This window comes from Schistocerca nitens, chromosome 5 (assembly GCF_023898315.1).
Source record: "Schistocerca nitens isolate TAMUIC-IGC-003100 chromosome 5, iqSchNite1.1, whole genome shotgun sequence".
NCBI classification, from domain to species: Eukaryota; Metazoa; Arthropoda; class Insecta; order Orthoptera; family Acrididae; genus Schistocerca; species Schistocerca nitens.
In genome coordinates, this window is record NC_064618.1 from 497051320 (window position 1) to 497123408 (window position 72089).

Sequence of the window (72089 nt, forward strand, 5' to 3'; positions counted from 1 at the left end):
TCAGAGCGATTTGAACCATTTTAATTCCATAGTCCAGCTGCTGTCAGCTTCCGACCAATGGTACGGGATGACACAGAATATTACAGGGAGTCCGTTAGTTGTTCTCGGATGTCTGGCGTAAGAGGCTACGATGTGCCTGGTGCTTCACAACACCGCAGTCCTCCATTTTGGTTGACAGACGTGGTTGGCCGGAATCTAGAGGACAAGTATACCTGCTACCAAGTTCCCATGTACTCCAACATGGGACCACTGTCACATTCGAATGCCCCACAGATTTGGATACTGCATGACCGTTCAGATGGCCAAATGGAGACACACATGAGGCCACTCTAAAGCTCTACCTTGTGCTGACAACTCTGTGTCACACGAGTAAGCAGCATTTCCGTCTCCATCACAGGGAGCACTCAACATCTGCCGCCGTTCCGCCCGTTATATATCCCAGCAGGCCTAATAGCAACACTAAACACGAACAACATTAATGCTCTCTGGTGACAGTTGTGTCTATGACAGAGAATTGCAACTCTGGCCATTTACATACCTGCTGATGGTGTGTACGTGTATGAACTTGCACTGACATCCGATCGTGGCTTCTGGGCGTTTCACTTTTTTTGTCAGGTGGTGTAGAAAGTCAGAAAAAAGAAAATTCCAATTCGTGGGTTAGGAGCAAGGAAGAAAATATGAAATTTCAAGTCGAAAAGACGTCCACTCCAGGAATTGAGACATTTTCAAAACTCTGAGGCTTTACACAGCCCCACATGCAGTCTTAGAGCTACGAATCCAGCAATTCACATTCCATGTTTGCTCATTAATGTGACATAATGGGAAAACGGAGAAAGTCTTTGTTCAGACCTGAGCTGTTAAAAAGTGATTGTACCAGCCAATTTAACGGAAGGACATTCATCTAGTCGAATACTGGCACTGAATTACATTTCATCCAATCAACTCCGAAAAATGATGATTGCAAAACACATTTTTTTTCAACTTTAGTTTTGCCAGTCTGCATGAAGAAAAATTAAGAAAGTGATGTAATAAATCCATTAAATGATCGTCTGCTAAGTTCTATATGCAAAAAAAGTGTCAACAGAACTAAATGAGAGTTTTTTAAAGTTAATTCCGTGTTTCTTCACTTCGAGAGCATTAATGTGGCATTTTTTGTTGGTTAATGTTGTTGCTGTTCAGCAGGATTTTCACAGTCGTTCTGATTTTTTAAAATTTTAGATTTTCAATTTCAGTGTCAATGTAACATCACTTAAGTGTAAACAATATTGTTTGCTAATATTTTCTAGCTATATTTTTAACTCGGTGGATAGCCTGGGTTCAGTTATATGAGAATTTAACTTTAAGGCCGTCGAATTAGAAAGGTGGCCATATTCAAAATAATAATGTAAAAATTCCTTAAAACGTTTGTTGATGGCTCTGTCAACAGTTGCAGTATTTATTAGGCGATTTGTTTCGGACCCTTACAGGTACTGCTAAAATAAAAGCTATAAAGAATTCAGATAAACTAGCGGTTCCCTGTCAATGAAATGTTAAAACTGACGAATTATATAAAAGATCTACTTTGTGTATGCTACTGAAGTATACTTACACTTAAGGTATCAAAGTACTGTCTTAAATGTATTAAGTAGATAATTATCATTATTCGAGATAAAGTAGGTTCCGAAATAAGTTTTGTATACATCTTGTCAACAGTAGTTTCCGGAACAGAACACGTTTTCAGACTCACTGAATGACATAAAAAAATTGCAAATTTAGAATCTTCCTTTTCGATAAATACCTCCGGATGTCCGTGGTTGCACCCTTATACTGTATTCATTCAACAAGCAGAAAGTAAAAAAAAATACGCATGTCATCCCATGGTAAATGGACTGTCAGGTTACTGATGCACAGATAATAACTTAGCTCCATTTACGGTTCAAAAACACTCAAAGAAAACACTGAGGAATTAATGACAAAACTATTGAAGATTTTAAGAAAGGCTTAAAAATAGTGGCTGGGTAAAGTTTGGCAATGAACCTAATGCTAGCTCTAAATTCAAAATATTTCTTAATGTATTTGTATCCATTTATCGAATTAGTATTCTTAAAAGCATAATTTAATATAACGACAGGGTGTCGTTAAGGAAATTTTGGATCACTACAAAAATCAGAATATCTTCACTTGGCAAAAGGGGCATGTACAAAATAACCAGAAAAAGTAATAAACCAAAAAAAATACTTTGAAATTATGAACATTATTATAACATATTAAGAAAAACTGTGAAAAATTCCACAGGTCGGAAAATAAAATAAAATCAATATAAAATATCATTAAATGAGCGAAATGGAAAGAAGCCATAACAGGGGACTTTATTTCTTTTATAGATAACGGAACACTTTAAGAGAAAGTTCATGTGTGGCAGACATTTTTAACCATTACTTCTTAAAAATAGATGAAAATATTGTTGCAACTAGTTCAAAAGAAAAAGTAAAATGGTTCAGCGAAATAAAAATTAATCTCACTTTCTCATTTGAAATAGCTGAGATTATTATGACTCTAAAAATAAAAATTTTTATGAGATGGATAATATCTCCAATAAAACACTAAAAGTCGAGGTCCTACAAATTGTAATGCATGTCGAAACATGCCATTGTTCGACATCTCTATAGTACGGTTTGATTCACAGATCTCAACAGCTACCACTCAATGTGCTCCTTACATCATTTTCTAAAATTTTTGAAAAGGCAGTGCGCACTAACGTTATTGCCAACCTGTGTGGTAATCACAGTTTGGATTTCAAAAGGAATATTCTACGGAATCAATCACCTTTACATTTACAGAGCATGTAACAAAATCTTTAAATGGTAAAATATCACCAGTTGGAATCTTTTGTGCCTTATCGAAGGCATTTGATTGTGTCAATCATGAATTTGTACTGGAAAAGTTAATTTTTAAAGAACACATGCCTAGCTTAGTACTTGTTTTAAAAACAGAATTAAGAAAGTTATCCAAAGCTGTTAGAGTAATACAAAGAGTGATGCGCCACATCATCTGGATGGGGAGAAATTACAATGGAAGCCTCACAGAGTTCGAACATTGACCACCTTATGTTCTTGCTTTATTCTAATGATCTGCCATTCCATGTGAGTTAGAAAACAGAATTTGTCACTTTTGCAGATGATACAAGCATTGTCGTGAAGCCGACAAAGCACCAACAGAAAAAATAGTAAATGATATTTTTGTGAAAGTTACTGACGGGCTTTGCCAAATGGGCTGGCTTTAACCTATGAAAAAAAAATGCACAGCTCATCCAGTTTTATATAGTCAAAACTATCCCACCTCATATTAACCTAGAGCACCAATACGAAATAATAAACATGATCAAGTTCTAAGTTCTTACATGTGTGTATTGATGAAAGCACTCTGTCTTCAGGCCACGAGTGGCCTACCGGGACCAACCGCCGTGTCATCCTCAGAGGAGGATGCGGATAGGAGGGGCGTGGGGTCAGCACACCACTCTCCCGGTCGTTATGATGGTATTCTTGACCGAAGCCGCCAATATTCGGTTGAGTAGCTGCTCAATTGGCATCACGAGGCTGAGTGTACCCCGAAAAATGGCAACAGCGCATGGCGGCTGGATGGTCACCCATCCAAGTGCCGGCCACTGCGGCAAGACCGTTGCCATGTATTGATGAAAACAGCGGAAAAAACATATAGTAGACTTACTAAAATGTTTAGGTACATCTACTTTTGCAATAAGAATTAATGCCAAATTTAAGGTGTAGAAGTTAACATATTTTGCATATTTTCATTCACTGATATCTTGTTGTTGTTGTTGTGGTCTTCAGTCCTGAGACTGGTTTGATGCAGCTCTCCATGCTACTCTATCCTGTGCAAGCTTCTTCATCTCCCAGTACCTACTGCAACCTACATCCTTCTGAGTCTGCTTAGTGTATTCATCTCTTGGTCTCCCTCTACGATTTTTACCCTCCACGCTGCCCTCCAATACTAAATTTGTGATCCCTTGATGCCTCAAAACATGTCGAACCAACCGATCCCTTCTTCTAGTCAAGTTGTGCCACAAACTTCTCTTCTCCCCAATCCTATTCAATACCTCCTCATTAGTTACGTGATCTACCCACCTTATCTTCAGCATTCTTCTGTAGCACCACATTTCGAAAGCTTCTATTCTCTTCTTGTCCAAAGTGGTTATCGTCCATGTTTCACTTCCATACATGGCTACACTCCATACAAATACTTTCAGAAACGACTTCCTGACACTTAAATCTATACTCGATGTTAACAAATTTCTCTTCTTCAGAAACGATTTCCTTGCCATTGCCAGTCTACATTTTATATCCTCTCTGCTTCGACCATCATCAGTTATTTTACTCCCTAAATAGCAAAACTGCTTTACTACTTTAAGTGTCTCATTTCCTAATCTAATCCCCTCAGCATCACCCGATTTGATTTGACTACATTCCATTATCCTCGTTTGTCTTTGGTTGATGTTCATCTTATATCCTCCTTTCAAGACACTGTCCATTCCGTTCAAATGCTCTTCCAAGTCCTTTGCTGTCTCCGACAGAATTACAATGTCATCGGCGAACCTCAAAGTTTTCACTTCTTCTCCATGAATTTTAATAGTTACTCCGAATTTTTCTTTTGTTTCCTTTACTGCTTGCTCAATATACAGATACTGATATCTTAGGAGATAATATACGGGGCTAATTTCTAACTGAGACAAAAAAAGGATTCACCACAACCAAGAAAGCAATTAGAATTATATGTGAGGTTCATGAATGTAAATTTTGCACGCATGCTTTCAAGCAGCTTGGAATGTTAACCACAGTCTCACACTATATTTATTCAGTTGCTTCATTTGTTATCGAGTATCTATCTGAGATTGAGATCAAAGTAGATATTCACAGTTACAATACTAGAAGGAAAATTGATCTTGTGATACCCTTTAATGAAACTAATTGTGGGACAAAAATCGGTGAAATATACAACTACAGAACTTTTTAACAATCTATCAATGGAAATAAAATGTATAATCGCTAGTACATGTGTTTTCATATGTAGGTTAGACATGTTGCTCTTTAACATGTGCGTCTATACCATAGAGGAACTCCTGAATAGAAATAATTTGTTATTTATACAGAAAAATCCGTATAAAAATTTAAATATTGTTTCCTCTATTTTTTGATGTATGTATATGTTCTATATTTTTCTTCTATTGACATGTACAGCATGACATGACGTAACATGATTATGGTGATTCCTAACTAATGGAGCAAGTAAGTAGCTAACTGGCGCCAAGAGAGGACAAACACATCCTTCACTCCGTGGTGCAGGATCTTACACCCATGTTATGTGACGTGAGTCAGGAATGTTCAGCTATCTTACGGAAATGCAGCCGGGTGACGTTGTCGACAACCGCTGATATTTCGACAGGTGACCACTGCGTCAGTTTCAAGGCAAAACTGCAACATGTAAACACTGTACTAGTGAATTTAAAACCTCAGTTTGCAGAGCAATTCCGGAAGATTAAAACACACACACACACACACACACACACACACACACACACACACACACACACACACTCGCACACGAACAAACGCACGCTGTAAACATTAGCGCCACCACACAACCAAAGATGACCGACGCGAAACTAATTAAACACCGGTCGAGAAAGCATTAACTCTCCTCTTCCGTTTTTTGACGAAGGAGAAAGCAGGATTCACGCATAATTTAAGCAAAAACCTCCGTCTCTATTTACAAGGTTACGTGCTAATTTAATCTCAACTGCTCTCTTGATAATATTCTCCCAACAGCTGAAAGTGTATACCAGAATCTCCGTGTTGAGACAATGCTCTGCAATGCCATATTTGGTCGGCTATGGTAAGCATGTGCGACGCTTATGCTCAGTACTCCGATTGTCCACGGTCCTGATAGTCTGACCAATGTATGACATGCCACAACTGCAAGGACTACGGTAGACACCCCCCTTACGCAAACCAAGATGCTAATCTTAAGTAGCGGTCGAAAAACACATTTAATATCATATTTCCGCAAAATACTACCAATATTGCTGGAGATTCTCCCTGCTAAGGCAGGAAGGCTGTAGACCTTGGTGACAATGTGGTATTATCATCACTCACTCGGTGCACTGTTGGCCGATAACGCAGCGCCGGTCTGATCTTTCACCATTTCACCATAGCCAGTCTGGCGGAAGTTGACCTCAGGCTAGGTTAACTCAGCTGACAAGATCTCAGAGTCTGAGATGACGTGCTCCCTGTGAACCAAGGTACGAAGATTTCAAAGCTGCTGACTCCGAACAACGAAAGTATCCTCCACATATCTGGAAAAAAAGAAAAAAAGAAACAGAATAACGTGTAGTGGCGATCATTTTCGATTGTGTGATGGGGTTAGTGTTCACAATATATATATATATATATATATATATATATATATATATATATATATATATATATATATATGTGTGTGTGTGTGTGTGTGTGTGTGTGTGTGTGTGTTTTAACTTTTCCGAATTTCCCCGAAAACCAAGGTTTTAAATTCACTTGCACAGAGCTTACTTGGTGCAGTTTTGGCTTGAAAATGACAGCGTGATCACCTGCAGAAAGGTTGGAGTTTGTCAACTACCTCACCCGGTTGCATTTCCGTGAAATTATATATACTGGGCGAAACTCAGGCTTCCGCAATGGTTTTGTTTACAGGTAAGACAAGCACCCACACGGGCAGTGAAACGACGTGTGGAGCGGCACGAACTGTCAGCATGTGCCGTTGTTGTGGCTGCTATTGACGCGCCAGTAGAAAAAGGAGCACCGACTGCTGTGCCCGTCGATAACACAGGATTCATGAGTAGCACCAACTCGTTTTTTCATGCGAGTCCTCGTTCTGCATACAAAATCACAATGGATGGTTCCATATACATACATCAAAAAACGTTTTGCATCACCTCGGTTCCAAGAGCTCCGGAACAGAAAACTGGAATAGAGACCAACATAAACATCATTTACGCCCTTTTTATTTCCAATGAAAACATTGCATGTTGTACCACAATACAGCGAGACCTTCAGAGGTGGTTGAAATCTGGTTTCACAAGACAGAGCGGATCAGGTTAAGGAAAGGGGCCAAGATCAGTTACTGTTAGTTACACAAGAACTTCATTTCTCGAAAGCCAATGCACAGTTTTCTCTTTAAAACAACAAGGATCGATTCACGACTGAGGGACCAAGTAACTTCTCAATAATAAAGTTTAAATAATTTCTTCTAAAGACACAAGGATTTAGAGAAACGGTTGAAGGCCTTACTTAAGTGAAATTAAAATACCTTCTCGGCTTAAGGCACAAATAATATTTCAGATCAGCAAAGGAAATTCTTTAAAAGACAAGCATTTACAAATCTGGGCTGAAAAGCCATATTAAAGAAAATTTAAATTAATTCCTCAGCTGAAAGATCAATAATATTTCAACATAATAAAAGGCAACCTTTAAAGACAAGCATTTACACAGTACAACAGAAAACCAACATAAAAAACTAGAAATATCTTGACGGCTGAAGGCCCACACACTTACTCAAAATAATTAAGCGTTAAGATAAGCATTTACACAGTATGGCTGAAGGCCATTTTAAGAATTCAAGATAATTGAAGAGAAACCTTACAGACAGGAATTTACACACTATGGCTGAAAGCCACAGATTTTAAAAGAAAGGCGGCTGAAGGCCTGAGTACAGTGCAAAGAAGAATTAACACGGCTGAAGGCCTAATCTAAAAATACTTCACATAAGATTCGGCTTAATCGGGCAGGTAGGTTCGAAAATTTAAAAAGGGAAATGGATAGGTTAAAGTTACATTTAGTGGGAATTGGGGACGTTCGGTGGCAGGAGGAACAAGACTTTTGGTCAGGTGAATACATGCTTATAAATACAAAATCAAATAGGTGTAATGCAGGAGTAGGTTTATTAATGAATAAAAAATAGGAGTGCGGGTAAGCTACTACAAACAGCATGGTGAACACATTATTGTGGCCAAGATAGACACGAAGCCCACGCCTACTACAGTAGTACAAGTTTTTATGGCAACTAGCTCTGCAGATGACGAAGAAATTGAAGAAATGAATGATGAAATAAAAGAAATTACTCAGATAGTGAAGGGAGACGAAAATTTAATAGTCAGGGGTGACTAGAATTCGTCGATAGTAGGAAAAGGAAAAGAAGGAAACGTAGTAGGTGAATATGGATTGGGGGGAAGAAATGAAAGAGGAAGCCACCTGGCAGAATTTTGCACAGAGCATAACTAATCATAGCTAACACTTGGTTCAAGAATCATAAAAGAAGATTGTATACATGGAAGAAACCTGGAGATACTGACAGGTTTCAGATAGATAATATAATGGTAAGACAGAGATTTAGCAACCATGGGTTTTAAATTGTAAGACATTTCCAGGGGCAGATGTGGACTCTGACCACAATCTATTGGTTATGAACTGTAGATTAAAACTGAAGAAACTGCAAAAAGGTGGGACTTTATAGAGATGGGTCCTGGATAAACTGACTAAACCAGGGGAACAATTGACAAGAATGTGGGAAAGAAATACAGCAGAATAAGAATGGGTAGCTTTGAGGGATGAAGTAGTGAAGGCAGCAGAGGATCAAGTAGGTAAAATGACGACGGCTAGTAGAAATCCTTGGGTAACAGAAGAAATATTGAATTTAATTGATGAAAGAAGAAAATATAGAAGTGCAGTATATGAAGCAGGCAAAAAGGAATACAAATGTCTCAAAAATGAGATCTACAGGACGTGCAAAATGGCTAAGCAGGAATGGCTAGAGGACAAATGTAAGGATGTAGAGGCTTATCTCACTAGGGGTAAGATAGATACTGCCTACAAAAAAATTAAAGAGACCTTTGGAGAAAAGAGAACCACTTGAATGAATATCAAGAGCTCAGATGGAAACCCAGTTCTAAGCAAAGAAGGGTGGAAGGAATATATAGAGTGTCTTTACGAGGGCGACGTACTTCAGGGCAATATTATGGAAATGGAAGAGGATGTAGATGAAGATGAAATAGGAGATATGATACTGCGCGAAGAGTTTGATAGAGCACTGAAATACCTAAGTCGAAACAAGGCCCCAGGAATAGACAACATTTCATTAGAACTACTGACAGCCCTGGGAGGGCCAGTCCCGACAAAACTCTACCATCTGGTGAGCAAAATGTATGAGACAGGCTAAATACCCTCAGACTTCAAGAAGAATATAATAATTCCATTCCCAAAGAAAGCAGGTGTTGACAGGCGTGAAAATTACCGAACTATCAGTTTAATAAGTCACGGCTGCAAAATACTAACGCGAATTCTTTAAAGACGAATGGAAAAGCTGGTAGAAGCCGACCTCGGGGAAGATCAGTTTGGATTTCGTAGAAATATTGGAACACGTGAGGCAATACTGACCCTACGACTTAGAAGCTAGATTAAGCAAAGGCAAACCTACGTTTCTAGCATTTGTAGACTTAGAGAGAGCTTTTGACAATGTTGACTGGAATACTCTCTTTCAAATTCTGAAGGTGACAGGTGTAAAATACAGGGAGCGAAAGGTTATTTACAATTTGTACAGAAACCAGATGGCAGTGATAAGAGTAGAGGGGCACCAAAGGGGAGCAGTGGTTGGGAAGGGAGTGAGACAGGGTTGTAGCCTCCCCCCAAATGTTATTCAATCTGCATATTGAGCAAGCAGTAAAGGAAACAAAAGAAAAATTGGAAGTAGGCATTAAAATCCATGGAGAAGAAATAAAACTTAAAGGTTCGCCGATCACATTGTAATTCTGTCAGAGACAGCAAAGGACTTGGAAGAGCAGTTGAACGGAATGGACGGTGTCTTTAAAGGAGGGAAGGAGGGTACAAGATGAACATCAACAAAAACAAAACGAGGATAATGGAACGTAGTCGAATTAAATCGGGTGATGCTGAGGGAATTTAGGAACTGAGACACTTAAAGTAGTAAAAGGGTTTTGCTATTTGGGGAGCAAAGTAACTGATTATGGTCGAAGTAGAGAGGATATAAAATGTAAACTGGCAATGGCAAGGAAAACGTTTCTGAAGAAGACAAATTTGTTAACATCGAGTATAGTATTAAATGTCAGCCGGCCGCGGTGGTCTAGCGGTTCTAGGCGCTCAGTCCGGAGCCGCGCGACTGCTACGGTCGCAGGTTCGAATCCTGCCTCGGGCATGGCTGTGTGTGATGTCCTTAGGTTAGTTAGGTTTAAGTAGTTCTAAGTTCTAGGGGACTGATGACCATAGATGTTAAGTCCCATAGTGCTCAGAGCCATTTGAACCATTAAATGTCAGGAAGTCGTTTCTGAAAGTATTTGTATGGAGTGTAGCCATGTATGGAAGTGAAACATGGACAATAAATAGTGTGGACAAGAAGAGAATAGAAGCTTTCGAAATGTGGTTCTACAGAAGAATGCTGAAGATTAGATGGGTTGATCACATAAGTAATGAGGAGGTACTGAAAAGAATTGGGGAGAAGAGATTGTGCACAACTTGACTAGAAGAAGGGATTGGTTTGTAGGACATATTCTGAGGCATCAAGGGATCACCAATTTAGTATTGGAGGGCAGCGTGGAGGGTAAAAATCGTAGAGGGAGACCAAGAGATGAATACACTAAGCAGATTCAGAAGGATGTAGGTTGCAGTACGTACTGGGAGATGAAGCAGCTTGCACAGGATTGAGTAGCACGGAGAGCTGCAGCAAACTAGTCTCAGGACTGAAGACTACAACAACAACAACAACAACAACAACAACAAGCTTCGGCTGAAGGACATATACTGAACATAGAACAGACAAAATTAATACACAGCTAAAGGCCTGGCACAGTACTTGTGACAAAAGAAAACCACAACCACAATCACAAACAACAGAACAATGGTGCCTAGAAGTGTTCCAAGGGTTGGCCTGTGGAGGAAACTCTAACAACAGTTGAGCTGAGACAGGCAGCCAAGCGTAACACTAAATAATCTGGTGGCACCACGACCTAGAGACGGCTGAAGAACCAACCAACAACCTAATCGATTCCCTTCCACCTGACCAATGGAATGACAACCAAAAATATCAGCAAGGACGAGGATCGAGCAGGACTATGTCTTAATAATTGGCATCTAAACACAGTCAAGGCACAATAACCACTCAAAGAAAAAGGGAGAACAACATCAAGCTGTCGAACTACATGCCGTGCCGGACAACATCAACATGGCGAGGAAAACACACTGCCAGAAATCTATGCTAACGACCAGGGCAGGTAACCGGACCGTTAATGGCCACAAGGCAGAAAATACAGCTGGTGCACTTCACTAACAAATTACAATCATTTCAAAAGTTAAACAGAATACAGGAACACAGCTGCAAAATTTTGCCGACTCCAGCACACAATAACGTTGCTGCTTGTGGGAACAGCCCAGGAAGCAACAACCAGCAATCAACAAAGAGATACCAAAACAGTTGAGGTTTCATAACAGATTTACTGATTGCACAACTCCAGTATGCAGGTTCGGTGGACGACGAACTTTGCAGCTTTTGCAGCTAGTGCCACACAACTCTGACTGCACGTGCACACCACCAGTGGCCCCACATGACCTCACACCGCGGAGACTTCCTCGCTACTCCGTCACAACCAACCAACTGCCTCACACACATCACAACAAGAAAATCTAGACGCTACACCAAAGAAGGTACAGCATTACTAGTATCGATAAACGCTGGAGGCAAGAGAGCAACTCTTTCAGGTAGTGAGGGAGCAATAAGACGTCACTAGATGGTGACAAAATGCCGAAAAAGGAAAACGGCATCAGCGTGAGTCGACCACATCTCAGTGGTGATCCAGATTGCTGTAGACGGTACCTCTAATACCCAGTAGCACGTCCTCTTGCATTGATGCATGCCTGTATTCATCGTGGCATACTTTCCACAAGCTCATCAAGACACTGTTGATCCAGATTGTCCCACTCCTCTATGGCGATTCGGTGTAGATCCCTCAGAGTAGTTGGTTGGTTCACGTCGTCCATCAACAGCCTTTTCAATCTATCCCAGGCATGTTCGATAGGGTTCAAGTCTGGAGAACATGCTGGCCACTCTGGTCGAGAGATGTCGTTATCCTGAAGGAAGTCATTCACAAGATGTGCACGATGGGGGCGCGAATTGTCGTGCATGAAGACGAATGCCTCGCCAATATTCTGCCGATATGGTTGCACTATCGGTCGAAGGATGGCATTCACTTATCGTAACGCAGTTACGGCACCTTTCATGACCACCAGTGGCATACGTCGGTCCCACATAATGCCACCCCAAAACAACAGGGAACCTCCACCTTGCTGCACTCACTGGACAGTGTATCTACAGCGTTCGGCCTGACTGGGTTGCCTCCAAACACGTCTCTGACGATTGTCTGGTTGAAGGCATATACGACACTCATCGAGAAAGAGAACGTGACGCTTATCCTGAGCGGTCCTTTCGGAATGTTGTTGGGCCCGTCTGTACCGCGCTGCATGATGTCGTGGTTGCAAAGGTGGACCTCGCCATGGCCGTCGGGAGTGAAGTTGCGCATCAAGCAGCCTATTGCGCACAGATTGAGTCGTAACACGACGTCCTGTGGCTGCACGAAAAGCATTATTGAACATGGTGGCGTTGCTGTCAGTGTTCCTCTGAGCCATAATCTGTAGGTAGCGGTCATCCACTGCAGTATTAGCCCTTGGGCGGCCTTAGCGAGGCATGTCATCGACAGTTCCTGTCTCTCTGTATCTCCACTTGTCCGAACATAATCGCTCTGGTTCACTCCGAGACGCCAGCATACTTCCCTTGTTGAGAGCCCGTCCTTGCACGAAGTAACAATGCGGACTCCATCGAACCGCGGTATTGACCGTCTAGGCATGGTTGAACTACAGGCAACACGATCCGTGTACCTCCTTCCTGGTGGAATGACTGGAACTGATCGGCTGTCGGACCCCCTCCATCTAGTAGCCGCTACTCATGCATGGTTGTTTACATCTTTGGGCGGGTTTAGTGACATCTATGAACAGTCAAAGGGACTGTGTCTGTGATACAATATCCACAGCCAACGTTTATCTTCAGGAGTTCTGGAACTTGGGTGATGCAAAACTTTTTTTGATGTGTATATGAAGTCTCCGAGGAGAACAAACATTACGGTATTAAATACTGCCGGCCGGTATGGCCAAGCGGTTCTAGACTCTTCAGTCTGGAACCGGGCGACCGCAATGGTCGCAAGTTCGAATCCTGCCTTGGGCATGGATGTGTGTGATGTTCTTAGGTTAGTTAGGTTTAAGTAATTCTGAGTTCTAGGGGACTGATGACCTCAGATGGTAAGTCCCATAGTGCTCAGAGACATTTGTACGATTTTTTATTAAATTCGTCATCGTCATAGGGAACAACAGTCTTGCCTTTGTGGCACGTAACCGGTAATTTCGCCATCAGGAATTCAAGCTAAGCAATTCGATATCTTGATGAGTTAAAGCTACTGTTGATGCTAGAGGTGGCAGATCTGTGAACTAAATTTCGCACTCTGTGTACCTTCAAACCACCTACAAATTTAATCCTGCATTTTCCTTCAGCACTGTCTACACTCAATAAGTAAAATCTCGTTACTTTTTATCCTTTCAGTTTTAATGTCCAGAAGTACAAAACCTGTACTGAAATATGTGGTCCCTACTGTTCGGCAACTCTAGTGTGTAATGAAATGAAATGATCGTATGGCATTGTCGGCCGCCGTATTGCAAGTCCGCTTTAGTTGACGCCACTTCGGTGACTTGCGAGTCAATGAAGATGAAAATGATGGTGAAGGACATACAATACCCAGTCCCCTTCCGGTAATCGAACCTAGGCCCCCTGCGTGGTAGGCGGTAACGCTACCGCAACGCTACGGAGTGTAATGAGACTCGTACAATGAGGTGACAAAAGTCATGGGATACCTCTTGATATCGTTTCGGACCTCCTCCTGCCTGCAGTAGTACTGCAGTCCGACGTGGCATGACTCAACAAGACCCTGGAGGGCCCTTGCAGAAACGTTGAGCCATTGTGCCTCTATAGCCGTCCATAATTGCAAGTGTTTGAAATATGGTTTCAGAGCGGATCAGGTTATGGTTGTAGAAAGGGGCCAAAATCAGTCACTGTCAGTTGCACAAAACACACAAACTTTATTTTCCTAAAAACACTTAATCACACATGCTCTTAAAAGAATTCAAAGTAATACGGCTGAAAGCCCGAACACAAGTTATTACAATTGCTTTAAGGAATAGACGTGGCTGAAGGCTTTACTTTAAAAAGAAAATCTTACGTAAATACCTGGCTGAAGGCCACATACTGAACATACAACAACTCACGGCTTAAGGCCTCGATAACAAGGATTTGCAATAGCGCAAAATTCCCATTTTTTCTTTAAAAAAATTAAGTTCAAACAAGAATCTTCAAAGTTTTAACTTAAGACGGCTGAAGGCCTTATTTTAAAATTAAAACAAACTAAATTAATAGGCGGCTGAAGGCCTAGCACCGTACTTGAGACAAAATCACAATATTAAAACAACAGAACAAAGGTGCTCAGAAGTGTTCCAAGGGTCGGCCTGAGGAGGTAGCTCTAAGGTTAGGTAGGGTGAGATAGGCAGCCAAGAATAAGTAATCAGATGGCTACCCGACCGAGGGACGGCTGAAGGACCGACCAACAACCTAATCAATTCCGCTGCGCCGACCAACGGCACGACAACGGAAAATGTCAGCCGAGGACGAAGATACCAGCACCACTACGTCATCAAAATTGGCGTCTAAAAACAGCCAAGGCACAATAACCATTCAAAAATATTAACACCAAAGACACAGTTTCAACAAAACACTCCCATAAGAACTCGAACAATCGTAAAAGCAATCACTGTGGAACAACCAGGACGAATGACAAGTTGACACACACACACACACACACACACACACACACACACACACACACACACACACACACACACAGAGAGAGAGAGAGAGAGAGAGAGAGAGAGAGAGAGAGAGAGAGAGAGAGAGAACCCGACTGAACGACCAACCACGGTTGTCACCACTCAAGTCATGTGTGTCAGCAACAGTCGGGCGAGTCTTGGCTGTCCGGACCTCACTGCAGCTCCATCCGTCAAATGACGACAATCGGAAGATAAAACGTCTATCACAACTTGGACGCCAATCAGAACTTAATTCAGCTATATTGACTGTTGTGGCGTAACAAGCTAGCTACGCCACACTGAGAAGGAAGCCGAAAGGCACGCGTACATACACGCCGACTGGCGTCAAGTCTGGAACAGGATACGTATTGAATACTATAAAGAAAATACGTAGCTTTGGAATATACTTAACTTTTAATCAATCCTTGTGATACATCTCTCTTGACTATACAAATGAGACTCGTAAGATACATGCACTGTGACAATTGGCGCCTTGCTAAGTCGTAGCCATTAACTTAGCTGAAGGCTATTCTAACTGTCTCTCGGCAAATGAGAGCAAAGGCTTCGTCAGTATAGTCGCTAGCAACGTCGTCGTACAACTGGGGCGAGTTCTCGTACGTCTCTCGAGACCTGCCGTGTGGTGGCGCTCGGTCTGCGATCACACAGTGGCGACACGCGGGTCTGACATGTACTAATGGACCGCGGCCGATTTAAGCTACCACCTAGCAAGTGTGGTGTCTGGCAGTGACACCACATTGACAACGGATAATAACCACAAAGTACGCGCACAGCGTTCGGAACAGCCGCGGCTAGAAGAAAATGCTACAGCCGCTGCTATTGGTTGGCGCACACCACGGACTGGGCGCCAGACACGGCGCGGACCGCAGAGGGAACGCCTAGCACAACGTAGGCATGAATACCGCACTCGTTCCACATTGGAATCAGTATCAGACAGCACCTGAAGAAGACTGCGAGTCACGCAGATGAAATATCGTGCAGGAAAGACGCGAATAACCGGCAAAAACCCGATCAATCAACATGACGTATCTAACTAGTTTGATTACCGTCAAGAAGTGTCATTGTCGTAGGAGCTTTTACATATGTATTTGGAGAGGTTTCGCAGTAATGTTTCGTGAACGTTCCCAGCGAGTACACAGTGGTAAGTCAGTGGTAACTGACGTTAAGTGCACCCGGTTTTCAAGTAAACAATGTTAAGGGCCCTTTGACGAGAGTTTAAGTATAGAATTGTGGGTAGAATTCATCACTTTAAAATTATGCCGTTACAGTAGATATATGTGAAAACAAGGACGTATGTGGGTGAAAAAATCAAACTGGATCTACATGCGCTATGATATTTACGAGAATTTACTGAAACTTTACTGCGCAATTTGTCGAAAAAATCAAAATGCCACTTATCATTTCAATTATGTACGCATATTTTGTTCAATACAAGGGTCAGAGCACAATCCTTTGGAAAAATCAGCTCTTGAGTACTGTTAGAAGTGAAACAGTCAAACTAGGATTGCAAGCTTATTGGAAAGTACTAAATTGTTTTCCAGTCGAATATGTAAGGAAATCTGAAGAAAGCATGGTATGTCGAATGCTTTCTACTATTGCTTACATACGTATTCGAGACCTTGTAGTTAAATGAATTCGCCAAAGAAAAACTGAGAATGATTCAGAGAATTATGTGAAGATCCATTATTGGCTTCAGAAAAGAAAAGCTGAAAGGGTGCAAGTGATATCGGTTTGTTACAACGGTTAGAGACATCCGCGAACGAGCAACTGCACTGAGGTGGTAGTGAGCTGGTGAAGCGACCAGGCGCAATCACGAGAGATGGGCAAACAAGCAGAAAAAAACTTGTGGAAGGCCGCCACGCTATTGAGACTAGGGCTTTCGGAAATACGCAGGAATAACCTGAGAATAGCCCAGTATGATTCCACCTGCAGTCAACTAGTAAAATTGTATCTCAATTTGTGACTTGAATAAGCCTCGTCATTCTGAGGTGTGGCAGGGGGCGAAAGACATTCCGGACGGCTGAACGGAAGGCCTCTTCAGTTTGTCTGACGAACCGGTTTCAGGCTCTGTCTCAGGCTGATACTGACCTTCGGCCTGACACGGCTGCTTGTCCTGTTCCAGAGGTTGCCCCTCAGTCTGCAAGATCCGGGCGGTCGCAGAGGGTGGGCTTACTGGTAGTTGGGAGCTCCAACGTCAGGCGCGTAATGGGGCCCCTTAGGGAAATGGCAGCAAGAGAGGGGAAGAAAACCAATGTGCACTCTGTGTGCATACCGGGGGGAGTCATTCCAGATGTGGAAAGGGTCCTTCCGGATGCCATGAAGGGTACAGGGTGCACCCATCTGCAGGTGGTCGCTCATGTCGGCACCAATGATGTGTGTCACTATGGATCGGAGGAAATCCTCTCTGGCTTCCGGCGGCTATCTGATTTGGTGTAGACTGCCAGTCTCGCTAGCGGGATGAAAGCAGAGCTCACCATCTGCAGCATCGTCGACAGGACTGACTGCGGACCTTTGGTACAGAGCCGAGTGGAGGGTCTGAATCAGAGGCTGAGACGGTTCTGCGACCATGTGGGCTGCAGATTCCTCGACTTGCGCCGTAGGGTGGTGGGGTTTCGGGTTCCGCTGGATAGGTCAGCAGTCCACTACACGCAACAAGCGGCTACACGGGTAGCAGGGGTTGTGTGGCATGGGCTGGGCGGTTTTTAGGTTAGATGGCCTTGGGAAAGTACAGAAAGGGCAACAGCCTCAACAGCTGCGGGGCAAAGTCAGGACATGCGGGGACCAAGCAGCAATCGGTATTGTAATTGTCAACTGTCGAAGCTGCGTTGGTAAAGTATCGGAACTTCAAGCGCTGATAGAAAGCACCGAAGCTGAAATCGTTATAGGTACAGAAAGCTGGCTGAAGCCAGAGATAAATTCTGCCGAAATTTTTGCAAAGGTAAAGACGGTGTTTAGAAAGGATAGATTGCATGCAACCGGTGGTGGAGTGTTCGTCGCTGTTAGTAGTAGTTTATCCTGTAGTGAAGTAGAAGTGGATAGTTCCTGTGAATTATTATGGGTGGAGGTTACACTCAACAACCGAGCTAGGTTAATAATTGGCTCCTTTTACCGACCTCCCGACTCAGCAGCATTAGTGGCAGAACAACTGAGGGAAAATTTCGAATACATTTCACATAAATTTTCTCAGCATGTTATAGTCTTAGGTGGAGATTTCAATTTACCAGATATAGACTCGGACACTCAGATGTTTAGGACAGGTGGTAGGGACAGAGCATCGAGTGACATTATACTGAGTGCACATCCGAAAATTACCTCGAGCAATTAAACAGAGAACCGACTCGTGGAGATAACATCTTGGACCTACTGATAACAAACAGACCCGAACTTTTCGACTCTGTATGTGCAGAGCAGGGAATCAGTGATCATAAGGCCGTTGCAGCATCCCTGAATATGGAAGTTAATAGGAATATAAAATAAGGAAGGAAGGTTTATCTGTTTAGCAAGAGTAATAGAAGGCAGATTTCAGACTACCTAACAGATGAAAACGAAAATTTCTGTTCCGACACTGACAATGTTGAGTGTTTACGGAAAAAGTTCAAGGCAATCGTAAAATGCGTTTTAGACAGGTACGTGCTGAGTAAAACTGTGAGGGACGGGAAAAACCCACCGTGGTACAACAACAAAGTTAGGAAACTACTGCGAAAGCAAAGAGAGCTTCACTCCAAGTTTAAACGCAGCAAAACCTCTCAGACAAACAGAAGCTAAACGATGTCAAAGTTAGCGTAAGGAGGGCTATGCGTGAAGCGTTCAGTGAATTCGAAAGTAAAATTCTATGTACCGACTTGACAGAAAATCCTAGGAAGTTCTGTTCTTACGTTAAATCAGTAAGTGGCTCGAAACAGCATATCCAGACACTCCGGGATGATGATGGCATTGAAACAGAGGATGACACGCGTAAAGCTGAAATACTAAACACCTTTTTCCAAAGCTGTTTCACAGAGGAAGACCGCACTGCAGTTCCTTCTCTAAATCCTCGCACAAACGAAAAAATGGCTGACATCGAAATACGTGTCCAAGGAATAGAAAAGCAACTGGAATCACTCAACAAAGGAAAGTCCACTGGACCTGACGGGATACCAATTCGATTCTACACAGAGTACGCGAAAGAACTTGCCCCCCTTCTAACAGCCGTGTACCGCAAGTCTCTAGAGGAACGGAGGGTTCAAAATGATTGGAAAAGAGCACAGGTAGTCCCAGTCTTCAAGAAGGGTCGTCGAGCAGATGCGCAAAACTATAGACCTATATCTCTGACGTCGATCTGTTGTAGAATTTTAGAACATGTTTTTTGCTCGAGTATCATATCGTTTTTGGAAACCCAGAATCTACTATGTAGGAATCAACATGGATTCCGGAAACAGCGATCGAGTGAGACCCAACTCGCTTTATTTTTTCATGAGACACAGAAAATATTAGATACAGGCTCCCAGGTAGATGCTATTTTTCTTGACTTCCGGAAGGCGTTCGATACAGTTCCGCACTGTCACCTGATAAACAAAGTAAGAGCCTACGGAATATCAGACCAGCTGTGTGGCTGTATTGAAGAGTTTGTAGCAAACAGAACACAGCTTGTTGTTATCAATGGAGAGAAGTCTACAGACGTTAAAGTAACCTCTGGCGTGCCACAGGGGAGTGTTATGGGACCATTACTTTTCACAATATATATAAATTGACCTAGTAGATAGTGTCGGAAGTTCCATGCGGCTTTTCGCGGATGATGCTGTAGTATACAGAGAAGTTGCAGCATTAGAAAATTGTAGCGAAATGCAGGAAGATCTGCAGCGGATAGGCACTTGGTGCAGGGAGTGGCAACTGTCCCTTAACATAGACAAATGTAATGTATTGCGAATACATAGAAAGAAGAATCCTTTATTGTATGATTATATGATAGCAGAACAAACACTGGTAGCAGTTACTTCTGTAAAATATCTGGGAGTATGCGTGCGGAACGATTTGAAGTGGAATGATCATATAAAATTAATTGTTGGTAAGGCGGGTACCAGGTTGAGATTCATTGGGAAAGTGCTTAGAAAATGTAGTCCATCAGCAAAGGAGGTGGCTTACAAAACACTCGTTCGACCTATACTTCACACACCGTTGGGTGGCTTGCGGAGTATAAATGTAGATGTAGTTGAAGATGATGACTGTGTGTGACCCGCCACGATGATTGTGTATATAGACGTCATAAGCATTGGAAATCGATCCTGAGTGATGACCTGCACACCTAAGTCCATAACTGGAGAATGGTTGCACCTGGATCCAAAGGCGTTCGATGGGGTCCGAGATATACTGAACAAAATGGATTTCAGGTACTTGAGGGCTACACAAGCGTTATGTCCACGGACTCTACCTCGACACACTTGGGGAGCTATGAAATGTTGTATTTTCTTGCTGAAAGTACCCGTCGGCTGCATGGTGCAGGAGGCGAACAAATGCACCGTACCGGACTATTGTGCCTGTGTTTTCCTTGGCTCATGAATATAAGGGCTTCTTGTAGAAGCTGAAAGTTGCCTGCCGAAATGGGTCAGAGACAAGACCATGTCGTCAAAAGTATTCTGTGCACGGTCGATCCTCAAAACGGCTCCACATGTAATATGAACGATAGTGGAAACGACGAGAGTTGCTGCTTAGTTGAAACCAGCCATTGATCTCTTCTCTCGTTGTCGCCTTGTTGTCCTGTCTCGCAACGCAGAAACAACACTGATATTGAACTGCACAAACAGACGAACTATTAGGAACCACGTGAGGCAATGTGTCATGTAAAAAATACACTTTTCGAAGTAGCCGTTTGTGTAAATGTGGTCTGTTCAACTTTTCTTCTGCGAGTATATTCGTTTCCTGAAGTGTGTTTCTATTAGGACTGGAGCTTATCCGTCTACAACTAGCATAACCTCTTCACTGGACTCAAAGTTTTCCAGTCATGTATTTCACAGATGCTATCGTGATTATAAGCCAGAGAGACCCAAGCGTAGTCCATAGGGTGGATGTTAGAACATTTAGATTGACTCATCTCTGTTGATGGTCCATAACATTGTAAGTAGGCTGTTTAGGTTTTTATATTGGTAAAGCCACGTAGCGCTGTATATGAAAATCACTGACTGTGCTGTGTGAAGTCTGTGACTGGTTTCCATTGTTGGTATAGTCGCCATTGTAGTGTTGGGCAGTTGGATGTGAACAGCGCGTTGCGTTGTGCAGTTGGAGGTGAGCCGCCAGCAGTGGTGGATGTGGGTAGAGAGAGGGCAGAGTTTTGAGAGCGGACGATCTGAATGTGTGTCCGTCAGAAAAAGGAAATTTGTAAGACTGGATGCCATGAACTGCTATATATATTATGACTTTTGAACACTATTAAGGTAAATAAATTGTTTGTTCTCTATCAAAATCTTTCATTTGCTAACTATGCCTATCATTAGTTAGTGCCTTCAGTAGTTAGAATCTTTTATTCAGCTGGCAGTATTGGCGCTCGCTGTATTGCAGTAGTTCGAGTAACGAATATTTTTGTGAGGTGATTCATGAAAGGTATAGGTTATTGTTAGTCAGGGCCATTCTTTTGTAGGGATTTTTGAAAGTCAGATTGCGTTGCGCCAAAAATATTGTGTGTCAGTTTAAGCACAGTCATTTATAATTTTTCTAAGGGGACGTTTCAACATAGTTAAGTAACTGGACCGCTTTTAAGGTATTACATTTTGAAATAAGTTGTCCAGAATAAAAACGCAAATTGAATCGTTTATTTCTAAAAGGTGACAACTCACATTCGAAGAATTATTCAGAAGGAAGAAAAAACATTCCACAATCCTAATTAACAAGTTACTGGCGAATTTCTTTCTGCTGCGTGAAACAGTTCATTTGGTGGAATGTATACGGCTAGTATTATCTGCTTTGAAGCCCGCGTCTCGTGGTCGTGCGGTAGCGTTCTCGCTTCCCACGCCCGGGTTCCCGGCTTCGATTCCCGGCGGGGTCAGGGATTTTCTCTGCCTCGTGATGGCTGGGTGTTGTGTGCTGTCCTTAGGTTAGTTAGGTTTAAGTAGTTCTAAGTTCTAGGGGACTTATGACCACAGCAGTTGAATCCCATAGTGCTCAGAGCCATCTGCTTTGAAAAATATTTGTAGGTGCTATGGCGATTTTTATCACATGGAATTACGCTCCTAAAGCAATAAATGAGGGAGTAAATATATTTTAAAGCACTTATTTAAATTACACGAAAAGTAAAAACTTATTTTTAATGAATGACAGTATTTAGAGTGCTACAAGTGTAATATCAAATACGCATGTCTTTCTGGAGAATATTATTACAAAAAAATTATCGTATACAATCATGATTTGAAGTACATTTAAGTGATATGCAAATAACATACTGTTTCTCAATGTTTTTGAACTGAAACAAATGAATATGTTTAATATTATATTTATAACTTTCAGTGCTCATAAAAGTGCCCTAACATCATACAAAAAAGCATAGAAAACATGTTACGTATGATGACTGTTCATTTGTCACAAAACTAAATAAAGTTTATAAAAAAATAATTACAAAACATGTTATAAAAATGATTGGTTCTAGTCACTTTTCAATCATCTTCATCGACTTCTGTTACAGGCTACGTCTTCAGTTATCAGAAAGGTTTGATACTATCTACACGTAATTTACTTCAATACTTTCTCAGTCTCATCTCTCTTTTTCTTGTGTGATCTAAGGTTTTCCCGGCGTACAGAAATCTTGAAAATTTCTCGGCTATTCAGCCGGGTAGCGTCGTCCAAAAGGCGCTTGCTGAATACCCGAGAAATTTTCAAGATCTCTTTTTCTTATTTACGGGAACTTTCCCATCATTTGCCTCTGTTTGAGAATGCCCAATGTTCTTGTTGGGAAAATATGTCCTCGCTTTCACTAATGTAAAGGTATGTACTCTGAGTCTTTCGACATAGTGCTTAGCAACTACTTGCTATTTGTTTTTTGAACTGCGTTAATAATACAGAAGCTGATAGGGAGCAAATGGTACTTTGTTTTATTTTCTAGTGCCTCTAAAATACATTGTTTCAATTTAGATGATGACCTTTTGAATAAAATTTCTGTTCCTCTTGTTTTATTGAATAAATTTTAAAGTGGACAAGGTATTTGGTTTGGTGATAAATGACATATTCTGATCTGGAATAAGGACTCGGACACACACTCGTCACTTCATTTTCACAACCCTTTAGTCGCGGTCTAATGGTAGATAAGAGAGCCCTTCAAACACTGCTAGATTTTGTCAAATCTGCTAGTGTCTGTTGAAAACAATAAAATTATTATAATCGTATAAATGCGATTTTGGCCACCGCATACGTTTCTGATTAAGTGGGGTTCTCTTATGGGAACAACGTAACCAATGTAACTGTATAGAAAGAGCTCATTAGGACCTTTTTTTACCTTGGCCCTCATTTTAACAAAAAACATACCTCCACCTGTTTTCGTGTTTGTGTGTCTCAAAAACCAATAGCATACTGAAAAGTGAACAAAGCTTACCTTTCTTTCTTTTTCTTGTTTTTCCATCATTATCCGGAACTTCAAGCCCTGAGCTGCTCACCTTGAAATTATATGTTGAATAGTTAGTCAAACTTCTCAATAAAAATCACCTATTTCCAGACTTGCAACAGATGTTATTTCTAAAACGTGACAGCTCCTGGAGTTGTCCCGTATTAGAAACAATTGCATATTTAAATCTGCTCTCTTTGAGCAGTAAGGCAATGTCGGCCGTCCATTTTAATTCCAATCGATGCATCCATGTCTCAAGGAACCGAAACTGGTAAAATCTTGATTTTTAGTTTTTGAGGAGATTTCCCATTTTAGTAGCAAGCGATTCAATTTTTGTTGCCAATTCTTAATGTACTTACTGTATAGTGTGCCCCAACAGAAATAGTCAACATTAAGGGATATGACAGGATCGATAATTCAAAGCAAAATAGTCTAGTAAACATGGGCTCTCAAACGCATACCTTAACACCTAAGAACACCTTTCCGTCTCTCTTTCCTATCTTTGATTCTGTGAAACAAATCTCCTCTACTGCAGCTCTTTGCTTTCCATCTTTCGGAAGGACGCAGTACAGGCCAAAATAAGAAAAAATTGTGCAGTAAACATGAACTCTAAAATGCACGCGTTAAGAGCTATGAGCAGTTCTTCACTAGAAGAGCTTCACAGTAGCTAACATGAATAAGTGCTAATTGCTCTTAAGGTTTGCATTTCAGAGCCCATGTTTACTGGATATTTTTGCTTCGAGTGATGGTTCCAATATTATCCCTGAATGCTGAGCATGACTCCTGGGACATGCAGTATACTAGTGGGGCTCGTTACCTGCTGGCGGACAACAGTTCCGACAACGTGCATGCCTCTGGACTTATTTCTCCTATAACGATGCTGGTGTGTAAAACTTAAGGACGAAAGTAACATTTGCATGATGTGCCGCTGCCAAGTAGAAAGAACTGTTACAGATGAAAGGTATGTGCTAAGGCCTGATCAGGGTAGATCCAGAAAATAAATTCGATAGTTACCAACCGCAAGGTGGAATGAGTATAATATCTTTCAGTAGGAGGATCTTTGTTGGTTAAGAGAGCCGGGCGCTCGCAATAAAAAACTTGGTAGTCGCAGCTAGGTTCCCGGAGGAAGCAGACATGTGGTGACTGCTTTAAGGTAGGATTCGCGCTACGCATTTTTCAGGTTGTACACTGAGCAAACTTTAACAAGTTAATGGAAGAAGCTATAAAATGATTTCAAATTGGTTTTTGTTAGATAATGTTCAGAGTTAAGATTTATATGTCCAAGTTTTGACGCAGTAAGCGGTTTGTAACATTTTTTGTAAGAGTGATTCGTGCTACAAAAATGATGGAAATGGTAGTTTCTGTATGTGACTTAAATTTTTAACAATATATATATATATATATATATATATATATATATATATATATATATATATATATACGAGGCCTGTTCAGAAAGTAAGCTCCGATTGATTGCCAAATTGAAACCACAGTGAACATCAGAAATGTTTTACTTGTAACAATTAGCTACACCTTTCAGCTACTTCTCTACGTAGTCGCCGTTCTGACTTAGACTTTTGTCATAGCGTTGTACCAACTTTTCAATAGCCTCATCATAGAAGGCAGCCGCCAGTGCTTTCCGCCAATTCTCCACGCTGGCCTACACCTCGTTGTCTGTGTCAAAATGTTGTCTTCAAAGACAGCGGTTCATGTGACCAGAGATGAAACTCAGGGGGAGACAATTGCGGACTGTATTGTGGGTAATCTCACATTTCCATTTGAAAACGATGCAGGAGCATCTTCATTGCCCCTGCAGAATGCGGCTGAGAATTGTCTTGAAGAAGAAACAGCACGACAGTTATGTAATGTTAGCTGCATAGCTTCAGGCGAAATTTCTCACCTGGCCCTCGTACTTGGCGGCAGACACTATTTTCTAGACATCTTTACGCACTCACTGCGAGCTCAGAAATGAGAAGAGCGACGTGATGCTAACTGGGGTTATACTAGAGACACTACCCAACACATCTGTGCAAAGCTTTATCGGATTTTCATAGTCGTTTCCATTTCGCGACCGATCGGAGCTTACTTTCTGAACGCCCCTCATATATATATATATATATATATATATATATATATATATATATAGAGAGAGAGAGAGAGAGAGAGAGAGATCAACATTGTGTTTAAATCTAACAGCCTGAATCGTAATCGACATCCTTTGCTTGTACTGAATATGAAAATGAGTAGTAAAGTTACCCACCAAACGAAAGAATGTAAAGGAAATGAGGCCTCTATGCAATATATATGTGCAGTTCATGGTCTGAAATCGATTTTGGTATTACTAAAGTTATCAGAGCAAAGTTATTTCAAATAAGTAATTTTATACCATTGCACAACTGGCATTATTCAAGACAAGATATAATTTCATTAAGTAAACATCAGGGCAAAAAGTTAATTTTTCAGTAAGATCTTACTGCCACTGCACAAACGGCATTATTCTCTTAAACTTGGTTGCTGAGTCAAATACATGTTTCATTATTGGCAAAATGGAGGAGTGCACAAAACAAGTTCGCAGATGCAGTCAGATGCAGGTTTGTTGAATAATTATTTTGGAATAATTTTATCTTTGATACTTTCACTAATTAAAAAGGAAACAATTTTGGTTAGATACTTTCACTTTTAAAGATAATTTTGGACATGATAGTTTCACAGTATAATAAAGAAGGTAACTTAAGCAAATTCGCGATGAGATGAATAGAAATGACGCTTTTATTCGAACACAATAACTACGCAGAAGCTACAATTATTTATGATAGTCTCCAGGACATCAAGGAAGGCGGGAAGAGATCCTTAATAGAATGTGCGGTCACCACGAACAGCAGTGCGTGTTCTGCAACGTGCTCACAGGCTGTCCACGATGTTGGCAAGGCGTTCTTGTGGTGGAGTTTTCCGTTTCTCCGCCAGGGGCGCTGACAACTGCTGGATGGTCGTTCGTGCATATGGGTGTGATGCAATAGTCTCCCCAACACACCTCACTTGTGCTCGATGGGATTTAAGTTCAGGGAACGAGAAGGCCGGTTCATTCGCCAATTAGTCTCTCGTTTCAAGAGTTCCTCCACCTGCACTGTTCGATGTGGTCGGGCATCACTATGCATAAAAATGAATAATGACAAGACACACTTACAGTAAGTTAAGTTAAGGACGACACACACACGCACGCCAGAGGGAGGACTCGAAGCTCCGACGGGACGAGCCGCGCGGGCCGTGACAAGACGGTACGACCGAGCGGCTACCCCGTGCGGCATTTTAAAAGTTTTGAAGGTCAGTACTCCCATGCAGCATTACTTTTCCCCTCACCATATCACGTGGACCACCAAAACGATCACATTCGATAATGTTCCTGAGTGAATAACGTGTTCCCAGCTCTCGCCACATGAGGGTACGCTCAGAATTGTGGAACATGATCGTTCTGGTGAGCCACGTATTTCGCTGTGGGGAGGCTTAATGTTGCATGGGCGTACTGATCTCCAGAGCTCTGAACACTTTACACACACCAACCAGGTATTGTGATACAGCAATCCTTCCCCAGGGACAGCTTTTCACGGATGCCTTCAGTCACACCTCATTTTTAGGGCTCCCTGGCTCAATGTGTATAAACAGAACGCTTTGTTGACTGTCTGTCTGTACGACTGTTAATACACCTTGTAGTTACGAACGGGTAGGTGTATCAAGTTGAAATTTATGTCACATACTAACGTATTAGTCCGTGGCAGTGCAAAAATTTTTAAGCTTGTAAGTCAAAAGACACGGCCATTTATGTCACATGTATAACCAGTCGAAAGCTCACTCGCCAAAACTTATAGAGTGATTCCTGTCGACCTACAGACATGAAAATTGGCAAGAAGCAAAGTTTCAAAGTACAAGTAAAGGAAAAAATCAAAAACTGTTCATTTGTTATTATATCACACGAAACGGATAATTTTTGTCATTTTTTATCCGCCTGTCTGTTTGTATGTGGGGTTGTTAAGATCCCTTTTTCTCTGGAACAAGTTGGTATAACAAATTTAAATTTATGTCACATACCGAGGTATATGCTCCCTTGACGGTGTCAAAATTTTAGACTTCTAAGTCACTGCATTCAAAAGATACGGCCATTAATATAACATGTATTGATACTCGAAAACTCACTTACCAAAACATGTAGGGTGGAAGGTGACAGACCCTTCTGGCCCCTCCAGTCTCGTTTGAAGGCCCATCAGGTCCTTTCGCATTATTTTGTATTATTTTCTTTTAGTAATTCTGCGTGCAAATATGACATAATTTACGCGTTATCATTTTATTTCTGTTATGGAATATGACCTCCCATCTCCTACACCCCCCCTCCCCCCATCCCCCCCTCTCCGCCCCCCCCCCCCCCCGCCCCATGAACCATGGACCTTGTCGTTGGTGAGGAGGCTTGCGTGCCTCAGTGGTACAGATAGCCGTACCGCAGGTGCAACCACAAAGGAGGGGTATCTGTTGTGAGGTCACACAAACGTGTGGTTCCTGCAGCAGCCTTTTCAGTAGTTGCAGGGGCAACAGTCTGGATGATTGACTGATCTGGCCTGGTAACATTAATTAAAACGGCCTTGCTGCGCTAGTTCTGCGAACGGCTGAAAGCAAGGCGAAACTACAGCTGTAACTTTTCCCGAGGGCATGCAGCTTTACTGTATGGTTAAATGATGATGGTGTCCTCTTGGGTAAAATATTCCGGACGAAAAATAGTCTCCCATTCGGATCTCCGGGCGGGGACTACTCAGGACGACGTCGTTCAGGAGAAACAAAACTGGCGTTCTATGGATCGGAGCGTGGAATGTCAGAGCCCATATTCGGGCGTGTAGATTAGAAAATTTAAAAAGGGAAATGGATAGGTTAAAGTTAGATATAGTGAGAATCAGTGAAGTTCGGTGGCCAGAGGAACAAGACATTTGGTCAGGTGAATACAGGGTTATAAATACAAAATCAAATTGGGGTAATGCAGGAGTAGGTTTAATAATGAATAAGAAAAATAGGAGATCGCGTCAGCTACTACGAACAACATAGTGAACGCATTATTGTAGCCAAGATAGACACGAAGCCCACGCCTACCACAGTAGTACAAGTTTATATGCCAACTAGCTCCGCAGATGAAGAGATTGAAGAAATGTGTGATGAGATAAAAGAAATTATTCAGATAGTGAAGGGAGACGAAAATTTAATAGTCATGGGGGACTGGGATTCGAAAGTAGGAAAAGGAAGAGAAGGAAAAGTGAATGTGGAATGGAGATAAGGAGTGAAAGAGGAAGCCGACTGGTAGAATTTTGCACAGAGCATAACTTGATAATAGCTAGCACATGGTTTAAGAGTCATGGAGGATGGTTGTATATATAGAAGAGGCCTGGAGACACTGGAAGGTTTCAGATAGATAATATAATGGCAAGACAGAGATTTGTAAACCAAGTTTTAAATTGTAAGACATTTCCGGGGGCAGATGTGGATTCTGGCCACAATCTATTGGTTATGAACTGTAGAAAAAATCTGAAGAAACTGCAAAGAGGTGAGAATTTAAGAAGACGGGGCCCGGATAAACTGAAAGAACCAGAGGTTGTAGAGAGTTTCATAGAGAGCATTAGGGAACGATTGACAAGAACGGGGCAAAGAAATACAGTAGAAGAAGAATGGGTTGATTTGAGAGATGAATTAGTGAAGACAGCGGAGGATCAAGTAGGTAAAAAGACGAGTGCTAGTATAAATCCTTGGGTAACAGATGAAATACTGAATTAATGACAGGAGAAAATATAAAAATGCAGTAAATGAAGCAGGCAAAAAGGAATACAAACGTCTCAAAAATGAGATCGATAGGAAGTGCAAAATGGCTATGCAGGGATGGCCAGAGGACAAATGTAAGGATGTAGAGGCTTATCTCACTAGGTGTAAGATAGATACTGCTTACAGGAAAATTAAAGAGACCTTTGGAGAAAAGAGAGCCACTGTATGAATGAATATCAAGAGCACAGATGGAAACCCAGTTCTAAGCAAAGAAGGGAAAGCAGAAAGGTGGAAGGAGTATATAGAGGGTCTATGAAAGGGCGATGTACTTGAGGACAATGTTATGGAAATAGAAGAGGACGTAGATGAGGATGAAATGGGAGGTATGATAGCGCTTGAAGAATTTGACAGAGCACTGAAAGATCTAAGTCGAAACAAGGCCCCGGGAGTAGACAACATTCCGTTAGAACTACTGATAGCCTTGGGAGAGCCAGCCATGACAAAACTCTACCGTCTGGTGAGCAAGACTTATGAGACAGGCGAAATACGCTAAGACTTCAAGAAGAATATAACAATTCCAATCTCAAAGAAAGCAGGTGTTGACAGGTGTAAAAATTACCGAACTATCAGTTTAATAAGTCACAGCTGCAAAATACTAACACGAATTCTTTACAGACGAATGGAAAAACTGGTAGAAGCCAACGTCGGGGAAGATCAGTTTGGATTCCGTAGAAAGATTGGAACACGTGAGGGAATACTAACCTTACGACTTATCTTGGAAGGAAGATTAAGGAAAGGGAAACTTACGTTTCTAGCATTTGTAGACTTAGAGAAAGCTTTTGACAATGTTGACTGGAATACTCTCTTTCAAATTCTAAAGGTTGCAGGGGTAAAATACAGGGGGCGAAAGGCTATTTATAATTTGTACAGAAACCAGATTGCAGTTATAAGAGTCGAGGGACATGAAAGGGAAGCAGTGGTTGGGAAGGGAGTGAGACAGGCTTGTAGCCTCTCCCCGATGTTATTCGATCTGTATATTGAGCAAGTAGTAAAGGAAACAAAAGAAAAATTCGGAGTAGGTATTAAAATCCATGGAGAAGAAATAAAAACTTTGAGGCTCGCCGATGACATTGTAATTCTGTCAGAGACAGCAAAGGACTTGGAAGAGCAGTTGAACGGAATGGACAGTGTCTTGAAAGTAGCGTATAAGATGAACATCAACAAAAGCAAAACGAGGATAATGGAGTGTAGTCGAATTAAATCGGGTGATGCTGAGGGAATTAGATTAGGAAATGAGACTCTTAAAGTAGTAGACAAGTTTTGCTATTTGAGAAGCAAAATAACTGATGAAGTAGGGACGATATAAAATGTAGACTGGCAATGGCAAGAAAAGCGTTTCTGAAGAAGAGAAATTTGTTAATGTCGAGTATAGATTTGTCAGGAAGTCTTTTCTCAAAGCATTTGTATGGAGTGTAGCCACGTATGGATGTGAAACGAGGACGATAAGTAGTTTAGACGAGAAGAGAATAGAAGCTTTCGAAATGTGGTGCTATAGAAAAATATGAATGGTGAGCTCCATGTGGTTCCCAAGTCGTGCAGCGACCGTACACCATAAAATTACCAAATATGCAGCAACCAGTCGCAAAATCATGTTTTATTTATTCACTTTTGGAAATCGATTTCAACTGATTAACAGCCATAATCGGTGCTTTCAACCAATATGTGCCCTGAGTAGTAATACTGTCTTAAGCAGAGGTCAAACATAACGTGTAGTAATACAAAAAGAGTATTAATACTGTTTAAGCAGACAGTATTACTACTCAGGGCATATATTGGTTGAAAGCACCGATGATGGCTGTTAATAAATTGAAATCGATTTGCAAAAGTGAATAAATAAAACTTGATTTTGCGACTGGTTGCTGCTTATTTGGTGATTCTATAGAAAAATGTTGTAGATTAAATGGGTAGATCATGTAACTAATGAGGAAGTGCTGAATAGAATTGGGGAGAAGAGGAATTTGTGGCACAACTTGACGAGAAGGAGGTATCGGTTGGTAGGACATGTTCTGAGGCATCAAGGGATCACCAGTTTAGTACTGGCGGGAGTGTGCAGGGTAAAAATCGTTGAGGGAGACCAAGAGATGAATACACTAAGCAGATTCAGAAGGATGTAGGGTGCAGTAGGTACTTGGAAATGAAGAAGCTTGCGCAGGATAGAGTAGCATGAAGAGCTGCATCAAACCAGTCTCTGGACTGAAGACCACAACAACAACAACAACAACAACAACAACAACAACAATGGAATATGGGGCACGAATCAGTGATTGAGCCCACAGTACATGCATGTCTGGAGGATTACATCGATGAGGGGTGGATTTCTTTTCTTAATAAGGTACCACGTATCGCCCGCTGTAAGCGGCAGCTGCATTCCGACGAGGCATGGTGGCTAGAGGACGTCAGTGTGGCGAGGAGGCGACTTTCCCGGAAGGAACCGAGGACAATAAATGGAAGCTGTGAAGGGCTGTCGCAGTCCGTATTTTAAGTTTCCGCCAGGTTGCACCGGCTTTGAGCCAGCCAAATCTCTTTACAGCTCGCTCTCTGTATTGCTAGAAGCCTTGTTTTGCTGCCGTACGGCAAAGTGCTGGGCTGCGATGATCGCCATGCTTGGGGTGTCAGAATTCGCAGAAACTGCCCTCTGACTCTGCGGGACTCTTGCCACTGCACCTTAAGTTGTCCCGAGCGCAGATTTGGCGATGCCTGTGACTTATGAGTGGACTGTGACGTCCGCCTACGTTCAAAATAACCTTTTGTTTTTGGTGGGACGCATTGAGATTAGTGCAGGCCGTTTTTCTGTTGTGACGGGAGCAGACAGTGTCTGTTTCAGGATGATGATTCGTGCCGGTTTCGTTGCTGCGGCAGGATTGGCAATTTTCAAGAGCAACGGTATGGGTGTCCGGGTAGTGGTGCAAAAGAAGTCAAGAGACTCGCTTCTGGACGGTCGGAGGGTAAAGTCCCTTTATCTCTTCGGTATCCACGTAGAGATCCGCGTGGAGTTGTGCTCGTCCGGAGGCCTGGTCGAAAATTAGCTTTTCATACGGCCGCGAATTTCTTTAGGATTCTTCCAATGAATCTCAGTCTGGCATCTGCTTTACCGACGATCAACTTTATGTGATTCTCCTGCATTTCAGTACAATTTTCCATTGTTACAACCTCTCGATACACCACAGCATCATCTGCAAAAAGCCTCAGTGATCTTCCGATGTCATCCACAAGGTCATTTATGTATATTGTGAATAGCAACGGTCCTATGACACTCCCCTGCGGCACACCTGAAATCACTCTTACTTCAGAAGACTTCTCTCCATTGAGAATGACATGCTGCGTTCTGTTATCTAGGAACTCTTCAATCCAATCACACAATTGGTCTGATAGTCCATATGCTCTTACTTTGTTCATTAAACGACTGTGGGGAATTGTATCGAACGCCTTGCGGAAGTCAAGAAACACGGCATCTACCTGTGAACCAGTGTCTATGGCCCTCTGAGTCTCGTGGACGAATAGCGCGAGCTGGGTTTCACACTACCGTCTTTTTCGAAACCCATGCTGATTCCTACAGAGTAGATGTTTGTGTCACATTGTTCCTTGGTAGTCATAGTTCCTCACGCCATTTTCTCTGGATGCTTTACATCGATCTAATGAGTCAAATGAACATTTGTTCTGGGGCTACGCTCAAATACCAATCAGCTTCACAGACAATAGTTTTCATAAGTGTGTGACTCATTTGTGATTTCAACTGCTGATACTACTTGATATCATCGGATATGTTTTCATATTATTTGTTATTATTATGTTTGTAAGTACACACTGGAATATTTTATTTATTTTGTAACCACTTGTCTCCCAGGTTTTTTGAATTTTTTATTGCTGATAGAACTTGACCTTTTTTCAATTAATAACTCGACATACACGTAATATTATTGTTGTGTACACAGCTTTTGTCATCCAAACTATGGTACTGTGTATGAGTAAACACACGTCGTCAGCGGCGATCAGATGCTGCTATGCTGCTTTGTTTGACCTTATATGGGTGTTAATAAATATGAAAACTTACCCGCATATTAAATTCTAATGTATAGTTTCTATATTTGTATTACGCACAGCGAAAATTATTTGTACCTGTTTAGACAAATACCAGAGTTATTGTTATTTGCCGCAATACCGCACACATGTTATCTATTAACTGCTAAACAGTTTCTTTTATATGTTCAGTTGCACAAGAGTATTATATATTTCTGAATGAATGGCGAAAGTAGGTTGTCTGAAACTACTTGCTACAAATGACAATGACGTCGAATGGACATTAAGTCACGTGATCATTTCTGTTTCAGTCTCTTTGCTCAGGGAACTGTATGTCTGTGTTCACTATTCAATGTAGGAGGAATTTCCTTTGCGAGGAATTCCTTTCTTTTCTCGACGAGTGAATATGTCTGTGCTGGGTGCGTCGTAGGTTTATGTTGTTCACTACTCCAGAATGGATGTAGCACGGACCATAATGTCCAGAAGACTACAGTGGGAATACCAAGCAAGGCCTTCACCCAACGCCCGGCTTCTGATTAACTATGAAAGAGTATGTATGGGCGTGTGTGGATTCCCCTGTGCGTGAATCGGTGTTACTTGCGATGTTATTGTTATTAGCGACTGGTACATTAGCAGTACTTGTCTCCAGTACTTCCATGGATAGTGCTACTACAATTTTCTTGGCAGAGTTTTGTCTCTTGTTGTGAATCACTCCTTTTTCCCTAAGTGAACCAGAACCAATACAAATGTCTATTGTGGATTGAGGAGTTACGAAAGGTAACTGGCCCATATGGCCCTTCCACTCTCGATGGAAGGCCCATAATGCCCTTCAGGCCCTTTCGTATTCTTTTTTTGTAATTTAACATGAAAATATGACATAATTTACACGTTGAATTACTAAAAGAACAAAAATGAATGCAGAAGGAGCTGATGGGCCTCCAACGAGAGTGGAAGGGCCAGAAGGGCCTATCAGGTTCAAGAGTACATCCCGTTGACCAGGAATTACGAAATTTGAAACCATACACAGTTCACACTTCAAAGTAAATGAAAAAATCCGAAAATTGTTAATTTGTAATTATGTCACATGAAAAGAATCTTTATCATTTTTTATCCATCCTTCTGTCTGTCCATCTGTTAAGACCCCTTTTTCTGCTGAACAGATAGGCGTATCACTTTCAGATTTGTGTCACACGCTGAAGTCTATGATCCCTTGGCGGTGTAAATCATTTAAACTTCTAAGGCTATTCAGTCAAAAGATATCGTCATTTATGTCACTTATTTTGATACTCGCAAACTCAGTCATGTACGCTGACATAGAATCATGAAATTTGTCGAGAAGTAAGATTTCACAATACAGTCAAAATAAAACAACTTGAAAATTGTTAAATTGTGATTACATCACATAAAAAACATCTTTTTGCCGTTGTAGCCTACATTGCATTGATCATCGAAAGGATAATAGACGAACACAACATGTAAGTTGTAGTCATGTTTTAACAAGGAAATGAAAAATGTTTTATTGAATCTTGTACATCTACATATATAGACCGAAGTCCCCTGCTCCCTTAGTTTTGTATGTCTGGGCTAGTCTGAGGAACTACTGTAGAGATGCGGACTTGGAATTCCCGTGACTGATATCTTGTCAGTATCTATATCGAAAACAGGCAAAAACTCGTTGAGATTCTCGATTAAGTTTACATCGAACCCAATTTTGTGGGCGACGATGCGCTACCACATCGTACAATGCAGTTGGAGGAGCTCTTAGGACGAGACGACATTCGGCGAATGGACTGGTCCTTTCTCCCCCCCCCCCCCCCCCAACTAAAATCCTATCGAGCACGTCTGAGGTGCTTTGGAGAAGCATACTGCATCACGTCCACAGTCACCAACGACCATCCAGCAACTTTCAACCACGCTGGTGGAGGAATGGAATGCCTTACCTTCTGTACTACAGTGTAACATTTTTATGGATGTTCCAAGTTTCATCTTGACGTCCCTCTGCACTTAGCATCAATTTCCTAAGGATGTCAGTTTGGCAATGAGACATCATAAGGAAGCCACTTTCGTCCTCAAACTTTTCACAGCAATATATTACTAACTTATCCATTAGAACTACCCATTAAATTACTTTCCACTTAATATTACAAAAAATTCTCATAACAAGTCAGAATTCGATTTACCCATCTTATCTTCAATGTTCTTCTGCAGCACCACATTTCAAAAGCATCTGTTCTGTTCTTGTCTGAACGGCGTATCGTACGTATGCTGGAACAAATAACAGGTTTCCTGATTTATGTGGGAACTCGGGGACTCAGAATTTTGAGAGCAAGACTCTTCATGATGCACAACGCAGGATCTCCGACTGGAGTTTGTAGAGCATTTCTGTGACACTTTCACGCTGACTATACAAATCCGTGACCAAAAGCGTAGCTTATCAATGAATCTTCCCTATTTTTTCCGCAAATTGAAGTTAGTGAAGGTTACAGACCTCCAACTAATCCTTAACAATTGATTGGACGAGTATTTAGTAGAATAGGTCCCCCGTTAGTTAATTACATTGCCTTCGGGATGCTTCCGATAACTCTAGGCCTGACTTTTGTCTTCTCCACTGTTAGATCTATTTGGATATCTCAAATTGCTCTAGACATAAACTTCTAGATACTCGACGGTTTTCACAGACTTCATTGTCGATCTCGAACCAAGTGCTATTCGTCTTGACGTTCCTCTGTACTTAGCGTCAATTTCCGAGGCATGTCACCTTCCTGTATCCAACCTCCTGGTCTTCCAATAGCCCCAGAGAGCAAAAAAATGCTGCATGCCACATTATAATATCTCGTGATCTTGACCACATCGAATAACTTTTTGTCCACAAACAAAATAAAGACGTACCAAGCAAGATATATATAAAAAAACGAGAGACAGAAGAAACGTTTTTTGAGAAGAAGATCCTTCATATTTTATTCGCTCTGTCTTGTTATATGGGACGAGACAGCGTAGGTATATGTGTGGCTGTTTTGTAGTTGCATTTTCACTGTATAATTGATTACAAACGTGTCTACAGATACTGCAATGTCCTACAGATTTACCACGTGGTTTTTTATGTTGGTTATTTTCTGTTCTCGAAAAGATGTCGCAGGAAGTTTAGCGTACGTTGTTCGAAAAAGTTAGAATTAGTGTTAATACCACTATTTGAAACGGAAATTAACACTTTTTATGGTCAACCTTCTTGTCGAACAATGGTACGTTCTGTAACAGCCACGGCCTGGTACAATCATCGAATAAATCCAGATGATAGCTATTTTATCCGTCAGAAGTGAATTCAGCTCCAAACAGGTTATTTAATGATTGGGATTTAAGCTCAATCAATCTTGCTATCGCTTTTGTAATGTGTTCTTTGGACGGACAACCTTTACTTATGCACTGCATACCATTGAGCATATTTAATCATGTCCGCCGTTTGTACTTGCTCTTTACTGGCATACAAAGGATACATTAGAAAGCAAATGTTACCTGTCAGAGGGACAGTAACCGATGTTATTGTCTTTCTTGTAACTGTGTTCATTGCAAAGAAATGAAAAGCAGAGCGTCTTTTTTTTTTAAACAGTATCCTATACTTCGCATTTGGTAATCCATTTCTCCACAAAAGCTGTTCAAAGCTTATTGCAGCGCACCGTTCACGTGAACATATTGAAATCGTAACACAAAATTAGCTATGACTGTTCTGTACTAGCACACAGTATAAGTAACTAGGATCACGTAAAACGTCCATTTCCTGGAGTTCACTGCGAACAGATATAAACACGAGGAAAATGTGCACTGATGATTCAGTCAACCATCTTCAGTTGAAAGTATGTGCAAGTACAGCGTAACAGATAGAAATGCTACTCTTCTGTGGAGAATATAAGTTAGCTGGACAGTAACTGCAACAACGGATACATGTAGCACAGTGCTGCAGTACATTCAAACGACATGTATGTAAAGTAAACGCAGCCCTTAAACTGCATTATAATCACTTTTTATTGTGTCTGAAGGCAGGTGTAGTGTTAATAAGGCAGAGGATTTCAACAGAGAGCGATATCCTGACACAAGAACCCACATCCCCGATGGATGCGTGTAAGTAGAGTAGAGACGAATGGGGAAGCATTCTAACGACCGTACTGTAGCACAGAACGAAAAACCCACTTGAGACATTCGTTTCGGCTCTGTAGTGAATCCTAGAAGGAGTAGATTTACTTCTGGAGAAGGTCGAGCAGATACTAAAACACACACAGAATATTAAATCTCTTTATTAAAGTTTGAACAGTCTGAAGTACTTAACCTGGAAACAATCCATGTCCAGAGGAATGTCACTTACGTACTTGTTACTGTCGATGTACTTTATAACTTCTCACTTGACACAATACAGAATGATAGTCGTGTCTTAATGTACAATTGACTATAAACTTCGACCTAAATAAGCAGACAGAAGCTAAGAACGAAAATTTCTACCGAGACCGGAAACTGGACTGAGGAGGGAGGTGTGCAAGCGGTCCATGCAGTTGCGCAGATCTTCTGTGCCAGGGTGGCATAGTGGTTGGCGCATCTGCATAGTGACCTGCAGACCCAGGCTCAAATCCAGTTTATGGTACAAATTTCCATTCGTCGCTTCAGTCTGTATATGTACATCATGGATGTCTGAACTTGAAAAGGTCCCTGGAACTGCATAGTTTTATTTTACTTCGATATACACTCATGCTCATAAATTGAGAATAATGCTGATACATGGTGAAACAACGCTCTGGTTGGCGGTTTGCGGGTTTAAATCACCTCGGGCTATGACCATGGGGTGAATTTGACGTGCGTACGTCGCACGGTGGCGCTGGCAGCAGTCCACATACGCAGAGGTTTGTTGGTGCATATCAGAGGACGGTGCAGCGAGTACGTGCGCAGACGTTTTCAGACGTACTAATAGTGACTGTGTGTTGAAAATGGCTTAAAGAACACATATTGATGACATTACGAGGATTAGGATACTAGGGCGACTGGAGGCTGGTCAAACACAGCAGGACGTAGCACGGGTCCTCCGTGTGCCACAAAGTGTGATCTCAAGATTATGTGAACGATTCCAGCACACACGAAACGTGTCCAGGCGCTACAGTACGGGACGTCCACAGTGTAAAACACCACAAAAAGACTGATATCTCACCATCAGTGCCCGCAGACGGCCACGGAGTACTGCAGGTAGCCTTGCTCGGGACCTTACCACAGCCACTGGAACAGTTGTCTCCAGACACACAGTCTACAGACGACTGAACAGACATGGTTTATTCACCCGGATACCTGCAAGGAGCATTCCACTGACCCCTGGTCCCAGGAGAGCCCCTAAAGCCTCATGTCAAGAACACAGTACATGGTCATTGGAACAGTGGTTCCAGGTTATGTTCACGGACGAGTCCAGGTATAGTCTGAACAGTGATTATCGCCGGGTTTTCATCTGGCGTGAACCAGGAACCAGATACGAACCACTTAATGTCCTTGATAGGGACCTGTGTGGAGGTCGTGGTTTAATGGTGCTGGGTAGGATTATGATTGGTGCACGTACACCCCTCTTTGACAGAGGATCTGTAACAGGTGAGGTGTATCGGGACGTCAATATGCAGCAGTATGTCCGCCTTATCAGGGGTGCAGTGGGTTCCACCTTCCTACTGATGGATGATAACGCACGGCCCCACCGAGCTGTAGTCGTGGAGGAGTACCTTGAAACAGAAGAATCGAGCACGTCTGGGATGCTCTCAGTCGACGTATCGCTGCACGTCTTCAAACCTCTAGGACACTTCAGGAGCCGGCCGGGGTGACCGAGCGGTTCTAGGTGCTTGAGTCTGGAACCGCGCGACTGTTACGGTCGCAGGTTCGAATCCTGCCTCGGGCATGGATGTGTGTGATGTCCTTAGGTTGGTTAGGTTTCAGTAGTTCTAAGTCTAGGGGACTGATGACCTCAGATGTTAAGTCCCATAGTGCTCAGAGCCATTTTTGAGTAAGAGACGAGTTGACGGACGTCCAGTCCTCACCTTAGAAAGGGGAGGTCAGAAGCTTGTCCACTCTGTTAAGCGGCACCGACGGCGATCTGTGGCAGATATGATGACAGCGTGTACTGATAGTGCAAGCACAAGTGTTTCGCAGCGCACGGTTCAATGCACATGTAGGACCAGGGGGTTCCGCAGCAAATGACCCCTACGTGTTCACATGTTGACCCACCGATACCGTCAATCATGACTGCAGTGAGCATGGGATCATTCAAATATTGTGGGGAAGGCAAACCAAAGACTTCGTTTTATTGGCACAACAATTAGGAAATGTAAATGACCAACTAAAGAGAGTGCCTACACTACGTTTGTACGACCTCTTTTGGAGTACTGCTGTGCCGTCTGGGATCCTTACCAGATAGGATTAACGAAGTGCAAAGAGGAAGTTCAAAGAAGAGAGAGAGTATCACTGACATGATACATGATTTGGGATGGATATCATTAAAAAAAAGGCTTTTTTGGTTTCGGCGGAATGTTTTCACGAAATTTTAATCACCAATTTTCTCCTCCGAATGCGAAAATTTTTTGTTGACGCCAACCTACATAGGGAGAAAAGTCCATCATAATAAAATAAGGGAAATCAGAGCTCGCACGGAAACATATAGGTGCTAGTTTCTTCCTCGCGATGTTCGAGATTGGAATAATAGAGAATTATTGTGAAGGTGGTTCGATGAACCCTCTGCCAGGCACTTAATTTTGATTTGCAGAGTATCTATGCAGATGTAGGTCGAGATTCGAAAAAAAATGATAAAATGTCACCTGGTCGGATGAATCAGTTTATTTCTTACATTAAATCGATGGCAGTTTCCTGATACGCCTGCATCCAGGCGTTCAGTTGCACGAAGCATGCACCGCGCTATGGGTGGGGCCAGTAATATGCTAAGGGGGCAAATTCACCTGGGCTTTCACAGGACCTGTGGTAGTGATTGAAGGCACCATGACAGCTGTGAAGTACGTGACCTTTATCATCGCTTCGTGCTTCATATCTTCCCCGACTGCGACAACATGTTCAGCAGGATAAGTGTCCTTGCCGCAAAGCCGGAATGGTGTTATAGTGTTTTGAGGAGCATGGCAGCGGACTCAGGTTGATCTTTCGCCTAGCAAACTCGCCTTAAATGAACCTGATGGGAAACAACCTGGACGCCAAATACGTGCCGAAGAAACTACCAGCCCGTAATTGACGGGAATTGTATGACATATGCATCTAGTGCCTCATATCTCTGGAAACGTACTAAGGACTTGTCGAAGCCATGCCATGCCATGCCACTGCAATGCGTACCGAATGTGGACCAACATGCTATTAAACAGGTGCTAGTAACGCTTTGAATCGTTTTTGTATATTGTTGGCCCTCCCAGGGTCGTACGGTCTCCGAATTTTGATAGTAAATCACATCGTGATGCAGAACCTCTCTCTCGTAGACTCCGAGTGGACTTGGTTGAGTATCTCTGTGTAGCTTCTCGCTTAATAAATGAACATGTGACAATATGTATTGATCATCTTTGGAGCTTCTCTATTTCTTCTATCATTACTTTCTCGCGGAGACGACGTCTTTAGGTAGCACTGTTTCAGTGAAGCAGATGGCTTTACCGACGGTAGGGTCTCCCAAGTTGAACAAGCCTCTTGGAAATGATCCTGGCAAATAATGTGTCACAATGTCCGACCTTTTCCTTTATCTAACCCTGAGTTTCCCTTTCTTGAAATGGTAACAATTGTGACATAGGGTAGGGGTGGGGGGCCTCTTAACCACAGTGAAGGCAATCTCCCTAGGAGGGTAAACCCCGAGCAGAAATCCGGGTCCTTCAGGTTGGGGTTCGGCGGGGTTAGCATCCCACCTTGGTAAAACAGGTTGTGCTATCTTTTCCAAACAAAATTTTGAAGCCGAACGGATCAAAAGGTATCGGCTCTGGTTAAGAATAAGGACTCTGATTTGTGGAACATGGAATGTCCAGAGGTTCGCAGAAAAACTGGAAATATAATTAAAGAAACAGAAATGCTGAAAATTGATATCCTGGTAATGACAGAAACGAAAGAGAAAAGATCTGGACAAGAAGTAGTTGGAGATTGCATTCTGTTTTGCAGTAGAGTGGAAAAAAATTGAAAGAGCAAAATCAGGGTTAGCAGTTCTTACAAAAAGAACATGGAAAACAACAATAATTAATTGGAAAGAAGTGAATAAAAGGCTAATCAGTGTAACAATAAAATTTCATGGAATACAGCTAGAACTAATTGTGATTTATGGCCTTAACGAAGATGTGCTGATGAGAAGAAGAGGGATTTTTTTCGATGACTTACAAAGAGTGGTTGATGAATGTCCAGATGGACGTGAAATGTTAATAATGAATGGACGAATTGCAAAAAAAGATAAAATGATGACGTTGTAGGACTGTTGGGAGAGGGCCGGCCGTGTTGGCCGAGCGGTTCTAGTCGCTACAGTCTGGAACCGCGCGACCGCTACGGTCGCAGGTTCGAATCCTGCCTCGGGCATGGCTGTGTGTGATGTCCTTAGGTTAGTTAGGTTTAAGTAGTTCTATGTCTAGGGGACTGATGACCTCAGACGTTAAGTCCCATAGTGCTCAGAGCCATTTATTTGTTGGGAGAGGATGTTGAAAACGACAACGGAAGGAAGTTGATTAACTTCTGGATGGTTCAGAAGTGTACTGCTATGAATGGCTAGTTCCAGCATAAAGAAATACGTAAGTACACCTGGGCCAGTCCGTCAAGGAAACGAAAATCAATTGTAGACTATGTAATAGTGCGAAGGCACCGGGTAATTAAGATGCTAGGTGTTAAGGTAAAAAGAAGAATAGAGTGTGGCTCCGATCATTTTGCAGTTACTCCAAAAATCGATTTTTCGATTAAGACCAAGACAAAACAGGAGGAGAAAGAGGAGGGTGATGGAAGCAGAACTTTAAATTATCAATAATATAGGATACATCTGCTACAAGAAGAAAATGTGAAAAGTTTATAGCGGCAAAGATTAAATCTAAGACTAGATGCAGTGGAGGAAGACTGGAGTGCTATTGAGCTATACACTTCCCTGAAACAGTCAACTAAGGAACCAGTGAAGGAGGTTTAGGGAGGAAAAGGGAGAGAAGGGTAAGAACCGAATGGATGGCCACAAAGTTGTTGGAGATGGTTGACAAGAAGAAGAAACTATATCGTAGATGGTTAAGCTCTAGGTGTGAAGTGGACTGGAATAGGACAAGGCATATAAAAAGAGGGCTACGAAATTAACAACAAGGTATAAGAAATAGGAATGGGAAAGAATACGTGGGGAAATACAGCATTCACTTGGATACAGGAGTTCGGCAGAGGCATCGAGGATGATAAGGAAGATAAAAATTGATACCAATCCCGCACCTACAATACTGCGTATATCTACTGGACAGTGGAGCAAGCACTTTGGAGAACTTCTGGAAGGAATAAGAAGATACTACGTGATAGAAGTACATAGCAATAGCAGCAAATTACGTAATATAGAACCTATATTAGAGGAGAAGGTAAGAGAGATTCAAAAGGGAAGACATGGAAAGGTAAGTGGACTGGGAGGAGTAGGGTTGGAATTGTGGAAATACGGGCCCCTCGAAAGGTGAGAGTTATTTGTAAATTTTTCAGTCAGATTGTGGAGTGAGAGGAAGTACCAAGACAGTGGTATGTATCATACATATCTGCTGACTACAAAAAAGAAAACAAGAATCATCCAAATAATAATAGGGGAATTAGTGTTAAGGCTTCAATCAGCAGACATTTTTGGTACTAAAAAACAGACTGGAGAATGAGATTGAGGGAAATATGTGAGAGGAACAGGCAGGTTTTATAGTCGGAAGATCTTGTATGGATCATATTTTTACCATTAAACAAGTAAGTGAGAATGTGTATTCTAGGGGTCAGGAAGTATTCCTAATACTTGTGAATTTAGAAATATCGTATATTTTGTACCCATCAACGGACTATGAAAAGCGATGGAATGTACGTATAGGTGTAGAAGCACAACAGATATCTTTAATTTAAAGAATATACTACCAAACGTACGCAGCAGTTAAAGAAGGGAAAAGGTTGAGTGAGGCATTCCACTGAAGAGACTTAGACAGGGCTGCAGTATGTTACCGACCCTGTTTAAAATATACACTGAAGCGCCAAAGAAACTGGTATAGGCATGAGTATTCAAATACAGAAATATGTAAACAGGCAAAATACGGCGCTGCGGTTGACAACGCCTATATAAGACAAAAAGTGTCTGGCACAGTTGTTAGATCGGTTACTGATGCTACAATGACATGTTATCAAGATTTAAGTGAGTTAGACCGTGGTGTTACAGGCGGCGCATGAGCGATGGGACACCGCATCTCCAAGGTACCGAAGAAGAGCGGATTTTCTCGTACGACCATTTCACGAGTATACCGTGAATATCAGGAATCCGGTAAATACAAAATCTTCGACATACCTGCGGACGGAGAAAGATGCTGCAAGCACGGGACCAACGACGACTGAAGAGAATCGTTCAACGTGACGGAAGTTCCACCCTCCCGCAAGTTACTGCAGATTTCAATGCTGGGCCATCAACAAGTATCAGCGTGAGAGACATTCAACGAAACATCATCGATATGGGCTTTTGGAGACGAAGGCCGACTCGTGAACCCTTGACAACTGCACGACACAAAGCTTTAAGACTTGCCTGGGCCCGTCAACACTGAGACTCGATTTTTGATGACTGGAAACATGTTGCCTGGTCTGACGAGTCTCGTTTCAAATTGTATCAGGTGGATGCACATGTAGGGTTATGGAGACAACCTCGTGAATCCATGGACCCTGCATGTCAGCAGGGGACTGTTCAAGCTGGTGGAGGCTCTGTAATTATGTGGGGCGTGTGCATTCGGAGTGATATGGAACCCCTGATATGCCTAGATACGACTCTGACAGGTGACACTTACGTGTCTCACCACCTGCATCCATTCATGTCCATTGTGCATTTCGGCGGACTTGAGCAATTCCAACTGGACAATGTGAGACCTCACACGTCTAGAATTGCTACAGAATAGTTCCAGGAGCATTATTCTGAGTTTAAACACTTCCGCTGGCCACCAGACTCCCCAGACTGTTCAGAAGAGACCTCCACCCCGTCATATTATTACGGATTTATAGACAGCCCTGCAGGATTCATGGTGTCAATTTCTTCAAAAAAATGGCTCTGAGCACTATGGGACTCAACTGCTGTGGTCATAAGTCCCCTAGAACTTAGAACTACTTAAACCTAACTAACCTAAGGACAGCACACAACACCCAGCCATCACGAGGCAGAGAAAAACCCTGACCCCGCCGGGAATCGAACCCGGGAACCCGTGCGTGGGAAGCGAGAACGCTACCGCACGACCACGAGATGCGGGCTGTCAATTTCTTCCAGCACTACTCCAGATATTAGTCGAGTCCATGTCATGTCGTGTTGCGACACTTCTGCGTGCTCGCGGAGGCCCTACGCGGTATTAGGAAGGTGTACCAGTCTCTTTCGCTCATCAGTGTATATACAGTATATATTAGAACGGTGGAGGAGGAGGAGATTAGTGTTTAACGTCCCGTCGACAACGAGGTCATTAGAGACGGAGCGCAGGCTCGGGTTAGGGAAGGATGGGGAAGGAAATCGGCCGTGCCCTTTCAAAGGAACCATCCCGGCATTTGCCTGTAGCGATTTAGGGAAATCACGGAAAACCTAAATCAGGATGGCCGGAGACGGGATTGAACCGTCGTCCTCCCGAATGCGAGTCCAGTGTGCTAACCACTGCGCCACCCCGCTCGGTTAGAACGGTGGAATCAGTCATGTGGAGGAATTATTATTTGCCAATGAACAACCACTGATGGCATAAAGTAGGCTGTGCGGGTTACCGCGTGGTCTAGGGGGGGCGGGGGGGGGGGGCTTGTCATGGTTCGCGCGGCTCCCCTCGTCGGAGGTTAGAATCCTGCCTCGGGTATGGGTGTGAGTGTTATTAGCGTAAGTTAGTTTAAGTTAGATAGAGCATTTTGCAAGTTTAGGAACCGATGACCTCATCAGTCTGCTCCCATACAACTTACCACAAATTTCCAATTTCCATAAAGTAGAAAGGATAAACAATTTATGATGAAGTTAATGGAAGCATTTGAACGAGACGGGCGTAGCATAAATATGAGCAAAACAGAATTTCTAGTAGTAGGAGAAGATGGAAGGGATATATTACTGCCGCAAGGAACTAGTAAAGCTGTAAAGCAGTTCAAATAGCTACAATCGATTATCCATTCCTCGGGAAGCTGTGCAACAGACGTGGAACGCTGGACCTAGCAGGCAAGAGGAGCAATTAAAATGCTAAGGCATTTCCACGGAGCCGGGCAGTATCAAAAGAAACCATGAGAAGGATTCTTCAAACAGTAGTGGAAAGTATATTAACATACGGAGCCGAAGGGTGGAGTCGCGGAGAAACAGAGAACAGGCAAAGAGATGGATGGAATTAGGAGAACAGCCAGGATATCCTGGACAGAGCGAAGAAATGACGAAATTAGCGAGATAATGGATATAGAACAACAAGTCGTGCAAAGAATTGAGAATAGCTCTCATCAGTGGTATGGCCATGTACGATTAGTGAAGCAAGAGCGATGGCCAAAACCAAACCTGGAATAGTCGCCACAGGGAAGGAGGAAATGTGGGTGACCAAGATTAACATGGAGAGCGGGTGTAATTAGAGTGATGAGGAAAAGAGGTGTGAAAAAGGAAAACTGCCGTGATCGTGTAACCTAGTAAATGGAATACGGTACAGTTGCCGAAGAATGGAGAAGCCCTTGAAAATAAAAGTTAAGTTTTTCTGGTAAGGGTCTGAGACTGAGGATCAGTACATAAGGGTTGGATCGAACGAGGGTTTTGAGAGTTCCATATTTCATGGATGGTGATGATGATGAGAATGGAGGCGATAAGAGTAGTTTGGTAGTACAGGTCTGTTTCGATTCGGTAGTAGATGAAGTGAACTCTACAGGTGTTTGAGGCGGCGGTAGATACGGAACTCAGCGGCTGTGTGGCGAGGAGAGGCGTAATGGGCGCGGACCTTTAAGCTGTGGCGGGCCCCGCGTAATGGCAGAGTGGAAGCAGCAGGAGCGCGGCCACTCCGCGCTCCCTGCGCCTGCCCACCCTCCCGCCCCGCCGTTAAGTAAAAATCTGCAGCCGGAAGAGTTTTAAACTCGGAGACAGCGGCGAGGGGAGCGCCGCTGAGCTCCGTAATGAAATAAAACGCCAGGAAGCAGCGAGACGGCAGCGCTAATGTCACGGTGGCGGCGGCTAGCCCGGCCCGGGGGCGGCAGGAGGAGGCGGAGACGGACTTCGTCACTGGCCGGGGCGGCGCGCTCCACGTCCGCCCAGCTCGCGTCTCCACTCACGGCTGCACTCAAAGTAACCCAAGTCTCCCACACAGCCCACTACGCCATCAAAAAGGACCTCTACTCAACCTGCAAACGTAAATATCATTGCGCGAATGCACGGTTTCACGGCAGTACGCTCTGTGTGATAAGAAGAATCAGTGGGTGTGTCCACGCCTTCATGACGGCTTCAGTACTGCTGGGAGCACTGTAAGAAGCCTGTCTACGGAGCAGTGGCAACCCATTCTTGCTCAAAAACCGAAACCAAGTTGGACGCTGGGGTTTGAATTCACTCCCATTAGGTTGAGGTCAAGACTCGGGGCTGGCCAGTCCAGTTCAGGAATGTTACTGTCCCCGAACAATTGCCTCGCAGATGCAGTTTTATGACATGAGGCAATGTCATGCTCATAGAGTCAAATGGCTCTGAGCACTATGGGACTTAACTTCTGAGGTCATCAGTCCCCTAGAACTACTTAAACGTAACTAACCTAAGGACAGCACACACATCCATGCCCGAGGCAGGATTCGAACCTGCGACCGCAGCGGTCGCGCGGTTCCAGACTGAAGTGCCTGGAACAATTCGGCCACTCCGACAGGCTCATAGAGTCATCCTCTTTGAACTGTTCCTCTACTGTATACGGTATAGAATACTTTAAAATGTGTTCATATCCTTCCTCATTTAGCGGTTTCTCAATTGCACTAAGGGGATAGCACCCACATGCCTAACACCATATTTCACGGTTGGCACTACAGATGATGGCTGTTAACGTTCTCCAGGAATTCGCCAAACCCAAAACATTCCATCGGATTGCCACAGGGTGTAGCCTGAATCATCACTCCAAACCACTCGTTTCCAGTCATCCATTGTCGACTGGCATGGCTCTTTGCACTACCTCTAGCATCGTTTCACATTGACTACAGAAATGCGTGACGTGTGGAGAGTTGCTCGTCCACCGTACCTCATTCTTTTTAACTCCCTACTCACAGTGTTCTAGCTGGACCGCTGGTAGCCGTTTGGAACTCACAGCTGATTCCTTCCACTGATTTAATGCAGTTTTTCCACTCTCCGCAATGCTCGACGGTACCTGTACGCTAGTGTATGAAGTCTGCCTTTTCGCGTTTCCACAATTAGATCAGCAACAGTCGACTTTCGCAGCTGTTGAAGGGCTGAAATGTCGCTGAAGGATTTATTACTCAGGTAGTTCACGTTCGAAGTCACTAACGTCTCCTGACCGACTCATTCACTGTTACTGTTTCTCTACTAAGAATACTGCCTACCTCCCCTTATACTGGCGGGTCGCCTCTCGTGACATGTAGTGGTCAATTTCACATTACATAAGGGTCTCCGAATATTTTTGATCAAATAGCGTATAGGGTGTCCCAGAAAGGTTGCAAAAACTCCGGGGGGGATAAGGTCTTAAGATACATTTCGAGGGCACCCCTTCGGCAGCAAAAGTGACTTTGTACGATGACGTACCTTAGGCGGAACGTCTCGCGATGTCGTTTATTATCCAGTGATCATCACTGATTGCCACGATCGCTATTGGAGAAGATGGAACTAGTTGCTGTATAGAAAGGCATTGACTACTACGAAGCCAGTGATCTGTCCCTCAGTGGACAAGGGTTTCCACCCACAGTTAATTTTTCTCCTGGATATATATATATATATATATATATATATATATATATATATATATATATATATGCTCACCGGCCATTTGACCATCTTCTTCTGGACGGATGCACACACAGTGCCCGAACTCTTACTTGAATCGTCAAAAAGCCGCGAGTAATGAGTGTAATGGTCAGGGGCACTAAGAATATAGTGTGGGGCATTAAGATAGGAATGTGGATCTCACGGGAGGCGTGCCAGACATAAGTCGCTGCAGTCGCTCTATCCTCTGTGTCCTCGGTGGTTCAGATGGATAGAGCGTCTGCCATGTAAGCAGGAGATCCTGGGTTCGGGTCCCGGTCGAGTCCCAGTCGGGGCACACATTTTCAACTGTCCCCATTTGACTTATATCAACGCCCGTATGCATCTAGGGGTATTCATTTCTTTGTTATCTCCTGGATTTGTCTAATATTCCCAACGTTCTTTTCTGTACAGGAGAAAAATAAACTGCAGATGGAAATCTGTGCCAAAAACCGTCATCCACAGAGGCAGCAGAGTATCGCGTTCATAGGAGGCAAGGCCTTTCTACGCAGCAGCTAGCTCCGTCCTCCCCACTGGCGCTCATGGCAATTAGTCGCAGTCGCTGAAAACAAAATGACAAGACGTTTCGCCTACAGCCGTCAGAGTACGAAGTCGCGTTTTCTGCCGAAGGGGTGGTCTAGTGGCCGGCATCTACAGTAATGGTGCTCTGCAGCGTCGTTGGATGACGTTCCCGGATGCTAGATCCTATCCTCGAATTGTTTCTCAAGAAACAACATTTCTGGGACACCCTGTATACTGATAATGTGTTAAATACCTCTATGCTTTCAGCCGACTGTTCCTCGGCCACTGTTAAGTGATGAATGTCGTGTGATTGCTGCTGCCGCCCGTACATAGGGCTGCTGACATCTCTGATGACAGTGGTGGCCTCTCCAGCGTTTCGTTGCACACTTGCTGCGCCCGCTTCAACCCTTCCACTCCTAGCCGCGTCAAGTGGTTTATTACCCACGAGCTTTCTGTCGAGTGCTCTTCGACACGCCAACTGTGGTGTGACCAACCACAACAATGAACATAGCAGAGGCTCCATGTGAAATCACGTCGTCTGTTGAGACGACTACATCGTCACAAAGCACTATCATGTTCGAAAGTATCTGATCTACCTGAAATGCGTTGCACCCTATTTGTATGCAACCCACACAACGTAACTTTCTTGCTGGTCCTCTAAACTCTTTCCGGTAGAGTCGTTTCACTACATAAAATGGCTACCACAAGACGCCACCAGAGAACGCTGGTTTGTATGACTATCAATACAGACGCAAATTAATACCACGGTAATGCAAATATCAGAAAACACTTTGTTAGAGATGACACAGGCTTTAATGTATGAAATTCAAATTTACTACAATAAATGACATTTCAGAAAGCAAGTCTCAACTTTAAATTACATGACGAAAATAATTGTACTGGACCAGGACCTGGGACTCTTATCCAGCAGCTATTGCACCTGTTAACTAACCATGGAATATCTAAAATATGGTTTCATTTACAAATAACAATATGTAGGCGTGCTTAAACTTTTACTGATGCGTTGGACAGGGATTCGAAACCACCACATAATCGGTTAACTAAGCACAATCAGATATCAGATGTCATTTTCTTACGGGTAGCGAGATGATTGAAACTGATATGAGGAGACGAAAAGATTGCCCTACCAGGATTCGAAAGCTGCACATATCGCCATTGTTATCTACCCACGAATAGACGTCAAATACAGTTTTATTTCACCAGTAGAGAGATATACTTATATTTCAGTTGGAAATAAGACCCGAAAACATCTGTGCTGATTGCGAGTCGAACCCGTACATTCTTCGTTGTTGACAGCACACGAAGAGACGTGTAACTATTGAATTTTTTTTTCAGCAGTCGATGGGAAAACCATGTTTAAACAATAAATGGTAGTATGAAACATTTTGTGTCTGACTGGGAGTCGAAACAGGCACCAATTATTATTGTTGACAATGCACGGAGAGTCACTATAAATCATAATCATTTTCATTGTAACCATGCTACTACTTGAAATTACGCGATGAAAATTTTTGTGGTGAACCAAGATTCGGACACAGAAACACGTGTCTCGTGTAGACCCTGAAGAGTTAAGAATCTTGGGAAAAGAGCGAAGAGATGAATCCAGTCCAGTACCAATATTTTTAGCATCTCTTGTCCTAATACAACAAGAAATAAGTGCCCTATGACCTTACATGACTATCGGTACACTAAAAAACAAAATTTCTAGTTCTAGAATGGTGACTAGTGACCGCGTTTCCACCTGCTGCAACCCCTGCATCTGTCACGGCCCATCTTAAACCGACTCTTCTCCATTCGGTAGCGAAGGAACGTTATGTTTAATGTAGATTTGTGATGGTGATACAACCATAGGTTGTTCAATTAACGTTACACGAGCTGAAGAAGGTCTATTTGTGCTTGTTAAGAATGGTTACCAAGGGTAAATTGAGCCCAGACCTTAATCATACGAAAATAGAAACTTTCCAACAGACCACAGAACTGCGCATATGGATGGCCCACTATTTTGTCATAACGAAGAATGCCCCACATTGGATGGGAATTCTGACTCCGTGGAGGTAGATTACAGCCTATTCAAAACATTGGTTTCCTTATTCATCCTCATCACTATTCTCCGGCTGCCTACGGTATCAAGTGCATAATTTCGGTTTGATTTTGTAATCACTGAAATCTGCACACTCTGGCGACACTGTCGGGTTCCTGCTCGTTAGCCTCATTACTTGCGGCATCTCGCCGTTGGTGTGCACCTGCGCTAAAGGGATCATTTGACGTCACCGCCTCAATTACAGATATACTCAAGCGCCAAAGAAACTGATATAGCAATCTGTATTCAAGTACAGAGATACGTAAACAGGCAGAACACGGCGCTGCTGTCGGCAACGCCTATATAAGACAACAAGTGTCTGGTGCAGTTGTTAGATCGGTCACTGTTGCTACAATGGCCGGTTATCAAGATTTAAGTAAGTTTGAACGCGATGTTACAGTCGGCGCACGAGCGATGGGACACGGCATCTCCGAGGTAGCGATGAAGTGGGGATTTCCCCGTACGATCATTCCACGACTGTACCGTGCATATCAGGAATCCGGTAAAACATGAAACCTACGACGTCGCTGCAGCCGGAAAATGATTCTGCAAGAATGGGACCAACGACGACTGAAAAGAATCGTTCAACGTGACACTAGTCCAACCCTTCCGAAAACTGTTGCAGATTTCAATACCTGGCCATCAACAAGTGTCAACGTGCGAACCATTCAACGAAACATAAACGATATGGTCTTTCGGAGCCGAAGGCTCATTCATGTACCCTACATGACTGCACGACACAGAGTTTTACGCCTCGCCTGCTCCCGTCAACACCGACATTGGGCTGTTTATGACTGGAAACACGTTGCCTGGTCAGACGAGTCTCGTTTCAAATTGGACTCATGGAGGAGATAGAGAAGATCCAACGAAGAGAGGCGCTTTTCGTCACGGGATCGCTTAGCTGGCGAGAGAGCGTTACGGAGATGCTAAATAAACTTCACTGGTAGACGTTACAAGAGAGGCGTTGTGCATCACGGATAGAGTTACTATTGAAATTTTGGGCAGCACTTTTCATGAGGAGTCGGACAACATATTATTTCCCTCTACATACATTGCGCGTATTGACCACGAGGGGAAAATTCGAATAATTAGAGCCAATACAGAGGCTTACCGACAATTATTCTTCTCACGCACTAGTCGCGAGTGGAACAGTGTTGGAAAGATCAAATAGTGGTACTGAAAGTACCCTCCGCCACACACCATTAGGTGGCTTGCGGAGTATGATGTGGACGTAGATGAAATTGTGTCGAGCGAATGGACGTATATATGTGTGGACACCCTCATGAATCCATGAACTCTGCATGTTAGCAGTGAGCTGTTCAAGCTGGTGGAGGCTGTGTAATGGTGTGGGGCGCGTGCAGTTGCAGTGACGTGGGACCCGTGATAGGCGCCTGTGCCTGGCATTAATCCACCCCTTCGGCAGCAAAAGTGACTTTGTACGATGAAGGACCATAGGCAGAACTTCTCGCAATGTTTTTGTTATTCAGTGATCACGACTGATTGCCTCAATCACCAACTGAGTGACAGAGCTAGCTGCTGGGTAATTCTCCTATGAATGCGATGTTCTGTTGCCGCAGTGGATCACAGTTTTGGGAACAGGTTTCCATCTGCTGTTTGTTTTTCTCCAGTATACCGATAAACATAAGGGATTTTAGAGAATGGACTTCAAAATTAGTTTGACAACATCTTAAAAAAAACACGCAGCCTGAAAATTGTTAGAATGTTTTAGTTAATGTCGGAGAATATATTGTTTTGACTAAATTCTCTTTTACGTTTTTCTGTCGTATTCAGTAAACGTTATTCCCAATTCAGATATGCGCTACTTCTGTCTAACGTCTATTCATGGCTATAAATCGACAGCAGCAGGTACCAGGTTCGAATCCTGATAATGTAAAACATTTTTGGTCTCATCATTTCAGGTTCAGTTCTCTCAATTTTTTTGAAAAAAATCGATATCTGCTTAGTTAGCAAACTAGTTATGTGCTGGGTTCTAATCCCTGTCCATGACAAACATTGCGTCACGTCATTTCAAGTTTAAACATTTGCACATTTTGTTGGTTATTGAAACCGTACTAAGCTATATTGTGGTTAGTTAATGGGAACAATAGTTGCTGGATAGCCGATCAATACAAAAATTTTCTTCATGTATAAGCAGGAGTCAAACGAAAAACGTGACAGATGCTTAAAGGTAAGTAAAATGTTTATTATTTAAAAAGTAATTACCATAACTATGAATACATTTATTCCATTATGTGACAAGGTGGTCAGTGCCTTCATGCAAAAGTTTACAGTTGCCTACAGACCCACGATTCTATCCAGGCGTGCACCTGTTCTTCCGAAGCAAATAGATGGTCACGAATGTGTTTCTTCAGAGCTTCGCAACTATGAAAATATTTTATGCAGGAATATTTTTGCTGCCCTGAAGAAAATCATTCCTGGCCGTCGGTTTGTTTCGGACGAGGAGGTGCACGCCTAGATACGACCATGGTTCTACTGGCAGCCACAAACATTTTTCCAAGAAGAAATTAACTACCTTGTATCACAGTGGGACAAATGTATTAACAGTTATGGTGATTAAGTTTGAAATAATAAATAGTTTGCTTACGTTTTTCATCTGCCTAGTTTTCATTTGACTGCCTCTTATGATTTCAAGTTGATATTTGCTTTTAAAGTTGAGTTTCAAGCCGGCCGTGGTGGCCGTGCGGTTCTAGGCGCTTCAGTCCGGAACCGCCAGACTGCTACGGTCGCAGGTTCGAATCCTGCCTCGCGCATGGATGTGTGTGACGTCCTTAGGTTAGTTAGGTTTAAGTAGTCCTACGTTCTAGGGGACTGGTGACCACAGATGTTAAGTCCCATAGTGCTCAGAGCCATCTGAACCATTTTTGAGTTTCAAGCATCAAAGACTGCGTCACCTCTAGTAACATTTTTCCTCATATCTTAGTTGCCGTAGTCTTAATCTGTATCTGGATTGATAGGCAGGCAGACCAGTGTTCTCTAAGAATATTGCGAGGTGCCGGGGCTAGCAGTGTATTTGACACTAAATTCTTTTTGAATCTACATATGTAAATGATGCTCTAAGCCCCCTCTATTCTAACTCCAACTTTTGCTGTTGCACAAGGATAAAAAAAAAAACACGCGAACTGACTCTAATCAGCCCTGCCAGTGGAGTAGAAGAGAGTTTGGCACCTGCAATAATTTAATTTGATAAATAAGTTAAATAAACGAAGGTTTCATTAACATAGTGGGAAATGATGGGTTGCTCTACCGATTAACAGAATGAAAGTTCTGTCCAAAATAACAATATGATTTATTAAGACTAAACACAAAATAATAAAAAAAACACATGAAATATTTATAATACATCAACTTGGCTCAAATTGGAGACTCATACAAACACTGTAAAGGTGAAGTTGTCCCTAAACTAGACCATGAGGTTTAAGACGAAGTGGTATGTGGAGCCAATTCCTTGCCACTCAAATCTCAAGAGAGACACACAGCTAACCCAACAGTAATTGCTGCTACTCAAGACAGAACAAAGTTAGAAAAAGACTAACAGGCGCGCTCTGCTGAGCTCTGATTGACTAGGAAAATTCCTATCTGCCGGTGCTGCGGACATACATTACCAAACTGTCTTCTTGACTGCCAGAACACGATCTGGCGTATCGGCGGCGATGGCTGGTTGCTTCGACGTCCTCGACCGAAAGGCGAGAGCCGACTACCCTGAGCACCCGTACAGGCTGAACACAGAACATTCCCGCCCCCACGACAGTGGCCGTGGTTAAAACGTTCCAATCAGCAACTCGAAAACCGGCGGAAAATTCCACTCCATTGCCGGAGCACTACCATTCCACCAATGGAGATTCTTGGCGCCAATTTCTGCGCTGATTTTGCTACGTCACGGAGCTATGCCCTGAGCAAGCCAATCACAGTTACTATTTTTGCAGAAAGCGCGGGAATTTTCCCGCCACAACTGCCTGGGTACACAAGTCATTCCCACGCCTCGCTGGTAGCCCGCCAGAAAGTGTTTTCGCTAAGTTTCTGCGAAGTAACGGAACCTCTAGCCCAGCCGCTACTTCAGGCCCCGGCGGGCGTGTCTCTTGACAATGTCGGCGTCTGGAAAGCATTCACTCGACTGCCTCCCACCCGTCGGCTTAACCCTCTCGAGATCAGTGGAGCCCGCCTGTCACCGGACCACCTGGGTGACGAGAGACGCTGCGTGGGAAGTCCGTGTGTGAAGGAATGGCAACTTTCCACCGCATACAATTAGAGAGGCGAATCGTAAGATAGAAATATGAGAGGGGGCTCATGCCACCTCTCATTGCCCCTACGCCATTTTAGATTGTAATTGGTGAGCGGTTGGCTCACTTAGGAGCAAGGTAGTGAGTCAGTCGCCCAAGAACAATTTTACAAAATGACTCCACATGCCGCACTCTATAAAAGAATCACTGCAACCGAAAAATTCAGCTCATAGAGGGAGGATTATTTATGATGTAGCCAACTTCACCTTCTTAATATGGAACACTAACACTCACATCACACATCCATACCCAGGGAGCCCCTTCCAAACACCGATTCACACAGACATTCACGCTCTATATATGGCCCGGGCATGTGAGCCAAATATGGAGAAGTTTATTCTTTACAATCAGAGTTGGTGTGCTCCGCAATTAAATGCCCAAGATTTTACAACAATTTGAATCATGAAACTAACCTGAACTCACTCACACATGATACTATTTAAATTAACAATCTCTTTGTGAGCTTTCAGAATCTAGTTACAACCTCCGATTCATTCTGTCTCCCTGCAGCAAGAATAACCTTTACAAAATGTTCCCTGAACTGATGGTCCATTCAAATGACAGTGGAGGTATCTGCTTCAGTTTATGGGGACTTCAGGCACACTGTTTGCATACACACAACAATAAATACAAAATACAAAAAAAAACATGGTGTGGAGAACAATACAGTAATTTGTAATAAGAATTACAGTGTAAAACATCAACACATACAAGGTATAACATACATTACAAAAACAACACTAGAGAAAGAAATTTTAGAAAAAAAACAAGGTTCATGGGGCATCAAGTTGTGCGTGCACATTGCACAAAGTTCACGACTGTGCTGAGAATGAGGCACTAAATCACATTGTTAGAAATATTCGAAGCACTTCACAAATTCCACAATACTGACATCACATAGGGCTAAACGTCGGGTGCTGTTACTACGTTGTTGCAACGGCAATAGGGTGTTCTGGAGCATCTGCAGTACTCTGTTGAGATTGCACCAAGACCTACGCATATGATCACGGCAGTACGGTAGGAAGACACAGTGATAGGCTCTCCTCACGTCGATTAATTGTCTCTGAGGTCTATTTGTTGGGATACATCACTAGTCTAGGTCTCTTCTCTCGCTGGACAGTACTTTACGTTTCCCAATATTGCAGTTCGACGAGGGATGATGGCACGTGGAGTGACTCCACAAGTGTGTGAGGTCATCCATACAGGATCGAACTAGGAGCGACGATTGCTAAAACTGCTCACTAATAGAGAGGAGAAGTTAGAAATGAGACCATACATTTGTTAGTGTGGCACGATACTGCTTTGTGTATGCAGATCGGCCAATGCTAGTGAGTTGTAAAAACCCAAACAGGTGAGTATAGAGCGTCCCTTTCTGTCCTGAGGCACATGATGCGCAGGTTCTGACACGATATGTGATCTTCTTCGTGTACTCACGACAACATGGTCTGCCGCAGGGAATCCCTCCAAACGGCTGCCGCGTCTGGAGAGCTAGCAGGCTGTCGCGTGTGGGTCGCGTGTCAGGGTCAACGGCCAGCCTCACTTTCGCTTGTGGCCCGGCGAGGATCCCGCCAAATCCCTCCGGTATACGGCCCGGTGACTGTCAGCTTGCAGGACCGGACGCTCGCCCTCCTGCAGGTAGCCGAAGACCTCTTGTTTTAGCGCTGGCTGGCCTCTGCATTGCCACGACACCCGTCATCTGCACAGTTCTGACAAAAATCTTATGCCTAACTTTTTCCCATGACCTTCTATGTTATAATAAATTTACATAATGACACATTGATGGTCTGTCATTTCAGGCACTCTTATTTTACTTTTATAGTTATTTATCTGTAGCTATCATTATAACATCTAATCTAGGCATGGAAATAATTTATTTTGATATATGTTTAGATACCGATCTCACTATTGTACATGGTGTGTGACGCTATATTTGATGAAGAACTAAATGTGCGGGCCCGCACTAATATTACTATTAATTATATAGATCGACAGTAGACATGCTCAAGAATTAACTACCATATGCCAGCGGTCTACATTCTATGTCTTCTAAATAAATTATGTTATTATGCAGGCTGAAGTTTTACTGAGCTATAAAGAACATGCAACTATTGTACGTTCGCTCGCCGGTTGTCCCTCCATCTCGGGTCTGTGGTTTGATGACCTGGAAAATAACATCCCAACAGGCGCGCGCCAAACACTTGTGGTAGAAAACCCCCACAATATTAATCTAGTTATTGTTAAATCCTACGGTTTAACTTATCCTAGTATATCGTACCTTTTTTTCTATTTTTATTTATTTATTTATTTATTTTTTTTGTTTACCTTATACAATACTCTTACATAATTCCTGTTACGTTGAGATGTCTCGCTGCTCGCCGCTATTGACGAGTGATGTGCGTGCCGTACGACATGACCTCCGAGTTTTCATTACGCCTCACTGAAACTCCGGAAACTGGGTTAGCCATGGCTATACAAGACAATAAATTTATAGTTGAACTTAATTTTGTATGTGATGCAGTTTTAGCAATGAACGCGCACCTTTCCAGAGGCAATGTAATATGACCAAGCCAAGACTGGTTCCTGTTGAGGATTCCGTCGGCCAACACACGCCAGCAACATAGTATATCACGAATATCCAAGTATAAGTCCCTGGTTATTCATCTGTGACAGTCACGAGCAGCACGCTAAATCCCCAACCAGCACATTGGCATGGTAGGCTTTATGCCCGCATTTCTCTCGTCTAGGGCACCATTGCAGTTAAACGCTCACAGGTTCACCCCGACTTGCAAGACAACGATGCTGGCGCAGTTCTGCAATAAACTATACTGCCCATATTCCTCCTCGAAATCACGCAATATACCACAATCTTGCAGTGCACTGACGCGTGCCTGCAAGCATTGGTATGAACGTCTCACGAACTGGTTGTGGCCGCTATGGAGCGTATCACGACTTCTCAGAACGCTTCTAAGAGCACGTTCTTGTATGCGCCCGTTTGTGCGACATCTCGTCACTCATCACTATCCCTTAACATGGACACCAGATAGGAAAGGACAAAAACATTGCTCATGGAAAGGTAGTGACTCTTATCGCATCGACAGTGGAGATCGCGAACATAAACAAAAGAAATTAGCAGCAGTAAATTCTTATGCGAGAAAACGCAGCGTGTTAATACTTTAACAATCTTAATCTATTAATGCAACGATTATTGTTCTCCGAAGAAAGGTTCATATATTTGCCTATTCTACTATGTACACCACTTAAACTACTATTATACCACGAACTTCTTTGTGTGAGAGATGTGGTGGAGTCCTATGGACTAGCGCCAATCCCTTGTCAGACTCCCCCTCCTCTGACGTGCATTAGGATTTGCAGGTCTAATTTGAATCTCCTGGTTCTCCTGTTGTCCTTGGTTTCGCTCTCTCCAATTACGGTCGCTTTGCCGTTCGTTATTCCACCTGTCCCAGATTCCTTGTCTAGATTGACCCTGTTTCCTGACGTTCTGGTTTCCGTGTCTCTGGTTTCCATAACCTTGAATAGCGTAACCTTGATTTCCGTAACCCTGGTTTCCTAAATGACCAGTGCGATTATGCGATCTGTTGTCGTCCTCCCTTGCTGGTCGTTGGTATTTGTTACTCTGCCCCTTCTTCCTATCCTTTGCGTCTTGTTTGTCAAAGACAACTTCGAGTTCACGCAATAGACTCTTGAATGCTTCTATGTCAGATCCACACTTCCCGACAAGTGTCTGTTGGTACCTAACTGGCAATTTGGAAAAACAAAATTTGATAATTTCTCCCTTGCTATATGGACTATCTAAAAATTGATTCTTCTTGAGTAAATCATCACAAAATTTGGTTGCGCTCCTTTGCCCGGACACTTCCAGTTCAGGACAAAATATTATTTCCTCTTTAATCCTGTCTTGCGTTTCCTTTGACCAGTAGGTCAGCAGGAATGCACCAACGAAATCCTCATAAGTCCGACACGTCGCTGCCACACCCCGCATCTTTTCCGCGGCTTGGCCTTCGATGTGTCCACACATGAATTCTAATTTTGCCTGGGTTGGTCATGACGACGGTAATGAATTTGTAAACTGCATCACCCAGCTCTTCGGATGCATCGACCCTCCATTATCTTTGAACTTCTGGAATTTTAGTATCAACAGGAAGTGATTCTGATCAAAATCCTGTCCGATCCTCGCACTGGTGTTGTCACTCGTTTCCGATACTTGCACGTCTGCTGAGTGTCCTGATCTGTCTTGCTGATAACTGTGATGTGCTACCTCTGTATCACAGTGGAAGTGGCACTCAGAATTCACTTTCCTAAGTGGGCTACAATTATTGGAGCTATTACTAGGTGTTTCTGCGTGTGCCTTGTTAGTTCTGCACTCTGTCACTGGGCTAGAGCACGGCGGGCTTTTCCTCGGAGACACAATTCTGTGTACTCCATCATTGGTATCCGAACGCGCAGTGCTCGTGTGCCTGTTTCGCTCTAGTTTTGCTATCCGACTCTCTACTTCTTTCATTCGTTTCGTGATGTTCGTAACCGCAATATTACCTTGGGTTTTTAAGAACGCTAGGGATTTTGAGTGGGCTTGTGTCGCACTTCGCAAGCGACCTGCAAGTTGAGAAGTTACTTTTGCGATTCTCATTGCCCCTGTTGCTGCCGTTTTGGCTAGGCCTGCTACTTTTTGTGCTACCATTGACATTTGTTTTGCTTCTCCACATTCTTTCTTTATTGTTAGTAATTCCCCACGAATTTCCCCTATATGCGAAATTATAGTCTGAGTGTCCTTCTTACGCTGTTTCTCATCTTCTTCTTTCATGGATCGTAGGAAGCTCAGTATTGGGTTTACGTCATCTTTTTGATCCTCTTCAAACGTGGGAGATGTAACACTGGACACCTGGGCGCTAGAGCTCTGACGTGGCCGAGCTAGCCCCTGTCTGCTCTCGTTCGTTTGATTATAAACTTCTGCTACCGTCTCGACCTGTGTGCCTGTCTCTGTTTCATCCTCTAATTCACTATCATAATCACGGCCGCAACGCTGCTCTGAGATCGCGTCCAAATCACCTTCCTCATCAATGACCCTGGCGTCCTGTCCTGCTAAAAATGTGCCCATCTCATCTCCGAACCTATTCCCGTCAGTAAACTGCCCCTTATCCATTATGCTATCCTCTTTTGTTTTAGCTTCGCTCACTAATAGTCGTGCCTTACTTCTCGTGATCATTCATGAGAAACAAAATTTATCTAAAATACACAGTAAAAATAATCTACTCCCTGTATTTTTAAACATAGACATAAAATTTCAACAACGCTGTTTCAACGCTGTAATCACAAACACAATTTGATGTGGTACAGAAACCACACACAAATCCGACAAAGTGCGATGTGCTACGGGCACCACATCAACGAAACACAAAAAACAATGAACAAAAAAAATATATACACTGAAAACAAAAACTGTAATCATGCGCCGCTACTTAAAAACTAATCGCAGAACTACAAGAAAAAGAACTAGGGTAATAATTATTAAAAAAATTAAGCAAAAAAAATTCTGAGTGTCCCTACTACTAATAATACTTGCTTATCAGCGATTCACAGGAAAGATCCTGGCAGGGTCGCCATTTTATGCGAGGTGCCGGGGCTAGCAGTGTATTTGACACTAAATTCTTCTTGAATCTACATATGTAAATGATGCTCTAAGCCCCCCCCCCTATTCTAACTCCGACTTTTGCAGTTGCACAAGAATAAAAAAAAAAACATGTGAACTGACTCTAATCAGCCCTGCCAGTGGAGTAGAAGAGAGTTTGGCACCTGCAATAATTTAATTTGATAAATAAGTTAAATAAACGAAGGTTTCATTAACACAGTGGGAAATGATGGGTTGCTCTACCGATTAACAGAATGAAAGTTCTGTCCAAAATAACAATATGATTTATTAAGACTAAACACAAAATAATAAAAAAAAACCACATGAAATATTTATAATACATCAACTTGGCTCAAATTGGAGACTCATACAAACACTGTAAAGGTGAAGTTGTCCCTAAACTAGACCATGAGGTTTAAGACGAAGTGGTATGTGGAGCCAATTCCTTGCCACTCAAATCTCAAGAGAGACACACAGCTAACCCAACAGTAATTGCTGCTACTCAAGACAGAACAAAGTTAGAAAAAGACTAACAGGCGCGCTCTGCTGAGCTCTGATTGACTAGGAAAATCCCTATCTGCCGGTGCTGCGGACATACATTACCAAACTGTCTTCTTGACTGCCAGAACACGATCTGGCGTATCGGCGGCGATGGCTGGTTGCTTCGACGTCCTCGACCGAAAGGCGAGAGCCGACTACCCTGAGCACCCGTACAGGCCGAACACAGAACATTCCCGCCCCCACGACAGTGGCCGTGGTTAAAACGTTCCAACCAGCAACTCGAAAACCGGCGGAAAATTCCACTCCATTGCCGGAGCACTACCATTCCACCAATGGAGATTCTTGGCGCCAATTTCTGCGCTGATTTTGCTACGTCACGGAGCTATGCCCTGAGCAAGCCAATCACAGTTACTATTTTTGCAGAAAGCGCGGGAATTTTCCCGCCACAACTGCCTGGGTACACAAGTCATTCCCACGCCTCGCTGGTAGCCCGCCAGAAAGTGTTTTCGCTAAGTTTCTGCGAAGTAACGGAACCTCTAGCCCAGCCGCTACTTCAGGCCCCGGCGGGCGTGTCTCTTGACAATGTCGGCGTCTGGAAAGCATTCACTCGACTGCCTCCCACCCGTCGGCTTAACCCTCTCGAGATCAGTGGAGCCCGCCTGTCACCAGACCACCTGGGTGACGAGAGACGCTGCGTGGGAAGTCCGTGTGTGAAGGAATGGCAACTTTCCACCGCATGCAATTAGAGATAACAGTTTTGTGCTGTCAAACGACTGCACCGGAAATTGGTAAGAGACAAGTTGCATACAAATCAAGCGGAACGCAGATTAGGTACTTAGGTTACTATTGAGCATGGCAATATGTACACGTGTCTGGAGGTACCGACAGAAACGTATGTTGCTGGACTGTATTTGTCAACGTCATACGATCCCAGCATCCAAAAGTGTGAAAATATTAAGTTAATGATGATTAATAGTAACAACACTCGTGTAATGTTCGAAAACAGTATTAGTGACTAGCTATTTGACACTGTCCCGTCGATCAGATGTCTAGGCGTAACGCTGGAAAGCTACATAATTTGGAAGGAGAATGTAAGGTCGATTCTAGGGAAGGAGGATAATTGAAAGCTTTCTACTAAACTGTAGCTTATCTACTGTATAAACGAGACAGCGTAAAGAACACGCTTGCGTTCCATTCTTGAGTACTGTTCGAATATTTGGGATTCCAACCTGGTCGGATTAAAGGAATACATAGAAGTAAATCAGAGGCGAGCTGCATGATTTGTTAGCGGTTGCTTCGATGACCAAGCAAGAATCACGGAAATGCTCTGTACCGGCATTGGAAACAGACTGTCACCAACATACAACTCGCGCAAGGACCACAAAGACAAGTTAAATGAGCGCTCGTACGGAAGCATAGATGTAGTCGTTTCCCCTCGCTCCATTTGCGAGTGGAACAGGAAACGGTACCCTTTGCCATGCGCCGCCGCTTGGGAGGTATGTATGTAGATGGGCGTGTTGGTATGGAGTGCCATTGGGTAGACAACACGACCTCATATGGCTAACATAGCCGTTAATTTTAACAGCAGATTAAATTTGTGATGGGTTGAGGCCGGTGGCCGTGAACTATCTCTGACATCTACTTGACGTTATCTTTCAACAAGATGTTGCCGAATATTATCCGTGCTGTCCTGAGCGACGGCGCTTGACTATTGCCCTGGCCAGCACGTTCCCAGATGTCCCATCCACTGAAAACAGCTGGCCATGGGTTTCCGAGAGACTGTCACGCCAGCATGAGTCAATCACTGCCGTCGATGGCATGGGGTAGAAACAGCAGGGAATGACATACCAGGATGTGTCATCTAAGCAAAATTCGACTTGATGCCAAGCGCAACACAGCCATACAAATTTAATCTTTCTACCATATATATGAACAATAATAAATAATTTGGTCTCCTTCAAAGAAATGGCTCTGAGCACTATGGGACTCAACTGCTGTGGTCATAAGTCCCCTAGAACTTAGAACTAATTAAACCCAACTAACCTAAGGTCATCACACACATCCATGCCCGAGGCAGGATTCGAACCTGCGACCGTAGCAGTCGCACGGCTCCGGACTGCGCGCCTAGAACCGCGAGACCACCGCGGCCGGCGGTCTCCTTCCTAGTGCAGAAATATTAATGATCAGCGGCGTTTATAAGGGATTCATATGTCACTATGAGTGATTCATGATTCGCAAATTACTAAGGAATATTGTGTGGAGATACTAAATGGAACATTCATACACTTCTGGCCATTAAAATTGCTACACCAAGAAGAAAAATGGCTCAAATGGCTCTGAGCACTATGGGACTTAACATCTATGGTCATCAGTCCCCTAGAACTTAGAACTACTTAAACCTAACTAACTTAAGGACAACACACAACACCCAGCCATCACGAGGCAGAGAAAATCCCTGACCCCGCCGGGAATCGAACCCGGGAACCCGGGCGTGGGAAGCGAGAACGCTACCGCACGACCACGAGATGCGGGCACCAAGAAGAAATGCAGATGATAAACGAGTATTCATTGGACAAATATATTATGCTAGAACTGACATGTGATTACATTTTCACGCAATTTGGGTGTATAGCCCCTGAGAAATCAGTACCCAGAACAACCACCTCTGGCCGTAATAACGGCCTTGATACGCCTGAGCATTGAGTCAAACAGAGCTTGGATGGCGTGTACAGGTACAGCTGCCCATGCAGCTTCAACACGATACCACATTTCATCAAGAGTAGTGACTGGCGTATTGTGACCAGCCAGTTGCTCGGCCACCATTGGCCAGATGTTTTCAGTTGGTGAGAGATCTGGAGAACGTGCTGGCCAGGGCAGCACTCGAACATTTTCTGTATCCAGAAAGGCCCGTACAGGACCTGTAACATGCGGTCGTACATTATCCTGCTGAAATGTAGGGTTTCGCAGGTATCGAATGAAGGGTAGAGCCACGGGTCGTAACATATCTGATATGTAACGTCCACTTTTCAAAGTGCCGTCAATGCGAACAAGAGGTGACAGTACGTGTAACCAATGGCACCCGATACCATCACGTCAGGTGATACGCCAGTATGGCGATGACGAATACACGCTTCCAATGTGCGTTCATCGCGATGTCGCCAATCAGGGGTGCGACCAACATGATGCTGTAAACAGAACCTGGATTCATCCGAAAAAATGACGTTTTGCCATTCGTGCACCCAGGTTCGTCGTTGAGTACACCATCGCAGGCGCTCCTGTGTGTGATGCAGCGTCAAGGGTAGCCGCAGCCACGGTCTCCGAGATGATAGTCCATGCTGCTGAAAACGTCGTCGAACTGTTCGTGCAGATGGTTGTTGTCTTTCAAACGTCCCCGTCTGTTCACTCAGGAATCGAGACGTGGCGGCACGATCCGTTACAGCGATGTGGATAAGATGCCTGTCATCTCGACAGCTAGTGATACAGGGCAGTTGAGATCCAGCACGGCGTTCAGTATTACCCTCCTGAACCCACCGATTCCATATTCTGCTAACAGTCATTGGATCTCGACCAATGCGAGCAGCAATGTCGCTATACGATAAACTGCAATCGCGATAGGCTACAGTCCGACCTCTATCAAAGTCGGAAACATGATGGTACGCGTTTCTCCTCCTTACACGAGGCATCACAACAACGTTTCACCAGGCAACGCCGGTCAACTGCTGTTTGTGTATGAGAAATCTGTTGGAAGCTTTCCTCATGTCAGCGCATTGTAGGTGTCACCACCGGTGCCAACCTTGTATGGATGCTCTGAAAAGCTAATCATTTGCATATCACAGCATCTTCTTCCTGTCGGTTAAATTTCGAGTCTGTAGCACGTTATCTTCGTGGTGCAGCAATTTTAATGGCCAGTAGTGTATATATTTAGCAATTACTCAAGCAATCGACAGACCTTCATTCATCCGTGGGATACTGGAAACGAACAGTTCAGTTAGAAAACAATTGCACGGTTCTTATATTTCCCCATTAAGTAATCTTACTCTCAGTAATGATTGTGTTCATGCAAAAAATCTAAGAATATTTTAATTGATATGTTAAACAAAAGTGAAATCTCTCGAGTAACGTTAGTGAATGGGGAAGAAATCAGTTTACTTAGTAATCAAACGAGTAAAAATCTGAGTGCTGGAAGAACTACACACATTTATAATATCTGACTGTGCCCCGAATTTACCGAACAGTAGCCTCACTTGTAGAGGAATAATTATTAATATTCATCAACATAGTTGACGAGTTTCCTCGATGGCTCTGGAATATTGTAATACAATAAGTCTTATACGTAAACAGACCTCATTCAGCAAGAAATTATAGAGTTTTTAAGCTGTACGAATGAAAATCTATCTACTCTGGAATGATGGGTCAAAACTATCTGGCTTGATGTCGGACACTTCGTGATTTGTATATTTCAGTAGCACTGCGAACGAAGTATTGCATAATCTACTGCAAACTCTCACAAAACGTGCCAAAGAAAGAGCAGTATGTACAAACACAATTATGCAAGTTTCTGTATAATAAGAAAAAAGACAAAAAGTAAGTAGAGTATTTCTTGTTGCTGTAGGAAGTCAAGAATGTGTAATGAAGAATTTGATGTATATGGATACTACTTGCATTAGTATTTTACGGTAAAATGAATTAAACTTGATTCATCTGAATGTTTCGCGGTGCAAGACCTTCTCCTGTTTCAGGGTACAAGATGGGGCTTCTCCGACGAAGTGTGGCTTAACTGACCACATGTAACACAAACAATTCTAAAATATATAGCCATTTTTTCACCATAATATTCTGTAACTGAAGAATTTACAGTATATTCAGAATAGATTCAGTATATTATACAGCACTTCAGTGTGTAGAGTGCGAAATATTTAGATATGATGCGCTTAACACAACCTCATGAATAACAAGAAAAATAGCGGTAGAAAATGGAGGAACTGCTTATGGCGGTCTCTAGTGATCATTCCTTCACGTTATTTTAAATTGTCACTAGACTGAAGTAGCGACCAAAAGACATCATTTGTTCGTAAACATTATCCTCTAGGTGTAACACTCTCCCCTGCTAGAGACTAATGTACTGTGTAGAAATCTTTATTACTTAGTTGCAGATTAAAAACTGTACTAAAATATCAACTGTATTGCTGATGATAAACAGCCACATGTACAACAGTATGTGCTGTTAAGATATACGATTTAAGAAACTATGGAATTGCAGACACTGGCTGCGAATGGGCAGTGTCGTAAATCAATGGGGAAAGCTGAAAATATGTACCGCACCGGGATTCGAACTCGGTTCTTCTGCTTACTATGCAGATGCTTTGATAACTTTTTTTTATTTTTTGAAAGGAACCTTCCTGGCGCCCAAAGGTATGGGTGGGGAAAAGTGGGCACGGGTCGCAACCCGAGGTCTGGCCACTATGTCCCCTTTCCATCCTCCAGGAACCAAGGAAAGCGAAGGGAACGTGCAGTAGAGATATAACGAACATCGTTTATTTATTTTTATTTTCTTTGTCGTTTTATTTTTATTTATTTATTTTTTTGTCATTAATACCACCGAGAATACCAGGAAACCGTAGTCACGGGAGGAGGCGGGCGCAGTAAGATGTCAGACTAATTGAGACTATCAGAGGTATAGTTTTCCGAGATGAAAATTCCGATAGCTAGTGAATATATTGGTTCTACAAGTGGAAGAGACGGGGATGAAATCTTCATGATAGGAACACTCCAGCTCTGGGGTGGGTTAAGGAAAACACTGCAGAGGAAATTGCAGAAAAATGACTGTATTTTGGATTGCGGACAACTGCGCGGACAACTGCACAGTGGCGTTCATTAAGGAACTGCCGAAAATCAATGACACATATCTCGCCATCAGCAAACAAGTAGTGTGCTGCGTGTCCACAAATCCACCTCACAGAGTTCGTTCTCCCGCTATCACTAGGCTATCCGGACACAGTGGTCATTGCAACTGCTCGAACTACCCTAGTATGCCTCCCATCAGATCCAAATTCTCAACTTATCCACTCACTACTAATGTATTGCCCCTTGCCCATTATTCTCATTACTCGTGGCACTTCGTCGATTCCCGTAAGACTTGAAGGCTGTCGTGCATCCGCACTGAAGAGATTATTGTCCGTCTTCGCCTTAATTGTATATACGTGTCCGAAAGAACAGACACCTCTTATATACAGAGTGGGGCAAAAAAAAATTGGCCCGGTGACCCGAAAGAACAGGCAACACATACATATAGAGTGAATTGAGGCAAATAAAAGTGGCCCCTGACCAGTGGATGCGATTGGACTTGAATGTATGCATATAACCACACACGGTGACGCGCACATCATGTGTACGCCCGCCACATATCAGCATCGATTCCGAGCGTGGTGCTGGCTGTGTCAGTCAGAGTGCAGCAGTGCAAAGGGGGCGAAGGTAGTCGCAGTAGAACAGCGGGTGTTCGTGCCACGCGGGATTAGCCGAGCGGTCTAGGGCGCTGCAGTCATGGACTGTGCGCCTGGTCCCGGCGGATGTTAGAGTCCCCCCCTCGGGCATAGGAGTGTGTCTGTCCATAGGATACTTTAGGTTAAGTAGTGTGTAAGCTTAGGGATTGATGACCATAGCAGTTAAGTCCCATAAGATTTCACACACATTTGAACATTTTTCAGCGGATGTTCGTTGTGGAAAGTCACGTGACAACGTAGTCTTGGAAACGGTGTAGTCAGTTGTCTGCTCAGCACTTTAATGGTGTGAAAGTGCCACCAAAGAGTATTATGCAACACCTAGTCCGAAAATGGCGTCAGACAGGGTCTGTTTCGAACAAGTCAAAAAACATTCCGAAACGCGCACGCACACCAGAAAATGTGGCTGCAGTTCACCAGAAAATACTGCAGAGGCCTACCAAATTAAACTGACGCCTGTCGCCAGAGACCGGCATATCATGTCGATCATGCGGACGAACAGTCTACCTGGATCTGCGAAACATCACTACCGAATGTCATTAAGACCAGCAGATGCTTGTAAGCGTTTCCAGTTTTGTTAGTAGCTGTTCACTGTTATAACAATGAAAGGCTTGGACATGCATCCGTTCTTTATATCTGATGAAGCCTTGTTTCACCTCATTGGCTATGTCGACTCACAAAATCACAGGTTCTAGGCAGCGGAGAATCCGCATAACTTCCACGAAACACCATTGCATGATCGGAAAATTGGAGCTTGGTGTGCAGTGTCTGCACGGCGCATTATTGGTCCCATTTTCTTCATCAGACAATGACTTCAGTGCCTTACAGTGCCAACATTTTGAAACGATTCGAAGCAGCATTAATGGAGTGCGGCGGCGCGGTTCTTTCCGTCCCTTTTCGACGGAACCTGCACCTATATGTGAACATTGTCTCAGCATATCATCAGTAGGGAAGCCGAGTGAAACCTGCTATACTTCGACGTGAACCAGGCTGCAATTAAAGTCACTAATCTACGTTTCGGGAGAAAGTTTTCACACGAAATGAAAGGTTGGAAATTTTGTCCTCAATTAATATATTCTGAAGCTTACGTGAACAAGTATCACTGCCAAGCCCGTGCTAACAGTCACTCACAATACCTTTCACTCACGTTAGCAAGTTTATGGTGTTGCATTTCCCGAAAACGTAATAGCTACAAAAATACTGATTGTTTTTGATTGATAATGCTCGCCAAATATTAAGTCTGTCGGTACCAAATGCAGTCACAGTTTTTAGCCACCGACCTGCTCAATACGCCACGCGAAATTTATGTCTTTTCTCGTCACAAAATTCACTTAGAAATTCCGAAATTTCTACACACCTATCGGAATAATTATGCCGTCACTTTACCACACTTTTGATGTATGAAACACTGCTAGATCCCGCAACTTATCGTTTCCATCGGAACTACTACTACACACGTCCGAACTGTTTCATGGCTAGGCTCCCACTCTTCTCTAGAATACTCTAAGTCTTCTCTACCAGCAGAGAAAGGCGCGCGAAGAATATTGCTTTACCATTGGTCAGTTTACTCAACAGTAAGTAGCAAAACAACATTCTCCCGCGTCAATCCGGGCTTTTCATTAATAACCAATCGCAAAATAGTAAACTTAACGACTGCACTTTTTACCAACGTAATTATCTAATATGCTGAAGTTTTGCTTATGCATAAAGTTATTTACTATTGTTATTTATACCTGAATTAACTTTACCATAAACTTACTTTACAAATCTATTCTACAAAAATCCCCTTTGTCCACATCCATACTTCTTCGAAATATTCCCACACTAAACCCCACTACGTAACTCGTTAAACAATTACCTTCATATTAACCTTAAACCACAATCACGCATCATTCATACTGCTAAAACACATTCATAACATTTCACATGCACAAAAAGGCATAATAACACTTCATGAAAATACTAGAACAGTTTATGAAAAACATTCTATTACTTTAGTGCACTCTAGTGGGCACAATCGAAACTAAAATCACAGTCCCCCTACCCAATATTGTGCTCTATCGGCTGATACATAAACTACGTGCGCGTCCAGTCTCGCGTCACCATCTGTCACTATTCAGCTCTGAGACACGTCTCCCACTTAACCGCTTCCAAGGCAGGGTCGTTATACGGCGCTACGCCTCAGGAGGAGGAAATAACTTACAGTTAATTCCAAAAGGCTGGAACAACTGCCCCTACAGCCGGCCGAACCTAGGGGCACATATACATAATCTTCAGGTCTGACAGAGTTGTTAGCAGAGGTCACTGTGGTTGCGACCTTAGCTGGCCCTCACGTCACCTGATCTGTCAGAAAGAGACTGATTTGTGTCAGAGTCCTCAGGTCTAAGGTGTATCCCAACAACCTTCAGAGTCTTCAAAAACTGGAGCAGAACATTTTGGATGAGACTGCAGCAATTCCAGCAGTCCAGCTTCGAACTGCCTTCAGAAACTTGGTGACCGGGGCCATATGTGCCAAGAGATGATTGGTGGTCGCTTTCAGCATCAGCTATAGTCAAGTTAGTACTTTCCTCTGCTGTGTTTCTCTGTATATCCTTAACTCTGTTCTCCAGGTCACTTTATTTGCCCCACCCTGTATAAGGTATACACTGCCAGACAAAAAAGTGAAGCCCCCAGAAGCAAAGGAGAACCAAAATGAAACTTCACGGACTTAGTGACTACAGAGTCGACTCAAATTTTCAAAGAACTTGACAGTATGAACCCACTTCCCAGTATCACGTTGCACCCCCTCTGTTCTGGACGGAGGCAATTATTCCGTCGGGCAGAATGTCGTAAAACCATGAGACAAACTGGCCCACAAGTGTTGTAGCTGGTCTTTGTTGTCCTGGATACTGGCACCGGGACAGAATTGACGTCAGAGCTGTTGCCATAAATATCTATCGGGGATAGATCTGGGATTCTTTTTGGCATGACAGACCGTTTGTAGAGAAACGTGGCAAATGTGGAGGAGCAGTATCCTGTTTAAAATTGGCATTGTGCACATGAGTACGCAGTATGCCCCTGGCGTACTCTTGTGCTCTCAAGAGTTGCCTGAATCACTACCCGTCGTGAACGGAAGCTATACCAAATGGTCGCCTTACCAAGAAGTCAGGAGTAACACCGCAGTACCCCTCCAGCAGATCGTGAGAATTGGCCGACTCCCTAGGTCGCCGCCATGTTTGGCGACGGTGGACATTTAGGGTAATGCAAAACTACGATTCACAGTGAACACAGTGTCGCAGTGTCACACAATTTATCAGCAATCCGATTGCTGCTGATGGCAACACTGCAAAAGTAGCCGTTCGTGTTATAGTGTTAATGGTAACCTGCGCGTGGTAGGTTATCTCCGTGGTCCAGCTGCTGCTAATCTGCGACCAATGGTGCAATATAACACGGAATGTTGAAAGGAGTCCATTATTTAGAATGAGATTTTCACTTTACAGCGGAGTGTGCGCTGATATGAAACTTCCTGGCAGTTTTAAACCGTGTGCCGGACTGAGACTCGAACTCGCGACCTTTGCCTTTCGCGGGAAAGTGCTCTACCAACTGAGCTATCCAAGCGCGACTCACGCCCCGTCCTCACAGATTTAATTCCGCCAGTACCTTGTCTCCTACCTTGCAAACTTCACAGAAGCTCTCCTGCGAACCAGGAGAGCTTCTGTGAAGTTTAGAAGGTAGGAGACGAGGCTCAAATGATTCAAATGGCTCTGAGCAGTATGGGACTTAACTTCTGACGTCATCACTCCCCCAGAACTTAGAACTACTTAAACCTAACTAACCTAAGGACATCACACACACCCATGCCCGAGGCAGGATTCGAACCTGCGACCGTAGCGGTCGCGCGGTTCCAGACTGTAGGGCCTAGAAGCGCTCGGCCACCCCGGCCGGCAAAGACGAGGTACTGGCGGAATTAAAGCTGTGAGGACGGGAC